The following is a 65659-nucleotide window of genomic DNA, read 5'->3' as shown; positions in this document are numbered from 1 at the left end:
CCTTTGTGTTTTCTTCTCGTGCCGTGCGGTTGACATTGGGCGGCGCCCAGGAGTTTCTGTGGCCCTGATTCTGTTTTTCTTTGTTGTTAGTGTTCTGCTGCCTACTTTGGCTGGAGGGAGGTTACTGGGCTATCATAGGCCAGTACGCGGAGGGGAGGTATTCCATGAGAAAAGCAGGACTTAGAATCATGGGTGTTGATAGTGGGACATACCTGTTAGGAGAACATAATTGACGTTGGCCCGAGGGCTCATAGATAATCACATATTTGCTATTTTTCGGCTATTTGATGTAGATGTTACAGCTTCCAGTCCAACTTGTTGCTTGGTAAGATTGAATGTGTTGCGTCAATGACTAGGTAGTCTCCATATCATCCATTATGCAGCTACTTGAACTCGAACTAGCTCGATGGTGTCCACAACATACTGGACAGTATCACAGGAACTTCCAAGGAAGTCTACCTACCTAAATAAGTAGCAGTCCCGGTTTACTTAGTACCTTACCTATGCAACCATTGGCGCTCTCTCCCCCAGTTAAGTACCAACCCCTCGGGGAGGATCGTGTGCAACCTCAACGACCACGAGATAATTCCGACTCGTCACGGGGACTCAAACTGTTATGGGGGGAGGGGGATCTTAGTTTCGCACGAATAAACTTTGTACTGTACTCGAACTGATGCAAGCTTCCGTTCGTTCCATCCAGGCATGAGAAGGACTCGACTTTGCTGAGCACAAGCACAAGCATACCCCCCGAGGCCTACCGTGACTAGGTACTACTACTATTACTGTAAGGTAGCTAGACTAGCTCCTTCCCTTTTCTTCTTCTAGTGGGGAGGGTTTCACGGTCTATCATGGCGGGGAAGACTACCTTACCTTGCTACTCGCCACGGGTTGAAGCTGAAGGAGGGAGAGCAGCCAGCCGGTGGCGAGAAAGTGGTATTGGTATGGCGTCTCTTGCGCGATTTTTGTTTTACCTTTGCTTTGCTTTGCTTTGTTTGATTTTGAAGATGAAATATGACGGCGTGATGTGAGGTTCGACGATAGGGTACACACATACATACATATATACATACATACATACATACATACATACATACATGTACACAGTACGCCCGGTGGGCAAATCTCCGGGAACTCGTAGAAGGCAGGGATCTGGGATTGTCTACTGTACATCTTGGGTACTGTACCCTGCCCAGTGGGATCATCATGAATGGAACAAGAAGGAATGGGAATGGGGGTGGCTGATGGATGGCTGCAGCTAGCTCAGAAACAAACAAACCACCACCACCACCACCAAACGGTCAAAGGCCAGGCACAGTACCCTCTGTCGACTTTTCCCTTCCGACAGTACACAGTAACTTACAGTCCTTCTTCATTCCCCTCCCCGTAACCAATCTCACCGTGATCTTGGGATTCCAACCGCTGCCACTGCCACTGCCACGGATACGATACTCCATCCCCCGGGTTCCAGATATCAGCTGCAAGATGCATGACGGAAAGAACGGTGAGGGTCTCGGGTCTTGGGGTTTGTGGCTGGTTGCTGTTGATATTACCTAACCCAATCCAGTGGGTTTCCCCTCAGTAAGCTGTACGAGGCAGGAGGGGCACTGGACTGGAAGCGAAGCAGACTAGATAAAGTAGGAAGCTTCAATGTCACCTGCCTGTCTTCTGTTTCTGACTTTCGGGCTCGCTTCCGAAGAAGCACCTTACCCCCCGACGCCAATGGTTCCTTGGGATTGAAGGAGGATGAGATGGGGGGTTCGATCTTTGGGGAAGGAGAGGAAGGGGAGGAGGAATTGATCAGATTGTGTGTGTGGGAGTTCCATCTGAGATGGAGTTCCAGTACTGTATTCGGTTGGTGCTACGCTAACACTGTAGTGGTAAACCACGTTCCAACGATAAGAGGGGCGGGAACGGATCTATAATCCCTAACTCCTGATTGGGATCTAAAAGGGATGATGAGGATACTTACCACTGTAAAAGAGGGCCTTGGCTTGGTGTCGTGGATTTCCGGGGGAGGTGTATACATGACTTCATGAACCGAAACCGATTCAAGGTTGCTACTACTACGGGTTGGGTAGGTACCTGCCGGGGTGGTTCGTCCAATCTCATCTCCCTCGGAGGTCTTTTCCTGTCGGCCACTCAGGCAAAGATAGACCTTCTTCGGAGCGATGGTTGATGGACTTGTACCTAGATTTGTGGTGGCCCTATGCTGGTTGATGGTTCCGTGCCAGGGTTCGTGGGGAGGAGGTGTCACCGTGGATGGGGTTGCTTTTTACGGCTTGAGGTACGGGGGGTATGATAGTGTTGCATTCTGCTGGTGTCAATGGTGATTGTCTTTGCATTGACGGTATTTTGGGAGAAAGTCTTGCTTGGTATACTTGAAGGAGGTGGAATCTTGTGTGTTGTGAGTAGTAGGATGAGTCTCAGGTATACCTAACTTGACCGGCGTCAACTACAACTCGCCGGTATTTCCACGTAGTGTTTTCAGGTCAGACCATGTTTAATCGCGAAGAGAATAATAAGATACTATAGAGAGGAATTTATAAGCAAAGCCTGATACTATGTTGGTTATTGAGCATTCTGATTTCCACAAACCTGACTAGTTGTAATCCAGAGGATGGCTACCATTCAGGTGAAAGTCAAGTACTGTACCTTTCGCAAGCTACCTACCATATCATGCAACAAGCTCATAGATGGATTGGTTATTTCTCTAACTTGGTACAAACAACGAACACCGACATACAATAACTGCACCAGGCTGGTGAGCAGATATGGAAACCCGAGTCAAACGGGAAGCCCTACACCCCACGACCCGACACTCTGGTAAGCTACGTCCGTGTGTAGAGATGAGGGGGATGGGGGGAGGAAGGAAACAATAGTACCGTACAGATATTACTTTACTTCCCGTTTCTGCCCTTCTCTCCCGGAAAAGGTACTGTATGTACCTGTACCTGTATTATGTTTCAGACAATAACTGATTGTCTATTGCATCTATGGTAATCTATTCATGTGTACACAATCTTTCCTGTCCCCGGTCAAATGGCTCAGTTGAAACATAAGCTGGAAGGTGGTAGACACTGGGTGCGAGGCTGGACTGGTTGGACTACTATGTGACTGTCGATATGGAAGATAATAACCGATCTAGTTCATGAAGAAGATTCCATATCCATTCCACGCAAGGGACGTACAGTACAACAACCAAGAGGAACAAAAATACAACGGTCGTGGAAACCCACCACAAAAGCATGAAACAAGATAGGTACTGAGTGATACACAAGAGATTCGATTGACTCGTAGTATTGAAAAAATGCCAAGCAGGAAAAGGAAAACCGAATGAGTCCCTCCCAGGGGTAAAGACACAACAACGCTAGTTCGGTTACTATCAGACGCCACAGTGGGAATTATTTTTGGTTTTTGTGCTCTTGTCTCTCGGGTGGGAAGTAAAGATTATTCGATTTTTTTTCCACTTCTTACATCAGTATTAATTTAGTTTGATATGCGATCTGCAGAATGTGGGCTTCGTCTATGATATCATTGATGAGAGAAAAGTGTGTAACTACTATGAGTAGTTACTACGAGCATCAATGCACTGTACAACTATACTTGGTGGAATTGTTTAGCCTAGAGCAGAAGCGCTGAGTCTCTTAATAAGCAGCTGGGTGGTTAGTAAGCCGTTGTCTTGCCGATAACTAGTTAATCAAATGGCAAAAGGTTTTTTGAAAAAAAAAAAGACTGTTGCCCCAAAGGGACAAGACAGGTAGCTTACTTAGACTTAAGTGCAAGTGGAGTTGATAAAAAGTCAAAGAGAGATGAACATGTGCTAAGTTAGTCAAAGTGTAAGTTTTTACATAGCACCGCTGCTGCTGCTGCTAACTTCTTACTCTCGACGGAAGTACTCTGCGTAATTGTTCAACCATGGCTCGATATACTCTGTCGAACATCGCCCCCCTCCCCCTTCTCCTCATCAATCTCGCATAGCATACCTCTTTCCAGAAGCAATGGCAACACAGACGAGCGGAAACCGCCCAACAACATACAACGCCGTAGAACTTACCTATCTGTTGTCTTGGACCTTTTCTCCGCGGGAGGATGCGTACGCACCTACGCCTTAGAAGAGAATGCAGCGCATTGCCCCTCTCATTCTTTCTACATAGGACAGGTGATTTCAACAATTTCATTCGAATGAGGCGAAGATAATCCCCCCCTCCCATCCCAATCCCGACCACCACCACCACCACCAGCACATCCGTCCCTCGCCCCTCGGAACTATCCCCGTACGGATTATTGAGTTCATCTTGGTGATACTCAACGGTGTTTCGGGGACGGGGGTGGTTAGATGCACCTGGCAAAGAATCCCAGGCCAAGCTAGATAGCATTAGGCATCTCCGTTCTTTGACCTTAGGTACGAGTAACTCAGCCTGAGGAAGGAGGGGCGGGGAGGGAAGCAAAGCGGCAAGCCACCACCACCACCAATCTGTAGATCCCGCGTATCAATCCATAACATTTCTTTTTCATCGTATCTGTCACCACGCACTGCACCTTAACTGACACAACACTCCGCAGTCCACAACCCCCAGAACTCCCACGACTCATGATAAGACACACACATACATACACACGCCTACACGCGGCTGCGCGCGATCGGGATACCGGGAGAAACTATTTAGGCCACCCCAAACCAACCCAACCCAACCCAGCTGGCCCTTGACCCTTCTTTTCTGTCTCCTATCTCCTCTCCGGGGGGTAAGAGGATCGAGATAGATTAGATTTGACTTTCCTAACTCACTCCCCGGCTCAGCTCTTTCCTCGCCGCCTCTCATCATGTTTCTCTTCTTTGTCAGTACGTAAAGTTAGTAACTAACGGGAAGACTTGTGGTGGCAGCTGCTTCGTCTCGAAGCTGCTACCCCGGTAACTATCTTCCCCTCTTCCTCCCCTCCCGCTTTCTCAGAAGCTTTTTATTATGGTTTCGAAGGTGTCAGATGTCAAATGTTTCAAAATGTCAAAGAAGGCAGAAGGGGGGGGGGAAGGCGCAACGCTTGGTGTAACTGGAACACGAAGACGACCCCTCTTCGAATGCGCGCGCGGGGGGGCGATAATGGAAGAGGGCGCATGAGGTGGTTGTTTTGGTTTTCCGGTTTTGGTAATCGTACATACTTTCAATCGTCAAGTGCAGGAGGTTGCTTCATCCTTTTCTTTTTCTCTGACTTTTTTGTTTCTTGGTGAGGAACAGGGCAAGATAGTTAATGTTCATTCCTTTGGGTTTCATAACCTTTGTTTTTGAAGGAGAAGATCGCAGAGCACACGGCTTTGCGTGATGGGGTGGGGATGGCACATCCCATCTATGAAGCTTGTCATCCTTTCCCCGCCGCAATAATGACAAACGCGACTAAAAAGCCCTCGTCGAGTGTACTGTACTGTAATTTATCCCGCTACCGTCCGACACGGCAGAGAAGCGGGCAGTGCTTCTATGATTTGTTATTCGATCGAGGGTAACAGGTCAAAGCCTTGTGCGGTAGACATGCGGTTGCGCTAGGCGGGACGGGGAGATGGGACGGATGGACCTTGGATGGGTAGATGTCGGATGGGATCGATGGAAGGGATGAACGCGGGCGCAGGGTTCAGGTCAGTAAGATGTGTGCTTCTGTCGGATGGTGTCGAGTCAGTGAGAGAGGGAAGAGCTTAACTAGCTCAGCTGAAAGTAAAAATCCTAAGCATCTGTACGTATATCGTGTCCTAAATACGATCCTGTGTGCGTCCGGAGATCATTTTTGAGAAGCAGATGAGAAAAGCGATGGGATTGGTGGGTCGAGGAAGAAGATGGGTTTGGCATTATCATTGTGGATAGAGTGGATAGCACAAGACTCGATCCTTCTACCGGAACTGTTTTGGTTGATGGCTATTCGTGGATGTTGGAGGTAATCATATTGTTCTCTCAAGAGTTCAAATCTCGTGGCCGGAGATGGTCGGTGGTTAGTGGATGTAATGGTTGGCTAACCCTGACTAACTTGACTACCAAACACCTGTTGGTTGCTTTAGCTAGTTAGTTCAAAGGTAGCAGCAAGCAGCAGCAGCGAATTATCTAATCCGAACGAATCATGGGAAGGAAATGCATCAAGGGGAGGAGGGATCATATTCATAATGGCATCAGATATAAGGGGAACAGGTGCGAAAGGATTGAATGTATCTCATGCGCAGCTGCACTCATTGCAATCGCGTCTCCCCCCTCCCCGGGGTTCGCTGCAGCGGGAGATGAACCGGTTGATTAACTACCGGCACTCTGTCAGTGGTAAGCTAGTCGGTTTACTTAATCTTTTTTTCAGTTCTGATTAGGATGCGCGACCGGGGGTGGCGAGGGTACTTCCAGATTGAGTGGACACCTTGTCTATCTGGCCCAGGGCTCCAGCTCAGTGGCTGGCTTGCCTACCTGATCGAGAACGTATGATTATTAAGTTATCAATTGCTCGAGTCAGTTCAGTCAGCTTTCGAGAACGGAGGCAACAAAAAAATGGATTACCGTAAAAAGGTACCCTTTTTTTCCCTTCCAATCCCCCTAGCACTGTGCTAGCAGTTTTCTTTTCTTTTCTTTCTCTCTTTTCTTTTTCGGTGCGGTCAGTAGAAAAAGCAATTCCCCCCGCCCTCCTCATAGGACACCACCTTTTTACCTATGATTGTGGATGGGTTGAACACACATTCTGTCTACGTTTACTGTACGGAAGTAGTAGTAGTTTCTCGGGCCACGGACGTATGTTGTTTGGACCCGGATAATATATGCGGGTTGCAAAGCGATAACTCTTCGAAATGAGTTTGGCTAGCTATTTTGGGAGAAGTCCACCGGGTCGGGGATCTGGATCTGATCATTGCTCGACAGAGAAAAGGTATGATTCACTTGTCATACTCCATATCAAAAAAAATTATCCTCGGAGAATGGAGTTCAATACGGCTCTTTGTTCAGCGAATGGGATGGACCCTTTGCGCGCAACCCGGTGCGCCGGGATCGTTGTTCGCCTTCCAGTAGGTTAGGACTCCGATATTAAGTAATGGCTAGCTTGGGCTGAGAGTGATGTCATCGAATACATGCTTAATATGAGTACGGAGTAGATGGTCCCCAGTCCAGTAGGTGTGTGTGTTGTGGAAATGTGTGCGTGTGGGTGGATATGGTAGTTACTCTCTGTTAGTGGCACGGCTGTGACTGCAGGCAATAACTAGCGGGTGGATGTGGATGTGGATGTCGTGTACTCCGTAGTGGTGTGGGAGAACCGTTTGTCTTCTCTTGCTTTGCTTGTCTTGAGATTTCCGTTCCTGTCTCACTCGAGATCTGTACCTTAGTTTTCCGTACATACTGTACATACATAGTACTACTGTAGTGGTTAAGGTACTCTGTGTACTCCGTACAAGTACTGTACCTACCACGATAAAGTGCGGCACACTACACCCCTCCAGGTCAAAACTATGATCTCCTTCTTCCCATGGGACATCTATCATCAGACACACACACATGCCGATTCCGGCCAAGCCTCCCCGAACTGCACCTCGACGGATGGAGTGTGAGTGTGAGGGAGATTTCCGGTAGGGCTAGCAGCCAGTAGCAACCAAACCTCTAACCTTGTGTGTATGGGTCAGTCATATACCTTACTGCTACCTCTGCTCCTTTTCCAAGGTATCGGACATGCCGTATACGTATACTCATCCCAGTGGTGCCTGGGGAACTGTCGAGAACATTCTCAATTGCCTGTCGCACTCGACGCAGTAAGTGAGGCTCTCTGCGCGCTCTCTTGCTTTGCTGATGCCGGTGTATGTGGTATATATCTGTATGGTGTGCGGGTTTATCAAATCTGATTGTCGCTTCGCTTTGCCGGTCGGGGAAAACATACATATCACAGCGGCCATCGGCTCTTCCAAGGAAGACTTGCATTCCCACCGCGAAGAGCTTTCGTGCAAAGGCGCATAATCCAATGAGTGGTCTAGATACATCGCTACAATAGCAAGAGTGTAGGTCCTAGCAGTCGATCATGGCTGTGATATGATGCGATCCCGCCTCACCCCTTCCCCACGTATATGATCCGAGTGGTATGATAGGGGTGGGAAACTGAGCAGTTTCATCCGACGAACCTGTTATGTAGTACCCCAGATTAAGACGAGCAGTCAGATCAGCACTGAAACAGTTACTTGACATTGACATTGACGAGCGGCTGCTGTGGAAGGATCGGGACCCTGGCCCAATTGCGGCTTGAGAGATGTTTGCCTACATGTATATTGTGTATCTGGGATCTCTGTTTAGGAAAAGAGTCTGCGCATCAACATGCATCTGGGGGAGTGGATGGATGAATGGCTTGCATTGTCGATTAGTTAGACCGAGATTTTGTTGCGACCGAGTTCGATACCTATTGTACAGTAGGGCAGTTTGTTGGGGTCTAGCCCGTTAGGTAAAAGGATGACAATACTTGGGCTGAACGTCATGCTCCAGATAGTGGATCAGCTAATTTCATCCCTTTCATATGCCTAGGCATTACAATTCCGAGGGGGCGATAGTCCGAGAGAGTCTAACTACATACAGATATGTAGGTGATACTCCAGGGCACTCAGGGCTATGAACTCAGTAGAATGTATGTACGGAGTACTGAGCATGTACTCGGCTACGGAGTATCAAGGAACTATTTGCCGTTCTACCAAGTAGCTACCTCAGTAGGCTAGTGGTTCACCTCATAAATATGAAGGCTACCTATGATGTAACTAATCCGGGGCTCTCCCGCCCTTAGCGGAGACCTGGCTTTGATAGGCCATCCATGGCCTGGCCGACCGGGTCAGTCAATCGCTCCCCTTGAATCGGATCAAAAGTCCAACAAATTAGATCACTTGTTCAATATATTTGATCTCACTAAGCAATACACTTCATGGGTCCGTCGAATATCATTTCCTCTTCCCATTCCCCTTAATCCTTCCGTCAAACTTGTCAGCTGGAACGGCAACGAACCACTCTGATGCTTCGGCCTTAGTACCTAGATCTAGAGAGAGAGACACACGAAAGGGCGGGTGCGGCACGCAAGCACAGACAAATGACGTAATGTTGCCTGCCTCGCCTAGAGGAGGGACTCAGTTCGAAGTACCGTGGACCGTGGACTATCATCCATGGGTCCAATCCATCCACGGGCACCCGCCCGTCTAGGTACGGGTGTCGGACCTTTCGTACATGTTCTAAGTTCTAACCCATCGCACTCAAAAAAGTACCACTGCGGGGACTAACCCAGCTCGGTCTGGTCTACTAACTGTCGAAGTACCGGCTAACGTTACCGTCCTAGTCAACTAGTGAGTACCTACCTCACCAAATACCTCACCGTACTGTCATCCTCAATACACCTTCGCTATCACAATACACACTCTCTCATGTAATAAGCTTCTGGGGAGATCCGTCCGATGTGACCCGGAAGCGCTCTTTCTCAGGTTGCTGATTGGCGGGTACCGACTCCAAGCAATCTGGACCGTTAGAAAGCCTAAGCGCACTTACAATCCCCATACAATCCACCCTCGATGCCGTACACAGTTATGTTACAGTATCAGAAAATCGACCCCGTGAGGGAGGAAAGGGTGGTGGGTTATCAATGTTTTGCATTCATGTAGAGTCAGGAGGGCATGCAGACTTAAAACTGAGTTGCAGCATGCTTTGAAAAGAAGGAAACAGTAAATAACCAACCAAAAAAAAAGGTTGGCTGCAGAAAACGCGCAACGTAGGGAAGTATAGTACCACCATATGTCTGTGCTTCTAGGGTCGAAGCATTGTGTCATAGCCTTGTTGGATACGGTTTAGGTACGTACTGTGTAGAATATGGTTCAATCCATGATGTTTGACCCCGTGCACGACAGAATTAAGCTCCCGGTCCAGATCCGACTCCATCACTCTCCATCCTAGGCGAGGTCGGACGTTTCACTTGATCAAGACAAACCTTACACTTGGGGTGTTTATCCACCCTGCCTTACCTACCACTACTCTCTATACGGAACTCAGTCTCCTCCACTCGAGGTCGTCTGTATTGCCAACCGATAACGCGATGCTGCTTCCCTCTCTGTCTTACTACGGCTCTTTTGGACAAATCTGCTCATCCCTCGCAGCATCGGGACTCTCGCCACGGGTCATTCGGCTGATAGTGGATGCAGATTGTAAGACCGATCATAGCTTAGGTGTCTCCGATTTGATATTCTATCATCGACTGATCCGAAACCGATGTGCAGTGGAACGCTTAAAACTTTTTTCCCCCCTCTTCTATTTTGACCTTATAGTCGCGCGCTCGTACCATCTGGCCCATGGCCGTTTCTAGGATTATGATTGAAGATCCATACTCAGCTTTTCAAGAGGTCAGTCATTCTTCAGGCTGGACCGTATACCTGCCTACTTAGGCAATAGCTCGGCTTTTCGCTCTCCTTTCGACTCTCAATTGAGTTGTCGGCTCCGGTCCCCACTGTAACGGACAAGAACGGAGGCTGGAAATGGGGTCCTTCGCGGGTAGAGGAGGAAGGGCATTGGGAGCAAGCAGTAGGAGAATGAAGATGTTTCTAGATATCTCTTTCTCTCGAGTCTCGGGACAGTCATGAGGTTGCTTAGACGGAGGGTGTCCACTGACTGGGGGTTTCCTGGCCCTGATCCCGACCTGGGATAGAATCTGAACGGGCATGCTGCACCGAACGCGATCCCCCAAATCTCTTTGGTATTCTATCGCTTTCCGGCCACATTGGAAGCGCTTCGGGTCAACGTGATCCTACCGGTAATTTCCATGGCTTTGGGACTCCATACAAGCTCCATTGCCTTATGAGTAAGTAGTCTGCATGCAAGTCCACCGGAAGAGACTTAAATTTATGGTTGCTGGAGTAGGTCTGGTACCGCCAATAACCTTGAATGTGTACTACCAAGAGACTCGAATATCCACGACTGCTACCACTAACGGCAGTTACTTACTTTGTACCATGCGCTGCGGCATGTGGCAGCTAGCTACTCTAGATCCCGAGGTCGTCGCAGACCTTATTTTTTCATTATTTTGTTCTTTTTGTTTTCTTTGATTTCGAAGTTAGATTGTGCGCAGCAACCTGCTCACACCGAATAAGTATACCCTCAATGTGTACATCACTTTCCGCCTGTACAGATGCCTGGCTCACCGCGCGCCTTTCGAAGACAAAGCTAAAGATCGTGGCTGAACCGGACTGCGCAGATAGGGTCTCAGGGAAGAGCAAATCTCGGTGCAACTTAGGGTATAAAGGAAGTCAGTTAAAGCCGATTTTCGACCGCCCGCAGTAACGATCACGAATCGCAATGGCTCCAGCCCCTGGGGCTTGCGGGAATGACGTAGATCACCTATCATCCAGTGCTCGAAGGAATCGGGAGATTGGAAGGGGAATGGGCCGAATGGCACTCCACAAATCTGGTATAGTTCTGCCGTATAGACTGAACACGGTATTGAAGCGATAGGCGCAGAGACAAAGGGCGGGCACCAACCTGAACAGTGGACAGTGGACAGTGGAACACACTGCTATGCACGCCAGAGACAAGCCCGACAAGTGCTCGTCATGGAAGGATCTGACTATAGTGGTTTATGCTTGATTTGGCAGTTGTCAGTGCCTTTACTCTAAGTAAACAACTAGTGGATATACGGATGTTCGGAACTCTCCTCTCATCGGGGTAGTAGAAAACTGCCTCGCAGCTGGAATCTGCTTCTTGTGCGGTTACTGTTACTGCTGTTATCCTACTTCCTGTTTCCCTTTCGAGATAGAGATATCGAGACCCGAGGGAGAGGTACAAGATCTGAATAAACTTTCTAATCTACTACCTACCTATTTCTCAAGTCATGGTACGTAGTACTAACCATGGACATATACTTATACCTCTCCCATCTCTCTGGCTGACAGCGAGTGCATCCGGTATGATACAGTACCGGTAAAATAACAGGAGCTCCGGGCGTTACCCAGCTCAGGTACTGTACCTTGGTAATACCATCGGAAATTACCCAATTACCAGACCGGGTCCACTCCCACCCCTCACAACATCCCCACTGATTCCTGGGTCTTCCTCTGTTTGAAAACCAATCCTAGAAAACCCATTTATCTAAAAAAAAAAAAAAATTGTATGGAACGGCAGCAGTAGAGAGTAAAAGAGAGAGAAAAAGAACACCGCAGAGGACGCGCACATCAGCGAGGAAAAGAACTCCAGACAAGATCTGTAGTGAAAGGGACGAGTGGGCAGAATAAGTTTCTGGAAGGTTTTGTCTCCATACCTTTTCACCTTTATGGATTTTTATTAAGGAAATGTATTATTGTTATTATTATTATTATTATTCTACTTCTAATTTTTTCAAACTGCATTTTAGAATAAATATTCTTTTTTATCACTCAACCAACCGTTATTATTGCACGTCACCACGTCTTTTTTCCCATGTGGCCCCTTTCTCTTCTTTTATTAATAACTATCACATTCTTTCCACAAATCCTCCGAGTTCAAAAAGTCTTCTTGATCTCTTTGGACGGTTGTTGGACTTAGTGTCAAAGTCCTTCAGATCCTTACCCTCGCACCATCCATATCCACCCTACCCTACTATATCAATTCTTACTGGGGGAGCTTCGTCTTACCGTTTGGTCCCAAGCGCTCTACCCTCTTCAATCCTCCTCTCTCTCTCTCTTCCTCTTTTCCTCTCAGTCCTCCTACTCACTCCATACTTAGTAGTACTTATTTACTATTACTACAGAGTACATTACCTCCTCCTACTTACACTCACTACTATTGCCTTTTCCTGTCTCCCCCTCCCCTCCTTTGGGTCTTCTCTCTTTCTCTTTCTTTCTCACACACACTTTCTCCCTCTCTCCCTCCTACTCCCACCCACACCCACACTCCAACTATTTCCACCACCATTTGTACAGTTGCTTCCAGCATACGTATCCTTCGCCTGCTCTTCTCGAAAAACCTTCCCTCTGACAACATTCGGTGCCTGTTCTCATATGACCTGACTTATCTGAGTAAGGAGTCTGTTCAGCTATAAATCCGATACCTTCCGGGTTCCGCTTCTCTTCAGCAACACTCGGACTTTCCCCCTCAGAACTGTTCTCCGCTCTTCGCGACCCAAACCAAACCAAACCAAATCAGACCAAATCAAATCAAACCACCCCCTCCTCCCCTCCCCATTCTTGCCCGTCCATCCGATCTCAAAACAATTATCTCTTTTCCCCTCTTGTCCGTGGTAGTCTTTGGGATTGCAGTCAATCATTCTACACTTGCGATTTGTGAATTGTGATGTGATACCTTAGAAGTCGGACTTTCGCCAACCACAAATCCACCCAAACACTTTTTCTAGCCACTATTCTGGCTTAAGTTTATCGGGACAAACTTACCATTGTCTCCCGATAATTCCACCCACGGCGCCGGACTGATAGTCGCTTCTTGATCCGAATGCCACCTCAATCTACGATCGCCTCGATTTTTCCCCTTGAATTCCATATTCTCGATTGATTTACCGGGCAACATACAAACAGAGACACGAGGACGAAGATTCAAACACCCCAGAAAGCAGCTTGACAAGCCAAAAACCCAGGCCATAATCGAAAGGCCTTAATTGCGCCGAACCGCTTGATGATGTTTCGCAACAGGTATGTCGGCGCGGATTATTGAACGTGGATGGTGCGTCCTTTTGGGCTGCGAGTTGTGCTCATGCTTACCAATTAATTCAACCAAACAGAAAGAACTCCCAGAAGCCCGATGACGAACTCATCACGAGATTCCAGAAGACCTTCCAGGACGTTGTTCCTCCAGTCACCAGCCGCAATGCCGCGCGTTTTGGTCAGGTCCCCGTTGGACCGATTACTCCCGCTAGGTGAATACACTGTCCCTCGCCCACGGAGATTCAGCGTCTCCCGCTGGAATTCCATTGCCCATCGATTCATGAGAACTCGCACCAGAAAACACAAGCTGACCCAACAAATCAATCACAGATTGAGTATGGACGGTGATCTGAAGCCCAACGATATCACACCGCGAGCTACACACGACATGCGCTTCGCACAATCATATGTCGACCCTAATGCAGTATCATATATCAACCCGATGAACCCCCATGGGTACTATACGCCGAACTCTGGGGGGTTGGGAGCTGTGTATCACAGCCAGGCGGGGGACTTGCATACCCCTGGCATGGGTTTAAGCATGATTACCCCCCTGTCACTTCCCCAGCAGCTGTCTGCAACTACCATCAACGCCGATCCTGCAACCATGGGTCTCGAACACTTCAACCCGCATTTTATGCCACCCCACTTTCATAATCCACAACCATTTGCTCAACCGGCGACCTTTGCACCTGGTGCATTTGTTCCAACCGATACAGGTTATGATGCCATGGATGAATCTGTTGACGGAATGTCTCTAAATGATGTGGATATGCAGGGTAATGCTACCACCCAATTCGTCCCGTCGGTGATTCAAGACGACCAGCTCAGCATCCACAACTCCGGCGAGAGGTAAGCTAGAACCCTTCCATTGGGCGAGACGTTAGATCTAATCGGCGCAGTTTCCGCTATCATGTCACTTTGCGTGCTCCAACGGCTATGATCAACCACCAAGCCGAGATACCCGTCACATATCTCAATAAGGGCCAAGCATACTCGATCTCTGTTGTCGATTCGACGCCGCCACCGATGACCGGGCAACCGTTGAAATATCGGACCTACATCCGTGTGTCGTTCCAAGAAGAAGAGCAACGAGCTAAGCCAGGAGCTTGCTGGCAACTGTGGAAGGAAGGACGAGGCTCCAATGAGGCGCATCAACGCGGTGGCAAGCTGCAGGCGGTTGAGTACGTTGATCCGACTCAAGGAGGCGTGGAAGACCCGAAGAACCGCCAGATCCAGCTCGAAAGTGCATCGTTCGATGGCTTCTGCGTGACTTGGACTGCGAATCCGACGACCGGAATCTCGGACTGCGCCATTTCCGTCCGCTTCAACTTCCTGTCGACAGATTTCAGTCATTCCAAAGGCGTGAAGGGCATTCCGGTCAGATTGTGCGCGAAAACCGAGATGCTTTCGCCGGATGAAGTAGCGGCCGGCTCAGCCAAGGAGCCAGAAGTATGCTATTGCAAAGTGAAACTCTTCCGCGACCATGGAGCCGAGCGAAAGTTGTCCAATGACGTCGCCCATGTCAAGAAAACGATCGACAAGCTTCGACAGCAGATTACCCAGGCCGAGTTAGGAGCTGGAAACTATGGCAAGCGGAAGCGTAGCAGCGGCTCAGTCGCGCTCAAGGGCGGCGACCCCCGTCCTGCCAAGATCACAAAACACAAACGGACATGGTCCATGAGCTCACAGGATGGACCCGGCAAGATGTCACTGGAAGATGATTTGCATGCGAAACTCGCGCTTATGCAGGACATGTTCACTTCGACCCGGCCAGTGAGCATTTTAGGACTGCGGGGAGAGGAAGAGGATGATCCGGATCTATTCCCGGTTGCTTTGCCGGAGTCGCGCGATTTCATCAAGAGAGAGAACAGCCGCAGCTCTCGGTTCAGTGTCGATGGAGTGTCGTTGCATGCCGTCTCGCCCACCAGCAGCAGCGTCTCACTAAACTCACCCTGCCACCCGCCGAACTCGCAGTCCAACCTCTATTACGACTCGGGATATCATGGCTCCATGAACAATTCCCGCGAAAATTCGCGCCCTTGCTCAGAAGCCATGGGTGACAAGGTCCTGTTGAAGCATCCGGTCAAAGTTCAGAAGGTCGCCGGTAATAGTAACCACGTCCCTGTGGGGTATATTGAAGCAGTCGACATCGATCCAACCTACAGGCCCCCAACCGAGCGGCCCGTGAAACCAAGTAAGTTCCGCAAAATATGTTCCGTGCTGAGCTACGATGCTAACCTGGAAACCAGTCGCATGCTTTTACGTCCGATTCCCGCGGAATGATCAGCCTCAGGATGATTATTACCGGGCCGTCTACCTGACGGAACGCACTGTGCGAGATCTCATGGAGAAGATCTCGATGAAACAGCGGATCGATCCACGACGGATCGTGCGGGTGCTCCATGTCAAGCAGAATGGTCTCAAGATCATGGTCGACGACGATGTCGTCCGTGAACTGCCCGATGGCCAGGACATGGTGGTCGAGATCTCCGAGACGTCCACCTTCGAGAGTGCAGCTGCAGCAGGCGCTGAAAGCGCTAAGAGTGTTGAAGTCAAGTTGAGCTATTAATCTGTCTTACGTTGATGGAAACATTCACGACCCTCTCAAAAATCTTCCGCCACGTAAAGCCTCGTCATTCATCTTCAGTTTTCTTTTTCCCACCTCTGAGTTGCATCAATGCCTTCTTGGGGTGGCCTTTTGACTTCATTTCCTTTTTCTCCCTTTTAAGGGCGCCTGGTGCGTGGTGAAAAGGTACATTGCATTCATCCTTGAGTGATATACTTTTGCCATTTTCTTTGGCTTCATCGGAGTTCGGGGGCTATCTTTTAACTTACTCATCATTTTATACTACCCTCCATGGTGGAGGGCGGGGGGGGCGTTGTATCAGGGAATAATACACGAGTTCCCTAGCAATGATACCCAGGCATCTTCTGCATCTTGAATTGTTTTGTCGCGACTCTGTGCTATATGGTTTTCATGATATCCTAAACATGTCATTTCTCCGACAACGTCTTCTGGGTTTGTTTTTCATTTTGGGAATACACGACCTCGCATTTCATCTGGTTGAGATTGGTTGGCTTGCCATGTTTCGAAGATGTGGTTGAGGTATGAGGAACACGAATAGATACCCTGTCCATTTTTGTCGGAAGTATTTTATCTGTTTTAATGGTTGATCAATTCCTCTGTGTGTTATCTCCACTCTTGCTGTTTTCTGGAAAATGAAAACAGCTGTCTGATTGATTTTGACTTTGACGCCCTGACTTCGAGGGGTGTTCTACTCCTGGGATGATGGTTCTCTTATTATCATTATTATCATCTACCTGACTGTCCTTCCCTGTGTTTTCTTGACTTGCGTGCTCCTGTTTGCTAGACAGGGTATCATCATATATGCCAGAGAAAGAAAATCACGAAAATACTATACATGGGACCGAATGCTCGGAACGGACGGATGTCCACCGTCTTCTTTTCTAGGTGATTGCAGTTTGCAAACACCAAATAATTTAGGGCCATCGGGATCGAAAGCCCAAGAAGCCGATGGGAGGAATACCGGGCCTCCAGGCCAACGAACAGTCGGGAGATCAGAGGGGAACGGAACGCCGGTTTAAATATTTTCTAATTTGGGTATAGATTGAATTACCGGAGGGGCCAGTCTACTGACATGGCGGGCGCCTCCTTTATCTTAGGGTAATATTACCGTGCATAGTGTAGGTAGTGTAGTTGTAGTTTCCAGATTCTAGACTCCAGCAGTCCAGCGGTCTCCATCGGTAAAACCCTCCGCCCCGTGATAGTTTGTTTCGGCAACATGCGACAGCGACAGCGACAGCCCGATGACATCATAGCCCCATCCCTCTTCCCCCTTCCCCCTTCCCCCCCCCCGTGTGATGTGGGGCTCTTTTACCTTCTCCATCGGACCATCACCCGGTCGGTTTTGATAGCGTGGGAAACTGGGGACGTTTAACCTAAATCGTGAACCTCACGACAAAACCCCGATCAACCTTCAACTTCTTTGCTTTCCCAACGAGAGGCTGGGGATTTGCCGGACGGCCACGCCGGGCACTTTTTTGTTTCTGATTTTGTGTGTTGATTGGAATGTTCGGCCCCGGAGGCCTACCAACGAGGAGTTGAGATCGAGAAATTTGTGGTTATATTCCATACTCCATACTCCGTACAAATCCGGCAAAAGTCTTTTTCTTCAAGAAAACTTGGAAACTGCAACATTCACATTCCTTTTTTTTATCCCTCGGAAGAGGGAATGTGGACCTGCACTTCTTTCTCGCCCTTCCCCGCCCACTATCGCAGTGCTCTTGATTCCGTTGTGTTGTTGTTGTTGTTGTTGTTGTTGTTGTTGTTGTTGTTGTTGTGTCTGAATGGTTCGATGCGTTTCTTCTGCCCTGGTGGTTGGGGTTGGTTGTATACTTCGGGATCCGGGGGGGTTCTCTCGGCTATTTACCGATGATTGAGTTATAGACTCTCCTCACCCCTCCCCTACTGTAAGTTAAGTTACTGTACTAGGTACGTACGTGTTGGCGCTTGCTTTTCGGGATTCTTCTGGGGTGGGGGTGGGTGGTTTTTCTATCTACCTGAGTACGTACGGAGTATAGTACAGCAAGAACGGGAGGGGACTTTGCCCAGAAGGGATCTTTTGGAGGTTGTCACGGTTTGGATTATTTACTTTGTGTGTCTGTGTATGAGGGAATCGGATCGGATCGGTGGGAAGGTGTTTTCGATTTGCTTTGCGAAGCTTGGGTATGGGTTATAGAGATTGACCTGTCCCGCGGGGAGGGAGGGGGTGAAGTTGGGGATTGGGGAGCTAGTTACATACTTACTTGCTTGCCTACTTGCTTAATTGAGGGGAGTAGAGGGGATTAGAGGGAGGGAGGGGGGTTGGTTTAGTTTGGGCTATGTTATTGTGCTTTAGTCTCTCGTCTTCATACTCCCCTCTCTCTCTCTCTCTGTCTTGCTAAGGGGGTTGTACGTGTGTGGCTTTGGGTATGTATGTATGTATGTATGTCTGTGTATGTCTGTGTATGTCTGTGTATGTACATCCAGCAAAGGACTCGATCTAGACTCACCCATTCTCCTGAAAGCACTCATAGTACGTAGGTGTAACACTGTACGGTACCTACTCCGGCCTCAGGGTCACTCGACTAGTCGACTAACTTAGTGGCCGTTGGGGGGACAAACTTAACCGAGAAGAAGAAGTATAAGAGATCAGGTACGGAGTACGGAGACCGTAACCAAAAACCCATCAAAACACAGATCCGTCAATCGGAAGGTAGGATTTGAGGCTGTATACCGAGTTAAAACATGGGAAGTGTGGATCTCTCCAGCAGAAGTAATAATCTTAGTTGCTCAGTTCTATGATGGCCCAGAGTCACCTGGACGGTAAGGCTGAAATTGAGGTTGAGGGGTGGGGAGGGAATCGAATGGAATCGAAGGTTTTCTGGTTTTTTTTTCTTTTCGGATGGTCATTGGGAATTTGGGGATACCTATCTTACGGGACTAGCTAGACGACTATCGGGGACATTGACTTTCAGTAAGTAGTCCTGCGGTTCCAATGCATGTTGTCCTGTCCTCCTCCTCAACTTGCCGAAGGGCTTTCCTTTTTCTTGCATGTTGAGTGGTCGAAAATGAGGTTCTAGACCGCCCCCCCCCCCGTCCGTAAATAATCGGTGGTTGATGGATGGGCTTCGGGTGCGGTGTGCACACACAAAAACAAAAACTCGCGGAGCCACTAACTGGTTGATGCACTCTTTAGTCCCGAATCCGTCTTTGCTGGAGTGGAGAACTTTTTTTGCGGTTTTAGTGCATGTCTCAGGGAGGGGACGCGGCGCGCTAGAGTTGTTGCGGTTTGCGTTTGCGGTTGCGTTTGCTGAAGTATCGCTTGGACTTCTTGGCTATCAATCAGTATCTACTCTACGGAGTACGGAGTACTCGTAAGATGATGTCTGGACTACTACGACTAGCAGGACTGTGGGGCTGGGCTGACTGGCTGGCTGGCTGGGTTACTCGTCAGTTGTTTTGGGGGAGACCACAGAAGAAAGGTCGGAGATCGGGGGAAGCTTCCCGACTTGATCGAGTCGATCCCAGAAGTTCATCCAGGATATGCTCGCGGGTACCGTATTTTATGCACCTTCCTGATCGAAGTTCGGTGGAGGAGGAGGATCGGTTCAAGATGACCCCGGTCTATAATGGATGTGTCTTAGTTGCTATATCCTGAGGACGGACGCCAAATGGGTTGGGGATGGGGGTTGGGATTAGCTATGCGACAACTGGACACTCCCACTCCGACTATTGCACTTCAGATGTGCCGAGGATGTCGGTGACGTCATCGCCCGGGCTGTTCTCCTTCTCCACTATCCCTCCCCCTTCCCGTCCTCGGTACCATATTGGTCATTGTTTTGATTTGGCTTTCGAAATCCCACAGTGTACCACACTTGGACGCGAATGTTGCTGGCACCGGTACCGGTACCGGTACCTTATGGATTTCCTTATTCCCGCTGGATCTGTTTCCATCTTCCCTTCCCTCTTCCTGGGTTTCGAGAAGACAAATGGAACAACTTTTGCCGGGCTCAAGCGTGTATATGGATCGACGGATCGCTAAGAAGCGAAACCCAACCCGCTGCTTATCATCTGTTCCAGACTTTGAGTGCCGGCGGTTCAGTCCAGCTAGGTTTTCTTGTTTCTTTCGGGTGCCCCCCCTCCCCCCTTCCTTTGGGGACGGACACGTACTGTATCCTAGGTAGGTACCGAGTCCCCGAGCCTCCATTCGGGCGTGCTGAGAGGATCAGACAAAGGGCCCATTCCACCAATCACTGCGCTCGGAAACGATAGTGCCGATCTCGTGGAGTAGCACACTTTTCCTACTCATGTACTGGTATGTGTGTAACTCGTAAACAAATGCATCGAGGGGTGTTGCTGTCTCGATTTGGGCATAGGTCTAGTTTCGGAATTCTGCGTTGGGGGGCGCGTCTGGTTCGATGCGAGGGGATAGATGATCGTGTCTTTTTTTTTTTTTTTTTTTTTTTTTTTTTTGGTTTGAAAATTTGGTTCGTGTGAGAGGTTTGAGGGGAAAGGGATCTGAGCGGACCGTGTTGGTTATACTGTACGAGTACTCTAGTTTTATCTTCGCGCAGGAAGCGGAAGTTCGTTTGGGGACTATTGGGACTAGGGTTACATGTATATGTACACACTACTGTCGATACAACGAGGAGGTCTCACATCCAGATGATAATGGTAGTAGTGCATTGGAATGGGAATGTGTTCCCTGAGCGAAATCCGGATTTTACTGCTATGTACGGAGTACAGTAGTACTCCTGTACAGGAAGAAAAGAATAGAAAAGGAAGGTACTCCGCAGATTGAATTCGCAAAAAACCGAAAACCCCCCAAAAAAAAAGAAATTCTGTTCGGTCCGACACGTCCCTCCTTCCCCCTCCCCCGATCTCTCTGTTGTCCGCTCCTCCTCCAAATTGTTTCTCACTTTCTAAGTCCCGGGGTGGGAAAAGTGAAAAACAGATGGGAGCCGACGAGGGAAGGGGAAAGTCCAGGCCCCCCCAAGAGGAGCGAGCGAGGCAGCTGGACCTGAAAGTGACGTCATAAACTCGGTAGGGGGGGATGAAATCTGGCCCTTTTGCACCTCGGAAATGTACGATGTCGTCATACTCGCTCTGCTAGTTCCTGTCAGGTTCCTTGGAAATCCGGACACAGTGCGCTGCAACCCACCGATTTTTTTCCCTCTGGGAGTGGGCTCGGTGGTGCTTGGGTCTCGGCGGCTGACTGAGAGAAAATTATTCCCCACTCCACATACGGATCGTGCCGATGTGTGAGGGATGCTTTTTTGTCTCCACTTGTGGTAATTTTGCTCCCAGTTTAGCGCCGTTTGGTCTGCAGGAAGGGGCGTATTGGCGGTATTCGAATTACATACCGTGCTTACGCCTTACGGACGCCGAACCGCTGGGCGGTGGGTATCGTTGGTATCAGCTCGTATTGTCTTGGCCGGGGGCGCCCAGTGGTGCTGGAATGAATGCCTGAGTGTTCGGGACGACTCCTCATGGAATGAGACATTGGGAATAATAAAGGCATGAAGCAGTTTTGGCTGTCATGAGGCGTGTTGTATTGTGAGGCAAGATCGCGCTAAGTAGGGGTAGTGATCTTGGAGTAGGATCTACTCGGCAGTCGGAAGGAGTAATCGACAGGGGAACAGAAAATCAACTAGCCAACTAGTTCGTGGTGAACCGATCAGTCAGCCGGCGCCTATAGATTGTGTTGATTATTCTTTGCTAGGGCTGCACCTCATAGATCCGAAGGGGGGAGGTTATCAATCTATCGGAAGCATCGGACACGAGGTGGTCGCTTGTCCGGGAACCACAGCGTCGGAACTCAGAGTAACTTTCTTGTCAGGTGGTGGTAACGTTCCTGTTTGGACTGCAGGTACCGGAGAGGGTAGGTCCCGTTAGGCTTTAAGGTTGATTTTAAACGTGCGTGAAGAGACGTCTGGGGGGAAGGGGGGCAGAGGAGACCGTTTTGCCACAGGAGATCGTGGACTGTCAGACTCTTCTGCTCGATCTCTGCTCGATCGTCCATTGATTGGCCGATCGGTCTTGGGGATAGTGACACCTGCAGCCGTGGGGACGGTAGCTTATCTGCAATAACCTCCGCAGCTAACGTTGCTGATCTATCGCGGAAGCGATTGGATATGTCGTCAAGAGGGAGGTTTTTTGAGGAACAACGACGAACGATTCGAGGTCACTGGTCATAAGAATAGGGGGTGAAGAGAGGAACGATGGTGCTGTATAAGAGTGGGTCGCCCCCGTTACTGCAAAGTTCTGTCACTTGGAATAGCTTCAAGCGTTGGGGTTGAGCTCCGGAAGGTGAGCATTTTGCTGCGTGGCGGCGGGTTGATGCATACCCTTTCTTCGGAAACCACCCGCCTTCAGAAAGGCTGACAGAACCATGCAATGTGGTTCTCGATCACTGTTCTCTATCGTTCTTCTGGTGTTATTATCGATCGAGACGTATAGCACTCACATTCCTGGGGCCGGAACAAAGAAGGCAGATCGGTTGGACCTCAGGGTGATGGGAGCGGTGCCGCGACAACCGACTCCATGCATCCAGCCGGCAGAGCTGATACCCAGCTAGCTCGAGCAGCTGGACATTCTAGACCGATCCAGGCCTGCCATTTCTTTGTGATACGAGATTAGCTTGAAACCTCGTTGCGAATCGACCAGCTATTCGCTAAGGAAAAGCTTTCCGGGAAGCATGAGACGCAGATGGCTGCATATTGTCATGTCATAGCTGTCATAAATAGTGGGGATTAGCCGCGACGGTAAGGAGGGGAAGGGAGAAAGGGTACGAAAGGGTACGAAAGGGTACGAAAGGGTACGAGACTGGTGGACAAGTTGACGAGTAATCGGGGAGAGGTGGTAGTTTCTTGCCGATTGCCCCGAGTAGCTTGGCCTGAGCCACAGGGGGCACATTGGCAGAATAATCCGAGCAGAGGGAACTTCAAGACAAGATGAGACAGACTCACCAGCCACCACTGACGTACCGTTGGGTACTGTTGGTTCTTCTGTTCGGCAGTGCCTGGTGGTTCCGAGTCCCCTGGTGCTTCCTCGTATAGTGCAAGTGGCAGGGTTCTTTGACCAGTTTGAGCTTAGCTGCCGTGGAAGCTCGGCTGCTGTTAAGCTTATTCTTTCCGATCAAATGGAGAAGTACCCCTAGATTTAGAATAGAGGTATAACTTAGGTTTCATCCAGTGACTTGTATTACCGAGAAGTGAAGTATAAGCAGAGAGTACTTTTGACCTATTGTAGAGACCACCTGCATGTGCACTGACAGTGCCTTTGACATCTGCAAGTGCTCATTCTATAATTATCTTGCATGCACAATCGCTACCTGCTGGTAAATGCTGAAATGCTGCAGGTACTATTCTTAGTGCAAAGCGCTGAATGCACTGTAGAGACCGCAGTCATCCCGTACATCTATACAGTACATTCTGATGCGGTTTCAGTCTTCTTGCGCTCTTCTCCAGCCAGAGCCGACATTGGCTGCGTGTCTTGGAGTGAATGAAGGCATGTCTCTCACTGCTGGCTGGCCATTGGCCGCCTCCCTCTCTTTGTGATACTCCCTGAGCAGGTGCCAGGTGCGCTTGGTGCCCCTTTCCTAATTGGGATCACCACGATAACACGCACATGCACATTCACTGCGACACCTGACTTGCTGCTGTTGTTTATCTTCTCTCTTCCTCTCCTTCTTCGTTTTTTTTTTCTTCCTCTGTTCTCATCATCCTCCATCTCTTCTTTCCTCCCGCCCATCCCCCGTCCCATCACCTCTCACGCTCGCTACCTCCATCCACACTCGTTCCAGTCTATCTCAGCCTCCAGGCTGGAATTTTGATCACCTCGCTCGTTGACTTCATCCTTCTCTCGACCGTAGACTTCCCTTCTTATCAAGATGTTCGCCCCTTTCAAGTTTGCGGTCTTGTTGACCATCTGGTTCCTTGCGACCCTGACTCTGGCTTCCGGTAAGTGCCTTCTGACCACCTTTATCAACGGTTTTAGCTAACACTCTGCTAGAAACCTTCGGTGCCGTTGGAACAGTGCACGACGATGAGTCCTTCATTGCCATTCCTCTTGGTAAGTTATCACTCTCAGAAAGAAGCCTGAAGTCAGCTGTTCTGACCATTCTACCCCCGCAGCCATGCATGAGCACGATCCCCGCGACGGTATGTTTTCCTGACTCGTTCGTCCAAAGCCTTCAGCATAGATTCTAACTCCCGTCATTCTCATAGTGACCATCATCAAGACCATCTGTGAGACTTCGACCTCGGTGATCTCCACTACTGGTCCCGCGAACCCACCCGCGACGGGCACCACCGGGCTCTCTCCTGCCAACCCCACTAGCCAGGCTTCGAGTTACTCGGAGACCCAGAGTGTTCCTCCCGCTCATCCCACTACTGTGCCTGGTACTGTGGTGCAGCCTCCTGTGACTTCGAAGCCCGAGGGAGTTTCTCCTACCTCGGTGCCTGGCACTACTGGACAGACTTCTGCGCAGCCCCCCGTGACTTCCCAGACCGAGGCAGCTCCCAGCCCAACCTCAAACACCAAGGAGACTGGAAGTCTGCCCAGCACCACCTCTCACTCGGCTTCCCCTGTCTCGTCTAGTGTGCAGGACGTCACCCACTCTGCTATCACTCTGACCACCACCCACGGTACCTCCTCGGCCGCCAGTGGAACTCACACCACCGCGCCACCTTCGAGCGAGGCTGCCGGTAATGGTGGCCTGCGTGCTGCTCTTCTGGCCTTCGCAGCAACTTTCGTTATCTTCTTGAGTATCTAAGAGGTCCTTTCGATGCTCTCGTGCTATTTCATCAGTGGCTCGTACGCTGGGGGACTCGGGCACGGACACCCCGTGTGACTGAGCCTGACTCCCCCTTGCTGTCGGACATCTGGTGCTTCTATTTTCTCTTTATTTGTCTCATGTCGGGACGCAAGGCGTAACGTTTGTCGCTCCCAGGATTATTTCTGCTGTCACTTTGCTAGTTGAAGCGGTTGGTCGCCGCCTAATTTAATTTGAGAAAAAAGTCGTCAGACCTGGACGTTGCTCGCACAGTAATTTCTTGCTACCATGGGTATCTCCTAAATAATAAACATACATGGCCTAGGCGTGTCGTCTCTTAGAAACCGTACTGATCGGTTGACGTTCTCGACCAATACCACCTCGATCATGGCTACCCCTCCGTTCAAGTAGCTGTATGGCGTTAGGAGGGTGCAGCTGTGAAGCTGCAGACAGTTGCTTGACGTCAGGATCGTTGTCTCAGTAGCCACTCGCCCCCACCTGAAGCCAATCCGAGCCAAAGGGCAAACTTGAGTCGAGAAACCTCACCGACCCCTCATTCATGAGGGGTTTATCCCCAATGCACGAGACTAAGACAGCCTGCCTGCTTGCCTACCTGCTTGCCTCTACGCCTACGCGTCCGAATCCCCAATGGCATCCAGCTCCTTGGCCAGCGTACATATGCGACAGCCCTCACCGACCCGGTCGCGCAGCAACCGCGCGGTCGTCACCTTGGGACCGACCGTCCTCGAGGTCGCCGTCGAAATGTCCTCGAGGGTGATGGTGCGCGACGGCGAGAACGGCCGCGGCGTGTGCACCGCCGACCGGCTGTAGGGGGTAGTCGGACTGCTGTTGTTCGTGGACGGCGAGGCGGTTTGGTGGATGTGCGAAAGGTGGAAGACGTGGCCGCAGGCGAAACCCACGAGGATTTCCTTTTCTGTTTGACATGATGAGAAGTTAGCATTCTGCGTTGGTTTGTTTTCCCCTTCTTTTGTGTCTATTCCTCGGGAGGGGGAAGGGTTGGTGGGTGAATGGGGAGGGAGGGGATGTTTGATGGAAGCTCTTGGGTTTAAGGTAGGTACAAGGGGTCGGGGGTAAATACCATTAGCGCGGAAGGGGCGACTACACCCTGCGCAACGACCGGCTGGGGAGGCGGTAGAGGAAGATATGGAAGAAGCTGATGACTGTGTGGGTCCTGCTGCGGCTGCTGCTGCTGTTGCTGGGATGGTGGTGTTGGTGGATTTTTCAGTGATGGTGTCGCTGGTGGCGACCGCGGTGGTGGCAGCAGCAGCAGCAGCAGAGACAGTGGTTCCTATGGTGCCGGCGGTGACGGGCCGCTTGAAGCCTTCCTCCTCGATGATGTTGAATTTGATGCCCCGGCGCTGGCCGCGGCGCAGGGTGTCCATGCCGACGGCAACCTCGCTCTGGAGGACCTTGGCGGCGCCCTGGCTGATGCTGGCCTGGAGGTCGTGCTCGCGGATCATGCGGGTGAGGCCGTCGCGGAGCCCCTCGATCTCGAGGCCGCTCGGGATGCGGCGGACGAGCTTGATGGGGTCGATGGCGGTGCCGGCCTCGACAAGGAGGCCGTGGATGAAGCGCGGCTTGTCCATCGAGTAGTCGAGGAGGTCCTCCCAGAGGTCGGGCTCGTTCTGGGCCTTGGCGAACTGGATGGCCTGCGAGACGTCCTCGAGGTCGGCGAGGATGAGGTTCAGCGCGCGTTTCGTCTGGCCCGTCTTCGAGAGCAGGTAGATGAGCTCGGGTGTGAAGTGGCGCGTCTCGCAGATGTTGACCGCCAGGTCGAAGGCGTACGCCGTGCTGGTCTGCAGGAACTCCATGAGCAACGGCCGGTCGTAGTCGGCGAACAGCTCGACGGCCGTGTCCGCGAAGTTGTCCACGAGCGCCTTGCCTTCGTCCGCCGCGAGCTTGCTGGCGGCGTCGCGGATGTGGGCGAAATGGCCCCGCCGCGGTTTGGCGACGCCGTGGGGCAGGGATTCGCCGCGCCAGAGGGCTCGGAGGTAGAAGTAGAGGTAGAGAAGCCGGTTGGCGGCTTGGAGTTGCTCGACGACGAGATCCGGCCGCACGATGCCAGTGTATGCTTCGCTCACTAGTAGCTTGATCGGCTCTGCTGTGAGCTCCTCGAGCTCGGACGTGGGGGCCGACTTCAGCTGCTCTTTGGAGACTCGGATGAGGATGAACGCGGGAATGTCGTCCGTTAAGGTGTCGAGTAGACGGTGGTCCCGGATCAGAGCCATCGCGGTGTCGGCGTCTTGGAGGCGGATGTAGCAATGGAGCGCCTCGCCATAGTGGCCGCCCGCCAGGTACAACTTAGCCAGACACTTGGACAAGATCCGCCAGTCATCCGTCTCCGTGGTCAGTTCGCCGAGTTGCTCCTCCACCGCTGTCGCAACGTTGTTCGCGTCGAAGAGGTCGAACGGCCACTCGTCGACCAGCTCGCTGAACTTGGGCCGGTTGTGCTCAACGTAATGACTGAGTATGGTCTCATAGAGGTTCGCAGATAACGGTGGGCGCATGTTCAGGGGCAGCACAGGGGAGATCTCATCCCACTTATCCTTTTCAACGAACTTCCAGGCCCAATGCTCCCATCGGTGTGTAGTGTCGAGCGCTTTCGTGCAAACCTCGGCGGCTTCAGGCCACTGGTCTTGCTCGACCAGCTGCTCGATCCACAGTTCTCCAATGCGACGCTTCTCTTGCTCTGCGGCGGATGCGGTCGTTCGAGCAGTTGTGGTGATGACAGAAGCTGCATCGTCGATGAACGATTCCCCAAAGCTTCCTTGGGATATTGAAAGCGTTCCGGGTACGGTGTCATTCATTTCGCTCCCGGTCCCGGCTGCTTCGGGATGTTCCTTGAGCAATGCCCATGCTTCCTCGTATTTCTCATGTGCGTCCAGCCAGGCCAATCGGTCCGCAAGATTTCTCTTCAACGCAACCACGCAATCATACGGGCTGTGCACGAGAATCTTGGGTCCAATGCTCCCTGCCATGTCCTGGATCTCTTTGGAAAGAGGCTCCTCCGCAGGTACTCGTCGTGAGGCAAAAATGCTCGGCGCCCTACTGGAGCCCTTGTCGCCACTGCTGGTCGTACTGCGAATACTAGCCCCAGAGTTGAAAAGCCGCACCGGATAGAATGTAGCATCCCAGAGACCGTTTCCTATAGTCTCTAGAGCTCCCCGCTGCGAAGCAGGTACGCTCGTTTTCCATGGGGGCAGGATACACATGTGGTAGTCTGAGGAAGTGAGGGTCTCAAAGCGACTCGTTGAAAGGCTATCGGCACTGAGCTCAGTCTCCGTTTCAAGATCAATGATTCGAAGCTCTGGTTCCAGGCCTCGAGGGCGACGACGCGTTCCAGTTTGACGACCACCATGCTTGCTGCGGTCGTCTTCGGATGACTCCTGTTCTGCTTCCATGTACGCAAGGACGACTAGAAGTTTTGGTGTAAACAAGGAGATCCCAGAGATGACACAGTCAGTCCGTAGAATTCTGGTTACCTCCACCGATCCAATTTTGTGATCTCTGTTATTCTTGCTTGGTCTATCAGGGTATACCTCAATGACCCAGACGGTACCGCCCCATCCCACGACCAGCTTTTCCACTTTCTCTGTGACGATTGTTGGATGGGTCGGTGCCGAGCTTTCAGTGTGAGTGACGCCTCCCTTGGTTTGCAGGCTGTCATCAAGGTCCAGGGAGTTTTCGTCCACCCACTCAGCGTGTGCTTTCCACACGCTGGCCATTTCCTCCCAGCCGGGACGGTTGGGACGATCGATATGGCTGATGCGCTTCCAAGCGAACTCCGCGTCAGACGAATCGAGGTGCAGGTTTGATCGCATGATTTTGATGCCCTCCTCATTGACCCACACAACATATTTACCCGACAAGGACCATTTGATCGTGCTGATGGCACCTTCGCCTCCGTGCAACACGGTGTCCTTCCCAGTGTTAGACCCGAGGCCTATCGACCCAAGCCAGCTCGAGGCGGCGGCCGCAGCGCCGCCCATGGTCGTCGAGTTTGTGCTCACCCCGACTCGGCCTCCGACAGTCAGGATAAGATCACCCGCCCTTCCTCCCGACAGATATGTCCTATCACTCTTGTACTCCGGCGACAATGCGACGGCTTGAACGGGTCTCCCGAAGTTCCGCAAAAGGACGTCTTTCGAATCGAGCAAAGATGCAACGCAGACATTCCCGTCGATGGAGGATGTCGCGATGTAGATTGAGTTGGAAGGCGTCGGAGGGATGGCCGGTTGGTTCGTTCTTTGTCTGCCACGCAGGCTGGCGGCGCCGGAGGATAATTTGGAGGAGGCGTGATCTGGGTCATCTGCGAATCGGCCAAAATACTCGGGTCTCACGTTTGGTAAAGGAGGAGGGTAGGGCGAGATGGAGACTGAGGTGATACTCGCAGAGTGCGCGTGATACACACGAAGAGAACGCAATTGAGGAACCGACAGTACATGCTGCGGAGCTTGTCAGTGTTCGCATGATCCCGACCCCGAACAACGACCAACTCACGATGTTTCCATTATGCGAGCCAATTACCTAGACGTTCACTTAGCATGTTTTCTTCTTGTCAGCTCCGGTGTACGATCTTACCATCTTGTCCCCAGCAGCTAGGAAGGCGCTTGTTGCATCTCCGTTGCGATACACCGCCCCGAGGTGCTTGGTCAGGTACGCATACTTGAGACGTGGTTCTTCGTCCTCGTCTTCCTCCGAGTCGTCATCGTCATCGTCATCGTCGTCTTCCTCATGGTAATCATCTCCAGCTTCGGTTTCGCTTTCTGTTCCTTCGTCGTTGTGACCGTGGTCCGTCTCGTCCAGCTCAGCAGGCTGGGAGCGGTGTTTCCTGTCCTCGGATGTGGTTCGGCTAAGGTGGGAGTCGGGAGGGTGACCGTCCTGGCGGACAGTCCCGGTTGCCTCTGTCGCGCCAGGCGCGTCCATGGCGAGAGCCTAATGCGGGAGCTTTAGCTCTGCTCTGTGAAGACTGGGGCGCCTGTGTAGGGGGGGGGAGAAGCATCCCAGATTCCCAGCCCAGCCGCGGCGGTCAAGTGGTAGACGGAGCTAGAACCCGGTCGGGTCGCCCGAGGAGTAGTATAGGTAGTACCCCGATCGGGTTAGTCGAAAGCTAACCCAACTGCATCATCATCATCATCTTAAATGCTTCGACCGCCCTGATGAGTAAGCTCTTCTCTCCGGTTCGCTTTCATCGTTCAATCAAGAATCGATCGTTGTCAAACAATCAAGCATTGCATTATTAGGTCACACTCACACCAAAACCGTCGCAACGGTCTGGTATGGCACAACCCACTACTTAGCGACACAATCCCGGTCTCTCTGGCTCTGTCATCAGCGGCGTTAGCATGTTCGCTCGACCCTATTATGTCGGTTCCATGAGTTATTGGCCCTCGGTGGCTGCTAGGTTTACGCAACAGCCCCGAAGCCAACATCTGCAAGCCTCACCTCTCTTGGGCGCTCTTCCTCGACGCAAACAGACCTTCTCTACACATGCTTCTCTCGCGCAGAAGCAGTCCAGAAATGGCGAGAATGCCGAAGAGCAACTCCAGTTCGAGGGTCAAAAGCAGCGAAAGAGGAGCAGCCGGACACCAGCGGCACAGACATCGCTGCGGCGGGTTGCCGTTGAGGCGCAACGGTCTAAGGACGGAATCCTATCGAAAGCCCAACTCAGGGAGCAGGGGTTATACAAGGTCAAGGTATTTCTTTTTCCAGCCCTCCGGCCCTCCGCCTTTCCCCCTCCCCCGGGTTCATGGCATCGCTAACTTTTTTTTTAAATCTCTGGTGCATAAAGACAATCACCGCCTACGCCGTGGCCGAACAATTCGACATCCACCAAGTGCGCGAGATTCTCCAGTTGAAAGGCTATGAGCCGGACCCCTACGAGACCGGTCTGTATCCGCAGGTGGTGCACGTGCAGGTGCCGCTGGACTCGATCCGGCGGGTGAGCAACCCCAACGCGTCGGACCTGGCGCCGGACGAGGTCGGGGATCTGTTCGTCTTCCCGTCCGGGACGGTGGTGGCGTGGTCGCTGCCGGAGGCGTTCACCTCGTTCCTGGCGACGCGGACGCTGCTGGCGGCCGCGCGGGGCGCCCACGTGGACGAGCTGGAGACGGAGGACCTGGAGTACGTGGAGGATCCACAGCGGGAGAACAGCAGCATCAAGGGCGACACGATCGTGCTGGGGACGAAACCGGCCCCGAGCTTCGGTGCACGGCCGGACAACAACAACAACAACAGCAACAGCAACGACAACAACCCGGGAACGGCCTCGGCGCGGCGGCAGCAGTCGGTGGACACGGTGCTGACCAAGGTGGCCTTCTCGTCCGGGCTGGCGCGGAGCACCAAGCTGGCCGTGCTGGAGTCCCTGCTCTCCAACTACTTCGAGTCCACGCGGCCCATCCCCACCCTGCTCTCCCAGGGCTCGCGCCTCCCGTTCACCCGCGACTTCATCCTCCGCAAGACGGGCCAGCTCCTCAGCGTGCGCGCGCAGCTGAACCTCTACTCCGAGCTGACCGATTCCCTGCCGGACATCTTCTGGGACAGTCGGCATGAACTGGGGCTGGAGGGTTATTATGAGCAGGTCGGGCGGGCGCTCGACGTGGGCATCCGCATCAAGCTGCTGAACGAGAAGATGGACTACGCCCAGGAGATCGCCAGTGTGCTGCGGGAGCGGCTCAGCGAGACGCACGGCCTGCGCCTGGAATGGATCATCATCCTGCTCATTGCCGTCGAGGTGGGATTCGAGGTCCTCCGGCTATGGAAGGAACGCGTCCACGAGCAGGAGAAGGAGAAGGAGAAGGAGAAGCAGCAATCCAACGAAGCTGGTTCGGACTGAGGGGGCCCAGCATTGAAAACAAAACCCCCTCAACTCATGTACTGTACATACATTATGACAATCCAACTCGACTACTTATGATACCCTCAACGCGGACTTCACTCTCGTTGTACAACTTTGCGAATATGGCGTAAGACATTTTCTCCTAATTGCATACAGAAGTACTCATACGAGTAAAATGGAACACCCGCCAGGGTGGGTGGATCATCGCAAAGAACCATAGCAGTGCCGCCTCCTTGGCCCAGCGCACGGCTCAATGAAGCAATGAGCTATTACCACACTGGACGAGACGGAATGGCATCAATGATTAAAGAGTTGATTAGTAGATTCGTAAAGAAATTCACGGTAAAGTAAAGAAGCTTCAAATACACACAAAATAAGAAAAACGAGTGTCCGAGGTCTTTTCGTTAAATCTCGCATTAATGCCTCGAGAAAGAAAGGAAAATCCCATTCCATCCCATTCCGCATACACAAAACAACATGAACAGAGAGGTATTGTGGAGCACAACGGAATCAGAATAGCACAGGAAGAAGAGAAAAAAAGTGGGTAAGAACAGAGTTCCGTTTCGAGAAATCAGGTCAAATCAAATCAACATTCGAATAAGGGACACAGAATCTTAAGGAGGTTTCTCAAATCCACAAAATAGCATAAATCTCAAAATTCATTTCGGAAAAATCCACACATAAAAAGCATTCAACAAAAACGAAGGGACGACCTGTAGAAGAGAAACTCCGTAAATTGGCAAAAGGGCATATTTCCACAAGTCCTGAAGGGGTGGGTGGGGGTTGGTCGTACATGGGTTTCGTTTGCAAAGCATCAAATCATAGAATCAGGTATTTTGCAAGTTCAAAGAGCGAGAGTCGGTCGTCCGGGATAGACACGGAACATAAAAGGAGCAGCAGCGAAGCAAAACATTTTCTTTTGTCACAGGTAAAAAATCAATCGAAGTGGTTCAGAAACGGAGTCAGAGGTTGGGGGGGTGGAGGGGTTCTTCGTGGGAAACATTGTACACATATGTTCGGGTCGTCTCGGTCTTTAGATAGGTAAGGGCAAAAGGCAAAGGGGTCATATCTTATATGCATGGTTCCAAATCGTTCAGTCCTAAATCGTCAAGAGTCTTGTTGCACATAGGGCGTTAGCCTGAGGTCATCGCGTCGTCAAATTGCTGGTTTGGTCGTTATAAATTCACCTCGAGATCGTGATCGTAGCTGTCGTCTGTATCTTTTTCAATCCATGAAGAATTCCTTGGTCACGGCGTCGGCGGCTTGCTCGTCCACTTGGAACTGGAAGAAGAAATCGTCACCCATGGCAGGCCCCGAAGGATAGCCTTTCGCGGGGAAGAGGTCCATTCCGGTCTCGAAGGTCGCCGTGTTCACGTAATCGGGGAAGGCGGCCATGTCTGTTTCAGTCAGGTCACTGAATTCTTGCTTAGCGAACGTCGCAGTCGATTCTTGACTCATGAAGATATCAAGCTCGGAGCCAGCGGACGAATCGGTCAGAGTTGGGGCGGAATGCGGGGAAGAGAGACCATTGGTGACTGAGCCGGAGCCATCGGTGTAGGTACACGACTCGGGATCCGACAAGTAGGGAAGGCTGGAGTCGGACATCAATCGGTGCAGGGGTTGCTTGATCGGCGAAGGCAGCATTTCGTCCTCGGTGGTAGGGCTTAGCGATCGGTGGCTTTGGGCCGGAGACGGCTTGTTCCCGGTGCTGTGGCCTGGAGACGCGGGCGGTGTGAAGGTGAATACTTCCGGAGGCAGTGAGTAGTTAGGGTTGCTGAAAACCGGCATTTCCTCCGAGGGGCTCGACCCGTGAAGGCTCATACTTTCGAAGACATCAGACGGAGGGGTGCTGCGCGAGGAGTCGGAAGCAGAGGAATCAAAAGACCCCTTTTCGGCGATACGCTGACGGGTTCGGGCTGCTTTGTCCTGTCTCTCATCCATCTCGGGCCGATGTTTCTTGGGACGACCACGCTTCGTAGTCTTGCGCACGATGCCCTTGTAGCCACCAATGCACATACCACGCTGTCGGTGTCGCGTCAACGCATCGTGTCTCGCGAACACATTACCGCACAGGCATTCGTAGGGCTTGTCGCCGGTGTGAATCTTCGCATGCCGTTTCAGATCGTGACCACGGACAAAGCACTTGTTGCAGTGGTCGCATTTGTATTGCCGATCCCCGAGGTGGGTTTGCACATGCGATTTGATGTTCTCTTTGCGGCCGAAGCGACGTCCGCACCCCGGGTGCAAGCATACCCATTTGCCGTCTTCAGGGTCCGGGCCGTGGATATAAGACGCAATCTCGTCGATGGTGACACCGGTTTCTTTGATTGATGCCTGTACGCGAGCGTCTAGGTTGAGACTATCGATAGTTGCGACCCGCGGCGAGAGCTTTGGCTTGGCTGTGGTGCTAGGGGTTGCGCTCGGGGTCTTCCGGTGATTCACACGGTTGGGGGTCGCAGGATAGATCGGGAGCTTCTGTGCCTTTCCGCTGCCATCCTCAGGACATGGCATGGCGGCGAGCTCTGGTGACGAGGCGAAGGACGACGAGGCTGATGACGACGAGGCAAACGGCCCTTGCGACAGACTCTCAGACTTAGGAACTTCGATGTTAGAACCCTGCTCATAGTCAAAAGTATCAAAGGTATCCACTTCAAAAGATGCTGTAGTAGGGGGAGAGGGCATGTTAAACTTCTGCTGGGAGAACGTAGTTCCGACTACTCCTTGGAGAGACTTCGCGCGCTGCATGTACGACGCCTGCGCGGAACCGGACACGGAGAGGCTTTGCTCCTTAGTTGGGGAAGGTTGAATGTCCGGATTGTAGTGCGCAAGGCCCACTGTTTGCTTGAACGGGGTGGCCGCAGGTGTGATCTGGGCATATTCTGCACGACTAGTCAGAGCCTCGAGCCATATTGAGACGGACAAATATCTTCGGGGACTTACGTCCGTTGCTAAGTTTTGGCGCATGCACTGGGTGCGGCTGACTGATGGCAGGTGCCGCCGACAGTCGTCTTGCGTCCATTACCATGGCATTAGCTTGTTGCTGCTGGAATGCTGCAGCGATATTGTTCTGTTGGTAGACATCCCAAGCTCCATTGTCCAAGATTTGGCCCTCCAAGGACGCTTGACAAGACAGTTTCGCATCCTGGAGCTGCTGCTGCTGTTGCATGAGGTTGAGCGACATGTTCATTGGTTGGCTTTCGACCTTGATAAAGTTTGCGTTCATGTAAGGCATGTTTGGTTGGCCTCCTTGGCTTTGACGAGCGGCGAAGGATTGCAAGTCTTCTTGAGGAAAAGCCTGGCATTCAGCCATCATGGGCATGGGCGCTGGATGGTGGGGGAAAGTTGGCTGCGCGACTTGGAGAAAGCGGTGGTCTTGAGCGGGTGCCAACATGGTTGGGTGCGGTTGCGGTACTGTTACGTTAGTAGTGATGGTACCATCTTGCATGGACTGCGATCGCTGAACGCGCATAGCGCGCGCATCGAAGCTTTGGCCTCGGCGATGAGCGTGAAATCGGTGCATTGCCTGTGCGGGAAGAGTTGGAGGTTTAACGGCATCAAGAGCGGATGGCGTTGAGATCTGTCTCCGATGTTGACGATGTCGTTCTTGATAGTTGCTGTGCGGTGCAGACAGCATGATGGAGAAAGAACTGGAATCTTCGCGCGCTGGTCGCAATTGTTGAGCCGATGACTTGACTGACTTCTTCTGCAGGTTATAAAGGTGTAAGCCCGCTGGATCAAAGCTAATGCGCGAGCCATAAAAACATCATTCAGCATAGGAGTACCAACCTCTTCGCAGCGCTAGCCAGAAGGCTGGGCCAAGCAGATGGTAGTAAACCGCCCTGGAATTGTGTCAGTCGGTGATCTCTTGTAGAAAGGAACTCACGCGCGCAGAAGTCTAGGTGTTTAAGCTAGGGCAGGACAGATGGAAGAGACAGAGAGAGTTTCAAAGTATCAAAGTAGACTGTGCGTCAGATCTATGCAAAGTGGGTTCTGGCGGTGGTCCTTCTGGATCGTCAATGCAGTGGAAGATGCAGCCGAAGCAGCCTTCTTTTTTTTTTGTAGGTTCTAGAGCTTTCCTGTCGCGGTTGCGAAACGGTCTTGAAGCTCCGGGGTTAACGGAGGCAGGAAGGCTGGGGGAGAGACAAGACAAAGGATGTCTAAGGGTATTTAGAGGTGGGAACCAAGGTAGGTGGATGGAGATGATGAAGCTATCCCGATCCACCGACCACGGTTCAGATCAACAAATGGCGGCGTTGGCGTAGCAACGCGGCTGGGTTGAGGCGTCAGGACAACCAGCGCCCCTTGGCATGGAAGCCCGCCAGTGCAGTGGATCGCGCCCTGGTCCGAACGCACTTTTAGCACTTTTAGCATCTCTAGGCCGTAAGTTGATCGGGCCCTGCAAGGAGCCGGTTTTATCTGTGATCCTGGGTGTGTTCCCCTGCGCGATCCAGAGTTCCAGACGCCGGCTGCACCGCGGTTCAGCTCCCGATGGCAGTTCCATCCTGTCGCGGATCGAAGCCGCCTGTGGGCAGTGAGGGTTCGAAACGTTATTACTGAGTACTTCATTGACGCTCCCTATCTCTGCAATAGTTCTTCAAATAATTGACGCCAATCCTCCTGCGCTTTGAATGATCATGAGTAATCTTGCAGCTGAGGCAGGGTGAGTGGGGGGGTGGTGAAGGAAAGAGGGAATGTTGACGGTGATGACGATATCATTTGTGCTTCGAAACTGAGTGGAGTGGATAAGCTGGATAAGCTGGATATCGTTTCCGGGGCTTTTGCCGACGGGAAGATGCCCCCAGCGGACTGGGCGCCCGACCTTTCAGGCAGCAATGACGCAGAGCCTGGAGAGAGGCTGGGGATCGAGGACAGTCACATGATAGATGTCCTGGTCACATGACTGTGAGTACCCGGAGGGCGGATTATCCGATTACAGGAGCACTAACCTTGAACAGGCAACTCCAATCCACGTGATCGCACAACCGATTTTAACGAACGGCCTCCACCATAGATATTTCTCCTTCACGATCGTCACTGAAGGTTTAGGAAGACAAGTCTTGTCGAGGTTAGTGAACGCCCCCTACACTTGCCTTGAGAAAGAGGCGATAACAGGATGTTCATCCTCATCCATGCCCCTTTCTGTATCCCCTTCGTTTCATCTCGCACTGTGCAAATCTTGTTTCTGTGTGAGATGATTCGGGAGGCGAAAAAAGAAGCCTGCATGATGATGAGGGGATGAACTTTTTCTGGAAAAATCTCTTTTCGCAGAGGCCATCCCCAAACGAGGCACAAGAACTAACTGTCGCCCTTGCTATCAGACCTTCATCAAGATGCAGATCTTCGTCAAGACCCTTACGGGTAAGACTATCACCCTTGAGGTGGAGTCCTCCGACACCATCGACAATGTCAAGTCCAAGATCCAGGGTGAGTCTATCCGGCAAAAAAAAAATGCGCAATCCCTTTTTGAAGGACAACATCCACTGACAGATCCCCCCCAATCTAGACAAGGAGGGTATCCCCCCGGACCAGCAGCGTCTGATCTTCGCTGGTAAGCAGCTCGAGGACGGCCGTACTCTTTCGGACTACAACATCCAGAAGGAGTCCACTCTCCACCTCGTGCTCCGCCTCCGTGGTGGTGGTAAGAAGCGCAAGAAGAAGGTCTACACCACCCCCAAGAAGATCAAGCACAAGCACAAGAAGACCAAGCTCGCCGTCCTCAAGTACTACAAGGTCGACGGTGATGGCAAGATCGAGCGTCTTCGCCGCGAGTGCCCCTCCCCCGAGGTATGTTTGCCCATCTTTTCCTATCACTCTTCGACTCAGTTGACTAATTTTGTTCCTCCACAGTGCGGTGCCGGTATCTTCATGGCTGCCATGCACAACCGCCAGTACTGCGGCAAGTGCCACCTCACCTACGTCTTCGACGAGTCCAAGTAAATTGGCCTTTGACAAGTCGCCTATCTTTCGCTCCAGCTGGATGTGCTTCGATTTTCCCCGTGGAACTAGGACAGTGAAGGTTGCAGGGTTGGATATGTGAGGTGTATGGGACGTGTGCGTTCTGATCGTTCCATAGTGACCTTAAGACAAATCAAATTGAAAAAAAAATTTCGAAAAAAAAACCCATCTAAGCTATGTAATCCTTAAGACTATGTAGAACTCGTGTATATGTCCAAAAAAGCAAGTCAAACTGGGCACTATATCCTTGTCATATGGTGCATCTGTACGGGGCTTCACTGGAAACCTTTCTTCAGGTTGTCGTACTTGCTCTCCGGGTAGGACAGTGCGTTCTGCGACTGGTCCAAGGACGAGAGCCCACCCGCCCCCTCGACAAACGTTCCGATCAAGCTGCCGTCCGACTTGTTCGCAGTCTTACCTCCCTTATCCCCGCTAAGCTCCCACCACATCCCACCGCCGAGCTGCTTCTGGTTGATATAATTCAACTTCTGCTCTCCCACGGCGACGGTGTCGTACGAGATCATGGTGCGAGCGCTAGAACTGTAGCTCCAAGACGCGCCAATGTTGGCATCCACATTCTCAGTGGCACCAGCCTGGGGCAGCGCTTTGTAGTCCCAGACACCATTCTCCCAGCTTCCTCCTCCGACGCCTGAGAAGGCGGTGCCGGGTCCGTCGGTATTGGTGAAGGCACGCCCATATAGGGGCATTCCCAGCACCAATTTCGCCGATGGGACTCCGCCAACCTGGGTGTAATAGTTCACGGCCTCATTGGTCGAGAAAGGGGTCGACGCGGGCTTGTCAGAGGAAGGATATATATTGGCTTGGTGGCCCGCGACGGTGTTCCAGCTCCCGGCGTAGTCGTACGCCATCAGGTTGTAGAAATCCAGGTACGGCGTCATCTGGGACAGCTTGAGCTTGGTGTAGTTGTCCGGTCCTATAGAGAGTCAGATATCGGAGACTACCTTCATCTCGGGACTATGGTTATGGTTAGTACTTACCAGCAGGGCAAGCGATGGTCAGGTAGAACTTTCTGCTGGCACCCGCGGCGTTGTCCAGCGTCTAGGGCAGTTAGCATACATCATTCGTCCCTTGAAGCGATGCACTAACCTCACGACATTTCTGAAGGAGCAAGACCATGTTCTGGGCCTCGGTATCGTCTGCCTGCGTCTCAGCACTATACCTCGCACGTATCAGGAGCATCGAACCCAACCTTTTGGGTACTCCCAATCAATATCGATACCTGCAAAACATGTCATTAGTAACTCTGCCATGCAACCAGGAAGACGAGAGAGGCTGGATACCATCAAATCCAAGGTCTGTGACCAACTTGGTGGCCGTCGTAGCGAAGTTGGCCCGGTTAGCATCCGAGGCGGCTGCGCCAGGGAAGTTGGACGAATAAGTCCATCCACCAATAGACAATAGCACCTTCAGCTTGCGGTTCTGCTGCTTGAGCAGGAACAGCTGCTTGACGCAACCATAGACGTTGGTGCCGACGTCGTTCCACGAATCAGTGGGATAGTGCTTCTCAATGTCCGACCAGGTGTCGGAAAGGTAGCTGATGATGCATATGTCAGCGGAGTTGTTGTAGCGGAGGAAGTGGGAAAGATAAATAGCAGTTGGCAACTCACACTTCGCCAGTTTCAGGGCGAACATTGGCAAAGGCATAGAGTATATGGGTCAACTTGTCCGCGGGGATATCCTGGGGGTTGTAGTTGCGTCCGTAGATCGCCTGAGAATGGATCAGCATCGAGAGTACATCCCATATTGAGATAGGCAGCAATCTTACCCAGTTGACGAAGTACGCCACCGACTTGAGTCCGGAAGACATAGCTGGTGTTGTAGTATTTACAAGAGTACTTGTGGAGTTATGATGCAGCGGAGGCACTGTCTGATTGTCGCCGAAGTATCGGAACGAGAAGATGAGCACAATGGTTAGGATAACCAGGAAATGAACGGATGCAGAGAAGGCCATAATCTGCAGGACGAGTTCAACTCTTAAATAGTGCGTGAAATGTAGCCTTGCCAACGAGATGGTCGTTTGTTGTAGCCTCCCGGGGGTAAGCAGTTAAGGCGTCCTACCATCAAGTGTGACGTTGGTGGATCGTGAGTTCTGGCAGCCTCCGGGGATGATCCCGCTGCGGACGCCTTGGCCTGGCGGTTTAGTTGGACGGTTAGTAACCAATTTACTTTGCTCTACCTACCCTACCAACCAATAAGTCATGCCACACAAGCCCGAAGACCATCCCAAGGTTCACTAAAGGATTCTAGGTTTGAGATTCCACTACCTTAATGCTACCTGCCCCGTCCCCGGTGATGAGATGCTGCAACCTTGACTCCCATGATTCGCCCCTCAACAACTTCAAACTTCTTTGATCGCCGTCATGCGTCTGGATCATGATGCTCAGCTCATTCGGTCCATACTTGGGCAGGCGGCTCAAGACCCCGAGCCTCGGACGATCAGATTGGGAGTCTTCCCCTCGAGGATCGAGCCTAGGTCCGGGTTCGCATGACAGATAACCCTTTTGATCCCCATCACTTGAGACTCTGTGAAGAAATTTGGCCCTCGGCTAGATACGCTTATTCGTGATAACAACCAGGGGTGCGAAACTCAAAGTCGACCACGCGGGGATTGCAGTATCGCATCTTCTTCAGACAGTGCATCCGTCACAGTTGGCAGCATGGCAGAGTCATACAGGGCATGACTGCAGCCACAGTTATACAGCATGATCGATGCATAAGGACCCTTGAAGAGCCTAGTTTGAGGATATGATTCATTTATTGCGGGCGTTTCCAAGAAGAGCTTATCGATGGGCCCTGCACATTCATGCTTATTATTTTATTTACTTTTAGTTAGCTTCGGATTCATGTCGTCACCCGATCCGCCAGCGCATTTACATAAGCCGGCGCAGGCAAGCCACTTTGCTCCACCCGCCTAGCCACAGTTGCACCGCCGCCGGATAGACACTTCTATTCTTGGAACTGTTGATTCGATCCCAAGTCCATACCTCACTTCTCTTCAGTGACTGAGTCGATACCGTATGATTTGATAGGAAGTACCAGTGAGAGTGTATCCGTGGCATGCTCACGAAGCGAGGGCAGCACTCGATCCGTCCTCCGCCTGCCTCAGGCTTCGACATCCACATTCCGACTTGGATATATCCCATTCAATACACCCACGGCGACGAACCGGCTGAACGAAGGGCCACATGAAAGCCAAACCTGGTATTTGGCTCCCAGACAAACAGACTTCCCCATTCAAATCCCCAAAAACCGAGGGTCATTCAACTTCGAGGACTAATCCGGTGACACACTAGCATTCTGTATCCCAATGACCAGATTAGAAACACAGTGGATAAACCCCAATAAAGGTAACATCCCTCGCGAGTCGCCACTCACAAACCAACTTCAGAAAGAGGAGATATTCGTACCTGCTCAAAGACGTAGTCCGTCCCCCGACGCGCGCGCACTTTTCACCTCCCAGTTGATTATAAAGAGACCAGCCCCCTGTGCATGATGCATATCTGGGAATGAAGAGATCGATCTCAGCAGCAGTGCAAGGTGCATCATGCATTGAGGCAAACAACAGGGGTTCCTTGCATGAGGGCATCAGGAAGAAACCACCGACGGCAGAATGGTTGAGTACAGAAACAGTGACCAGTGACTAGTGACCATGGACAGGAAACAACGTGGCTGCCACTCCCTACCCTCGTGGCCATCCCAACCTGACCTGGTAGTACTGTACTCATATCAGATACTCCCATATCAAGAAAACACTAACGCCCTGACAACGTCTTCGCAAATTCTGCCCATCCATTTCCCACCGACCGACAGCCCCAACCCCATCCCAGTTGTAATTCGCTACATCATGGATACACCCAACATGACAACAAGCAAAGCAACGGGACGGGAATAAGTGGATCTCTCCCTCACAAGTATCCGTACTCCGTACAACCTCAGCTGAACCCTCCACCTGCCCGCAGCCCAGCAGTGTCCATTGACCCCCACCCAACCCCATCCCATTGGCCACATCATTATTAACCTCCATTCCTTCAGCAATCAGCATCCATCCAGATCAATTTTTCTCAATTTGCACGGCCACACATCGGCTGGCATCCCCTCCCAAAATCCAATCAGAGTGAAAAAACAAAAATAAAGAACAACGCACCATGCATCTTTCCCGTGCTAAAAAAAAATCTTTTGTAGAAAACGGCAGCGGCACACGGATGAGTCCCCCCAATTCTCAGCCCTTTTTTTTTCTTGTGGGGGTTGTCGACTCTGACTCAAGGATCAGGTAAGTATTCAGCTGGGCTGTTCGTCTTAAGGTAATCCCCGACTCCACGGTTCTAAATGCACGTTCGGTATCTCCGGCAGAGGAGCTTTACAGATAGTACTGTGCGTACAGTCAATGGTAAAACACCAACCCCACTGTCCAGCTCCGATGTTCGCCCTTGAATCCGCAAATCGGGATTGGCTAATAGCAAGATATTTGGCCGGTTGCTTGTTTCAGGCTCTGTACTCTACCAGGTCCTAAGGTACCCACGGTAGATGAATGGATTTGATGCGCTCATGATGCCGCTTGAGTTGCACTGTACATCCGCTGCGGGTGTAGTGTCCCATTCCTAAACAAGAACACAGTCAGACATGGTGTTTCCCTACTCGTCTCCACTTCTAACCGCCGGACCCACTGAAGCGAAACGGAGTTTGCCGTCGGTTGGAAAATGTAACTTACAGTAAACGATGTCACCATCTAACTATGTAGGGCACTCACTATACAGTGGGCTCAAAATATTGACCTGCTTGTTCGGGGAAGAACCGAGACGAGTCACACTCGATCTTTGAGTAGGGAGATATACTCCAAGCAGAAAAAATAGAAACAGAAAAGAAGTTATGCAATATAGTCCGAGTACATCGAGTTGAAAACACATCCATCCAATCAATTCACGTCTAGCGTAAAGCATCATACCCAGGGATATCATAAACCGTTAACACATACTCAAAACACGACAAGAAAGAAACTGAAAACCACAAAACAAAAGGGTAAGCCCAAACATTCCACACAAGACAGCTTTTCCTTCTCGAAACCCATCGATTGCAAGCGACCAGCGCCGAGCAACAATAGACAAACATGCATCCAGTGGACGCTTTCCAACCGGTACTGTAGTCCCGTGATTAACGGCATCATCGCATCCATACATCACTCAAACTCGCTGCTCTATCGCAGACTTTGACACACAAAGAATCTCACGGGTGAGACCGAATCCATTGAAGGATTGTAGGCAGAGAAGGGTCGTCGTTGAGCCAATGACCCGCCCGCGTGTCGGCTGCCCGGAGATCAGCCACCACGTGCTGTTCGGTCACTTGAGCCAGTTCCTGTGCACAACGATGGTCAGTCAGACTGAATACTACCCTGAATTGCATCAAGATTGAAAAAGGAAACTCACGGCATGGAACGTGTTGCTGGCGTTCTTCAACTGAGCCGCGTGCTGCGGTCCCGGCCGCTGTCCACGCAGAATGTTTTGGCGGTTGATGACCCATCGTCTGGCGGCCGCGACCTTCAAGTAGATGCGATGCGCCTGGAATCTTCTGGCGCTAGCGTCAAGGATGACCCTGAAAGTTATGTTAGAGCTTGGCTAGGCTCCCGAGAGAACTGGAGAAGCGATATATCTGCATACCTGCGCAATTCCGCCTTCTCGACCTCGACGTTGCCGGCATGGGCTGGCGTCGCGCAAGGGTTGTAGTTGGATGACATCAAAGCCTGCGCAGCAGCCAGACCGTCTCGGATCACTTTATACCCCTCTTCGTTGAACTCGTCGGCCGGGACTTGGACATTCTGTTGGGAGATGTGCATGAGAAGAGTCCGGTAGTCGTTAATGAGCTCTGCCACTCGGAGGGCGCGAGCTTGGTTGACTGCGACACCCGGATTGGTTAGCCTCTCTTCTTCTTCTTCTTCTTCTTGAATGGTGTTATTCCTTCCACGCATGGAACGATGGCAACACTTACGTCCGTCAGCCATGGCAGTAGTGGTGTTTGCGATATAGTAGCCAAGGAATGGCAAACGATTGGATCTTCAAAAGACTAAAGGAACCAAGTGGATACGGCCACAGTTGGACGCCTGGCAGGAAGAAGGCCAAAAGAAAGGAGCAAGCCAATTGACTGAGAGCTCGAGGCGAAGAGGTCGTTGGGCCCAAAGGAAGAAGAGCGTTGGTTTCAGATTCTACAGTCCCATGGCTGAGGAGGCGATATCCTTTTAAGCTTATTATCCTCACCATGGTTTCAACGTCGCAATGGGGGGATTGCGCTGGAAAGGGGATCATCATCATCATCGTCATCCACCCACCGTGGCTGGCTGCACGCATTGGGAAGCCGATGGAGCAAGGACAAGACATCGCGGCGAGAGATGGCAGCTGGAGAACAACAGCCATAGTGGAGCACCGGCAGGAGCCAAGCCCATGAGAGCCATGTGTCGGAAGCGCTTGCAATGTCTGGGTCTCCGATTTGGAGCGAGGGCTGATATCTAGTCTAAGCGTGGGGACTATGCAGCTGGCCCTGGAACAGGAACCCAGCCCTAGGCTGATGGGGCTTGCATAAGATCATGCATACTCCGTACCTGGGGGGGGGGGAGAAAAAGAAAGGATACATCCGACCCAGAAGCAAGAAATCGGCAATATCCACATGAAAAACCGATAGTGAATTTTGAATTGAGGCCCAATTGACTAGATGGAACCTGATTTCCACAAATGAAGATGGAATTGTAGAAAAGAATACTACAGAACCCGGATTCTACCCCACTTGTTTGTTGTGGCCGAGCGAAGAATTTGGTATGACAGAAACACAATAATATTAATGGGTTACCGGGTGTAGGTAGACAAGACACTAGATCTCGGTAACAACCCGTGCAGTCAGATTTGTGCAATGTGCACAGATACACTGACTCGGTGGGGAAAGCGTCATCGTGGCATGTTGACTAGTGAAACGGTGGTGAAAGAGACTCCAGCTGGAGAGTCCTCGCTTCCTTACGCCACACTTCCAGTAGTACAGACCCAGTCGGAGTCATCACACTCGGAGATATGGTTAAGATGGGATAAGTGGCTGGAGCAGCAATGGCTCAGGACAAGATATCAGCCACCGACAACCGTTGGCGCCGGTGACGGAGTCAACATGTATGCACTATGCGGAATAGTGACAACAACAATAATAATAGACTTGCCAGACAACAAATGTGCGTGATAGAGAGAGAAACACAGAGAGTGAAAACTCAATGGGCAAGCCACATCTCCAGCTCAGCCACACACACCGGGCAAGAGCTGAAAGAGGAAAAGCAAACCCACGCACCAGCCTCAGGCTCGGTCTCAACTCGACTATCTTCAATTCAATTCAAACATAATACGAGTAGATTCTCCGACTCCCCATGCAGATATCGTTCTCGGTGGCAAAATCTTCCAAGACACAAGAGCTTTCATGTAAGCTCGAGCGTCGGCCACCTCACTTACAACACCTGCATTCCACGCGATTCTTACTCCATGCCCCAATGTGATGCTACTTGTAATCAACTCCCGCAGCGGGGCCGCTGTCGTCTGCTCTCCGATATTTCATCAAGCCTGTCATCTTGCAGCAAGGGCCTCAGGTCTATCACATTGACTCTGACCCCTGCTTTCAAATCGCCACCGTCTGAAGAAACAAGTGGGACCTCTAGCTTCACCATCTCCGACTCCGAGTAAGCGCCTGCACGGACGTCTGTCCAAGTTTTGAGATCGATCGGCAGTTGACAAGTCAAGAGGAAAGACCTAGGGAACACATCTACCAGATCGGGGGTTGGCTAATCAAGTTCCAATAGTAGCGTCACAAAAAGTAGTATTCATGGATCGTTTGTCTCTAACAACAATGGATGCTTGCTTCCTCAACTCACTTAGTCCTTCTCGCTAATGGCCTGCAGCCGCTCGTCAATCTCGTCCTCTGTCAAGGCACGGAAGCTTGGATCTGTGCCCTCTTTGCCATCAGCCCGAGGCCCTCCGACAATGCCGATCTCGAGCTCATGCTTCTTGAAGTCGACGCTCAACACATTGCTCAAGGCGGTGATGCCCAGCTCGACCACCTCCTCCCAGCTGCCCTCGGCATAGTCCTTGTTCTTCAGCTTCTTCTCCAGGTGATTCAGCGCCTCTTGCTGCTTGGGGCCGGATGCGGTCGCCTTGTACCCGACATAGTATCCTGCCGGGTCGCACTTGTAGAGTTGGGGCCCCTTCTCATCGTCCACGGAAATCAGGGTCATGGCGACGCCGAGCGGGCGCATGTAAGCCTAAGCAGATGATTGGTATCAGTAAACGTCGCTCCCACAACCCCAGAGTGAGACGAGCAAAGCACGAACCCGTTGCGTGTAGACCTGGTTGATATTCGCAAGGCGCTTGGCAAGGACATCACAGGGCATCTCGTAGCCGTACTTGTATCGGAACTCGGCCGCCTCTCCACGGGCACGGTCAACACTCGCTCTGGCATCGGCGATGGAGCCGGTCATAACACATCCGACGGAAGGGGAAAGCTTGAAGATATGCGAAACGGAGGAGGGGTCGATCAATTTATCCTAGGACATATGTCAGGCCATGCTGTGCTTGCGTTCTCAGCCCCACCATGGAAACTTACAGCGACCTTCTTCTGGGACAGAACCACGGCGCAGTTCTTCCCCCTGACACCTAATGAGGTGATGTTTGCGGAGGTGATGGCCTTGAAGGCATATTCTAAGCGCCGACGGAGGTCGATGGTAAGTCAAGTATTCTCGGTGACCGTTGGAGCGCCATCGGGGTGGGCCGGAGGGGGAGGGTTCATAACGGGCGATAGACTTACCAACTTGATACAGACGACCCTGGTCTGAGAAGATGGTAATGTGTCGATCGTAGGCGCTTCCTGTTCACAAAAGCTGTCAGTCAATCGATGAAGTCATTCGAGCCAGCACAATCGGAAGGGATCTGTTTTTACCAGACATGGCTGCGGCGGTATATGTAAATCACAGATTAGATATTCAGAGCCGATCGAGAGGAAGGATTGAGAGCAAAGAGAGATTAAGATGTGTAATGGGGAAGGATTTGGGGGAGGGAGGATGAGGATGGAGGCAGAGGACGCGTGCCAGAGGGTGCCTGGCCGAAGCTCTAAGCTTCGGGGCTCCGTTGAGTAAGCTCCAGTCACCGCCTTCCCCGTCTCTGTCAATTCGCTCTGCCACCAATACGAAGGACAGTACATTTCCTCCCAGCAACCACACAGCAGCGATACTATAATGCTTTCGAAATATACAGGCTTGATATCAAGTATTTCAGCTCTTTCATATGAAGGCTTCTAGGTATATACGGAAAGTCTATACTAACAATACATCACAAAAGAAGAAACACAACACCGTAGATCCGACAAAAGACCGCTTTTGTATGGTTGAACCAGGTATCTAGAACTTTTGAGCTCAAAATTATAGAGCTATGATAGCCACCAGATGTGGACGGAATTGAATTGTCATGCACATGAAGCAGCGAAGCACAGAGACCAGTCTGTACAATTCAGGTTGAACAACAACAACATGCAGCATCAAGTGACTAATCACTATCACTATCACTGCTGCTGCTGCTGCTCTCGTCCGAGGATGAATCTTTCTTGGCCGGACTCTTGGTCTTTTTCTTGTCATCGTTGTCGCTGTCACTGTCACTGTCGCTCTCGCTCTCGCTGCTGCTGGAGATCTCGATGATAGCGGTTCTGTTCTTCTTCTTCTTTTTGGCCGGCGTTTGGTTCTTCTTCGCCATCCGTGGGGGAGCCTTGGGCTTCTCGAGATTGAACAGGGCACCGGTGACAGCCCAGAGGATGAGCTCAGCGCGCTGTCTCTTCTGCAGCCTCTGTAGTTGCGTAGCGTCAAGGCCCTCGGTGCCTTCCAGACCTTCAAGGTTCTCTTTGCCCTCCGACAGAAGCGTCCGGAACGAGGCGACGGCCTTTTTGTAACTAGGCTCAGGAGCCACATCAGTGCTCTCCTCAGCTCCTTCCGTCTTATCCTCCTCAGCTTGCGTCGTCGTCGTCGTCGACTTGTTCTTCTTTTCCTCCTCTTCCTGCTCCTCCACCTCCACATCGGCCTTGACAACCTCTTCCGCAATCTCCTTCAAGCGCAGCTTGGCACCCTCACTCTTCAACCCCTGCAGATACGCCAAGAGCGCCGCATTATACTGCGCGGGGACCTGCTCCAGCGACAGCACATGCTTGAACAGGTGCGTCTCGCGGTTCTTTTGAAACTTCCACGCCGACCGGTGGTTGTGATAAAGACTGAGGTAGGAGAGGATAGGCGTCTCGTGGATTTTGGCGTCAGCAGCCGTAGCGGCGGATTTGTGATCCTTGTCCTTGTTCTTCTTCTTTTCCTTCTTCTTTTTCTTCTTCTCCTCCCCATCTCCTTCATAATCCATCTCCTCCGCAGCGCCGTTTGCCTCTAACTGCTGTTGTTGCTGCTGCTGCTGTTCCGATTCATCGACCTCCATATCCTCCGCCTCGGAGTCTCCGCTGCCATCCTCCAGCTTCACGTCCGCCGAGAACGAGACCCTCTTCTTCTTTTTCTTCTGTTTCCGCTCTTCGTCCGCAGCCGATTGGCCCTTGGTGGTAGCATTCGCCTCGTTGTCGTCGTCGTCATCATCATCATCTTCCAGACGTCGTTTCTTCGATTGCTTTTTCGTGTCGGCTTTCTCGCTCACGGAGTCGTCGCGCTCGTCCGTGCTGGTCTTCGTGGCCTTCGTGGACTTCTTGTTCTTCTTCTCCTTCTCCTTCTTCTTCTCCTTCTTTTCGTCCTTGTCCTCCTTTTCCTTCTTGGATTTCTTGTCCTTCTTCTTCTCCTTCTCTTCCTTATCCTTCACCTCCTTGACCTTGTCCTTCCCCTCCTTCTTCTTCGCAACAGCCAATTCAGAAGCAGCCATAGCGATCTTCCGTCCCGATCCTAATCCTAACCCTCAATCCTCAATTCCTTGAAACGAAGACGGAAAGTCGCAACCAGTTATCATCAAGGATAAAGTCCCGTAATTTCGAACTTCCCCAGCACAAGGATCCGTGTCGCGTAGCCCTCAAAATTCCGATCAAAGCAAATCACCACCCAAAATCGGAGGTGGGCAGGTTGGGATCGTTGAGGGTGAACTGAAATTGTTGTTTGCGTTGGAAACTTTTTTGGGGGGGCGGTGGAACGGGGAACGGAGGGAAATTTTCACGTGAGGACTGCGTAGTTACTCCGATGGGGTTCTGCCCACCCCATCCCCCCTGGCGGGCTATTAGGTAACTTAGGTGGTAGGTTTCGTGGCTACAGGGCAGGATTGAATGGCTCCAGTATACGAATAGGCTTGTTGTTGGGTATATTCCATGATAAGGGTTGCTTCCTAATGCTGTTGGTTGTTGGTATTGTGTCGTACTGTGTTGTACAGTACAGCGATTGGTCTCGATGACTGATCTCAGTCTATACTGACGTTAATTGTCTGTCTCTTGGAACACCGCAATCATCGTCGTCATCATCATTAAGCTTACAACGGACCTGTGTATGTACATGTACAAGCTTTTGTTTGCTGCTGCCGTGTCACTGTCATCCAACCCAGTTCATAAAAACAAAAACAAAATCCGAAACCCCCCAATGATATCAACCACTGAACACGATGAACCCATGATCCCAAGATGAAAACGCACAATACCCCGAGAGAACACCCCCAGCCGCCGGTAAATCTAGCTAGCCCTTGAAGGTCGATCGCAACCAATTTCAATGCAGAAGACAAAAATGAATAGAAGAGAGGCACAGGATCAGCTGGCACTCCCGCTCTCATTCCCATTGCCGCTCGTTCTCGGATCTTTCCTCTCCCGTCGGGCTGTCGGTTCCTTGGACGCAGATGCCGGTCTGCTCTCTTCCATCACGATGGTGGAAGTAGTCGCAGAAGTAGCAGCTTCATTGGCGGCGGCCGCCCTTCGCCTCGCCCTGTGTTTGTCACGCGAGCTCCCGGACCCGGTGCTTCGGCGTTTCCGGGCCGGTTGATAGACGTCGTTGAAATTCATAACGACGCCAAGGAAGCGCATGTCCACGTCCGGCTGGTATGCGAGGTCGCCCAGAAAGACGTTGAGCCGGGATCGAAACTCGGCGGAAAGGTCGCGGAGACGGGCCTGTAGGGATGCGAGCATCTGATCGTCTGCGGAGAGGTCTCCGTGGTCGGCGAGCGATGAGGGAGTGCCGATGTCGTCACCGCCTAGGTTGGGAGTGAATGCTGCCAGAGATGGGGACATGGATGAGACTGAATCTTTATGGGCCCGGGTTCGTCTGGAGGAGGATGAAAGGACGTCGCTGTCAGTGAGGCCCCAACGGCCTTGGGCGGTGCGGGTCTCGATTTTCGCGCTCAGTTCTTGTCTACGCGTGAACTCGGCAACGGAGAAGGAGTAGAGGCCGTCCACGGCGTCTTTATAGGCCAACATGACCTTGAGGATGTAGTGCAATTGACTAAGGAAGTCCTCTTCTTGGGGAGTGGTGGTGGTGGTCTTGGGTACGGCAGGGGAGCCCAAGAGGCCCTTGCGTGTGATGGATTCGAGATATTCCTTGTGGGCTCCGATCAGGTCGTCCAGTGTGCAGCCGGGCTTAGAGATAGACGCTTGTAGTTTATCCCAGCTGGCCTCGATGACTTCGAAGAGGATGTAAAACTGAAGCTGACAGACAAAATGGATCATCTCGGCGATTACACACCGTGCTCTCTTCCAGTCTGAGCCGACTTTATCGTTGACGCTACCTAGCACGCCGCGGGCACCTGTCATGCACCGACGCCAGGTGCTTCCCAGGGCAAACTCGACGCGCTTGATGCGCCACAGGAAGTTGAACACTTTCAAGTACTGGCTCGATGCATATTGTGTGATGACCACGTCGACTGGAGCATCAACCTTGTATTCGAGTGTGAAACAGTCCCAGCCGCTCTCGCCATGGCTGTACTCCAACATCCGAGCGTCCAACCGTCTGAGCACGTCTGGGGAGTCGTACTGCGCGTTGGAAGCACGGATTGCATGTTCTAGTTGCGCAGTCAAAGTATGTCTGTATTGCGAGTGTGCTGGACGATCAAGATTGGACGCCAGCGATTCCATCAACAGGGCGATGAAATCACCCTGGCCCAAAAGCATGTACTTCTTCAGCGCTTGAAGGTGCTCAAAGAGCTTGAATTTGTCGTCCATGAGGTAGATCAACCGCGCCATAGTTGTCTTGTGGGCTTCGTCAATTGATGCCTCGAGACCAGCCGTATCGCCATAATGCAGTTCTTTCGAGGTTTCTTTAGAGTATTCCTCCACCCATCCAGAGTTTCCACAGTCGTAGCGAATGAAATTCAAAGACTTGCCAATCCGGAGGATTTTCTGTGCAAAGTCCTGTGTTATGATGGATGGCACCATTTCTTCGGCAAGCGTGTACTTATCGTCCCAGACAGAAGTCGCGGTTCGACGCGGATCTACATTGGGTCTGGATTCCGGCTCGACCACAAAAAATTCTTTGTATGGATCCGAAAGCTCACCGTCATAGATCCATGACCGCAGCATGTCGTAGAAGGGTCGAGTCACATGGGCGAGAAGCTTTTCCGCGAAGTCACGTACGAAAGGGTCTCCATGAGAGGTTGAGAGACCGTGGATCAGCGAAATCAGTTGGCCGCCTTTCTTGTCTACGAGCAAGATATCAGAAAGGTATACTATCATGAAGAAAGCCATAGTACTTACGCTGTGCCTCCTCGACAATCAGGTTCATCAACCGTAGCGCCATCGTCGCGTCCCTTGTCCAGACAACACATCGCTTTAGCGTGACGCCGCTGGCGGCCGTGCTTCTAGGATTATTAGGGTCCGGTGGTGCAGCCAAGGCCCTTCGAATCTCTCCTTCCAAGGTAGCGACTAGACCCAGATAGGATTGAAGCTTGTTGGCAAGGGCTGCTTGGAGGCTTTGACTCAAGAGTCCACTTGTCGGACTCCCCACGAAAGCCGATACGCCGCGATACAACAGGCACGGCTCGGCAAGGGAATTTAGCAGAGATATTATAGGTACCGGCACAGAGGGAGGTAGATTCAAAATCGTCGAGGATTCGAATTGTAAGTTCGAGGAAGATAACCCTTGCAGATTGAAAGGAAGATCACGGAGAAGTCGCGGTTCCTGGGGTGCATCTGATTTTGGTTGCTGTTCCGAGTCCGCCTCCGGCTGCACACCTTTTGGCTCTTCGAGAGGATGATCTCGTACCCCTGTATTGGCACGACTACGCGTGGCCCGCACATCTCGGGATCTTGCCGCTGGTGCAGAGGTCTCCGGCTCCAACTCCGGCTCCCTCTCCGGTCCCATCTCTTGCTGCCGTCTCAGCGCAGCTTGCCGCTCGATTCGCGCGGGGATCTGCGATGCCGAAGAGCTGGCAGCAGGCCCGTCCTCGTCTGAGATTTCCGATACCCTGGGCCCGCGGCCCGGGTTTATCCTCTGGTTCTTGAACAGGGGACTTTGCAGGTGCACCGGCTCGAACTGAGGACTTCGGCTACCACCCTCAAACCCATGCTCTTCATCGTCATCCGTACTCGAGAGTCGATAGAGGAGATAGAGGATCGCCCACTTTTGAGACAGGACCGGCTGGGTCAACAGGCGCGAGTAGAGATTGGAAAATCGAACCGCTTGTTCGGGGCTGTCGTTCTCACGTAGAAGTTTCCGCTTGATAAGGTCCACCGCGTTGTTGACATTCTCTCCTCCGGCTAAGCTTCCGCGGCGATTGACGCCATACGTCGTGGGACCGGACGGTGATGCTAGGTCGCTCGAGGTGCTGGTGTAGGAATTGATGATGATCCACGAGCGCTCGAGGTATGTTTGGTGTCGTCTTTCTTCGGCTGCGGCCAAGGCCTCCTCCGCATCGCCTTCGTACTCGCCCCGAAGATCCGAATGCGACAACGGCGGGGTGAGGGAGTCGACGAGCTGCGAGAGCGCGTCATCGATGCGCCGTGGTCGTGCGGGTTGGCGGGCGGACATGGTTGGTGGTATGTTCAAGGTTTGCCTGCTATGTGTCGTGGCTATCTCTGGTCTGTTAGAGCCCACAGGTATAAATGCAATAGTTCAATAAACTATTCACTCGCGAAATAGTTGGGGATCGGCCTTGAGGACGCTGCGAGAGGTGGGAGGTATATGCTGCACGGTTCCACTTTACTGGATCGTTGTCGAGCAACGCATGGCGACCTACACCAGTGTAGGCAGCCGCTTCATGAAAATTATCGCATGAAATCCAAGAAACTTGGAGGTGTTGAGGAAAGCGCATTGGAAGGCCGCCTCGACCGCGTAGAAGGAACATCCCCGATGGGGGTGAGTGTGTTTGTGTTTGTCCGGTTTGAGTGGTTTGCCACGTCCCGCCAAGCCCTCCCTCACTGCCCGTCTGTATACCTAGTCTATACGGAATCCTCATTCATCGACTCGTCATGAGTTTGGGGTTTTCATAGTCAGTCGGTACGCTTTCTGACATGCTACAAGGGCACATTAATCGTACAGCTAGACCTACACTTGGCAGGTAGCCAGCAGAGCGACTAAGAACTACACTACAAAAAAAGTACAAACTCAGGAGACAGACGGCTGGCTGCGTTGAGAGTAATTGGCAAGGAGAGAACCAAGAATCAATTCAAGTCAATTCAAGTGAATCCAAGTCAATTCAACCCAATGCGTGGTCTGTCGGAAAGTAGATGACTCAAATAGAAATAGCATCCATGTTATTGTTCCCTAGTAAGACACGCTAAAAAAGGCAGCAATCCCAAACAACCCTAACGTTAACCCATGAAAAAGAAAAGCCCCCGGTAACCCCGAAGAAACCCCTTTTTGAAGCAAAGCAAAGGTAGAGGTAAATGAAAGAGAGAAAGAAAAAAATATAAGAATAAAACAGAAGCATGGGACACAGATAGCCAACAATACAGAGCTTAAAAAGAAGCCGGGCTGGACTGGCACCGATATGGCATCTGCTCTCTGCAATGTTTAGTGCGGTCCAAGAGCTCATCATAGAATAAAATCAATCGTGTACACGGCTCATTATCGTCGGAGCCCCTGGGCAGGAATTGGTGGCCCTTGCATTCCCATTTGGCTTGGAATATTATATGGATGAGCATCAAATCCGGTCGCCATGCCGTTCATCATTAGAGGGCCGAGACCCTGGGCTTGCGAGACTGGGCAGTCTTTATGCGCAAGCAATAGAGTCTTGAGGTTGACAATCTCTTCCCGCAACTGAGTAACAGTGGCGGTAAGTGCATCGTTCTCAGAGGTGAAGAGTTCAACCTTGGCCTGAAGGTTAGCGAGCCACTGCTTTTTTCGTTGACGACATTTCAGTGCCGCGACCCTGACGCTGCCTGTTAGCATAACCGTTTGAATTGGACGACAGGTACCAGAAAATTTAGCTCACCTGTTCCTTTCCAGGAAGTTCTTTCTCTTCTCTTCATCAGTCATCTTCTTCGTGTCTGCCGTGCCCTTCTTCTTCATATCATCCTCATCATCGTCCGAGTCACCGATATCCGAAGGAGGTTCGGTACTACCACTGTTACTCGTTTTAACCTTCTTGTTGGCACCCTTGGGCGCATCCTCAGCCTTGCGTCTGTTGTTCGCGGCGGCACCAGTCTTGGCAGCAGTGGCCTTCTTAGCCTTACCCTTGGCAGCAGGCTTCGTTTGTTCGCCTTGCATATCAGAGGCATCACTTGACGACCGGCCGCCGTGGGCCAACCCATTAATGTTCTGCGAGTTACGTCTATCAGCGCCAGCGTCGAGAGATTGTTCATTGGACTGAATGTTCTGTGGCTGAATTGATGTCTGGTTGGCAACAGGGAATTGGTTAGAGTTTGCCTGTCCACCCTTGGCTAGCATGAACAGTCCATTAGCTGCATCAGCAGCATCATGGTGACCGAAGGGGTCGGCTCCTGCTGGCTGGCTTGGTTTAATATCCATGTTGGAGGACTGTGATGCTGGATCAGATTCAACGGCTGGATTAGACGTGGGACCATTAAGACTATTCTTCTTCGCAGCATTCAAAGCAGTCCGGTGGAACTCGATGGTGGATGGCGTCGCACCACCACTTTGCAGCTGTTGAAGGAGTGCCTGGGAGTTTGGACTAGGGGCAGGGAACATAGAGCCTCCTCCACCAGGAGTCAGGCCAGTACGGAGAGAGGATTCGTTGGGAGTAGGGAATCCCCGGCCAATACTATCGAAGTAATCATTGGAGCCGGTCGGGCCTGCGAGCATGGCTGGGCTAAGAGGCCCAGAGCGCAACGAGTTGGACCAGCCGTAGCCACCGCCGGCTGAGGTAGTGCCAGGCAGGGCAGGAGAAGTGAGAGCTGCAACAGGAGGAAGTATGGATTTGCCTGGCGTTTCGCCAGAACCACCGCCACTGAAGGACTGCTCGAAGGGGTTGGGTTCCAGAGAAAAGGGATTATGAACCGAGTTGAAGTAGTCGGGGGTATCAGTAGCACTTGTTATGGCTGGTCGCGGAGGAGGCGCCAACGAGGTTTGAGAGTCTACATCAGGCTTGGAGTCTTTGACATCCGACGACGGCGCCCGGGAGTCTGTCGCTCAAAGTAAGATCGCGTCAGTAATGCAGCCAAGAGGGTAGATGAAGCCCAAAGCGCGACGACAATAGTCAATAGGTCAAGGGTGTGATGATGGAAGTGATGGTTAGGATGCGAACGACGATGTTGTGTTCGCATCGCATGGACGGGTAGGGATCTGAAGGGATCTGATAACGATAGCCATCGATGACGCCAATTGTGAGGTCATCCCGATGGCGAGGGCGTTGAACAAAACATTTGAGGAACAGTGGCGTACAACCAAGCCCAAACAGGCCAAGACTTAACAAGAAGAGCATAGGGAGAAATGCAGAGTACAATAGCGATTTTGCATAAGGCAAAAAGGTAAAGGTACTGCGAATACACGCGCACACGGAGGATCAAAACCCATCATGACACACACACGCGCACAGTCGACTCACCTTCGCTCTCGAGACCAGCTTTTTTCGCGTCCATTGGCGATGAATTACGATGCGAAGGATTATTCGGCAAGCTGGTCGAAATAGTCGTAGCGACGACCGCAGACATAGTCTCTGAGGGGGGGGGTGGTCGGTATATTAAAAGCGAGGGAGTCGGCAGGTGACTTTTGGGGGGGGTGGGTGGTGGACGGGCAGGGAGAAAAATAAAAGAAAAATAAGGGCTAAGAGCGAGCGGATGAAGTGGCAAAGACCAGAACAGATGGCGACGACTAGAACAAGGATAACAGATACAGGTAGAAAGAAGAGAAAGCAAGGCCTGACGCCGACTCTCTGGTCAATCGACTTGTTGTCGTCCGGTTGTTCAGTCGCGAAATAGAGATTGGGGATGAGAGGTACTGTAGTTCAACCCGAGGAGGGTCACTGGACTGGCGTAAGTAAGATGATAATAGTAGTTGATGGTGGTAGTATGAGTAGAAGGTGGAAAGGGAAGAAAGAAAAGTTGTGACGTAGGCAGGCCCGGAGAAGTTTTAGTTTTAGGGGAGGGGAGGGAAGGAGGGAGGGGAGGCGGTCGAATGTCGTGAGCTAAGCCTAGCCTAAAATGAACTCGACTCTTTTTCTCTTTTTCTTCGGTCTTATTATTATGTCACGCCCGGAACCATGCAACCCTGAACTACAAAAAGCCCACGGGTACCAGCCAAAGTGCAACCCTCACCAATAATGAAGATAATCTGTTTCTTTTAGGAGATTCTCTCCTTTTTTTTTTTTTTTGAATGGATACTTGCTTTTTGCGGTCATCCTTCTTACAAGGTTTTGGATCTATATCTACTCAGCCGTTCTTTCTGGAAGCTTTTTTTTTGGCCTTCCCTCTTTTTTTTTAATACTGTATCTGTCTTCGGGCAGATTCTTCCAAAGCCTTCGGAAAAGATTATTGATAGCCAACGGGAAGAAAAGGAGACCCAGAGGGGAAAAGGACCAACCGAAAAAAAAAAAAAAAGAAAGAAAAAAGTTGACTAGACCAGGGAAAAAAAATTGACTGGATGATTATGCAGGCGAATGCTGGCTGGCCCTTACTTGGACAGAAGAACTTGGGTCTTGGAGATGGTGGGCTCTCGGGAACACTTTTCAACCAATGTGACGAGCGGAATCCGGGTGGACGTGATCGTTGAAAATGACGGCGGAACGACTGGCGAGTTTAACAACCGAGGACAAGGTCTTTTTCCTGCGCTTGCTCGCTGTTTCGGCCTCGGGTTACAAGAATGTTGCTTCGCTATCCAGGGGTAGAAAATAGGTTGGGGGCAGGTAGACACAAGAAGTGCAACCACTTTCTACATAATTCTTAATTTTCTAGTTCCGTACTACGAGGTGCAACAAGCAGGCTAGAACTGACTGATGACTGACTTGACTGCAGTGACTGTGGCAGAAGCAGAAGCAAAAGCAGAAGCAGAAGCAGAAGCAGCAGCAGAAGAAGAAGGGGGGTTTGATTTGGCAGCAATGGATGAGATCACGGTGACGACGACAGGAATTTTTCCTTCGATGTCCAACTAAAGTCTTCCCCACTTAGCTCCCTTAGTTCAGCCACTCACGGGCCCGTTTGTGAGCCCCCGCCCAGGCGAACGAATCACGAATCGGACGCTATGTTTGTCCGGCTGCAGGGCGGTCAGGATCTGCGTCGACTCAGTGGTCGAGACTGCAGTCGAGGGTGACATGAATCGCCGGCATGAATGAATGAATGGCTCATTGACGGCCCTCTTCCCAGGGCTCAGGATTGGCTCAAGCAGGTTATGCTTCCACACCCCCCCCCGGGACCCCTCCTCTCCCCTTCCATCTCCGGCTCCAATTTCAACTTAACCTGTTCTGCTGGTTTCAGGGGGAATCTTCTTCGGAACGTTGAGTGACACATCTCCTCTATGATTGGATCGTCCTCGATGACGCAATGCTCCGGAACGTTCGTCCCGTGGATTTCGTCACGTGATCCCATTGTCGCGGTATCTCATTGGCATCGAAACCGGTTCGGTAGGAGTCTCTATTGAATTGCCACCCCAATCTCTGGATGGGTGATCGGACTCGGCCAGATGGTGTGAGCCTTCCATGCCGAGGGGGAAAGACTTGGGAGGAGTAGGTTTTGAGTTCATTGTGTCTCTCCACATGGAGCCCCAATAGGCCGGCCAGAACACATCTATCGATAGTCGATAGTCGATAATTGATAGTCGATAAGCCGATCGCTTTCCAAGTTCTTGCTGTGAATATTTTGTGGCCGTTCATGCTCAGCATCGTTCTTGTGGTGTCCACTTTAGACTTTTCCAGGTGGCAGGCACCCTCCCAGAGCCGGGTCTCCAGGTGCGGGAGGCTTATTCCCCTTAGCTTCCCCCAAAACGGAGCACAGGCACGCAACTGCATTTTATGCAAAGGAGAAATGAGCTAGCAAGGCTGGATAGCCCAGGATGCATGATAGATCCATGGCGCGTGTTTTACCGAGTACTCATACATCTTACACACATTGTATGGTAGACTCGGCTATAAGTCATAAGGCATTCCGTGTCAAAGTGGGAACAACACCAATTGACACGGATTGTTTTCCATAGACTATTTTGGGGGGCAAACACGTGGATCCAAGTCAGACGATGTTCAAAGATGCAGCCAGTGGTTGTAGGATTCTCTGGTGGAGGTACGGAGTATTAGAAATGACTCTAGCACCGGATCTTGCAATCCGCCTATAGGAAGGTATCACGGCTAGTCCATCATTCAACAATTGTAACTTACCTCTAAGTCGCGATTCCCATTGAAGCTATCGGCTGAGGCGAAAGCAGTCTTTTGCCATTTGATCTTGGAGTTAGGTAGATTATGATGCAGTCGGATATCATCCACCGACGTCCAAGCTACACTACTACTTCCAGACCGGCTGAGTTGGAAGTACTGTACATGTACAGATACAGGTATTGCGAGGTAGAGCTAGACTGGCAGTCTTTCTTAAGGTTCATGGCCTCTCTGCTTTATGCTGAAACATGAGTAGGATGAGCAATATAATATGTGATTCACAGCATGCAGAGCCTCATTTTGCGCGGACGATGTTGTGGTGATGAGGTGCTCCGTGCTTGCCAGCGCTACTCTATTTAATGCACAATGCACTAACTACACTTGGACTCACATTCTTCTCCAACTGTAGGCCCACCAGACATCTATGCAGGTTGAACCTCAGCTTTATTGCCATGTATAATATTCCCACGGCTTGATAGCATGAGTGTGAATGATCAAGTGCCACTAAAGAGGGTCCCAAAGAAGACAAGGAGTAAACATCCTCTTGTATAAGCGATGCAAACTCCTGCTTGGCTAACCCCGATGCTGACAGAACGTATCATCATGACAACCGCATCACCAATGAGTGTTGAAGGGATCCCAGGCAATATGGGGCCACTGCATGGACTTGATCGCAAGACCGTTCAGGTCGGAGTGTACTCAAAAGAGAGTTTCCCAAGACCATTGGGCAACCGGCTTCTATCCGTTGCAGAGGGACTTGATCTCCGACAAATTCAGGGGGTGTGTCATTCTGCGGAAGGCGTCTGAAATGGGGATGGGCTGCATGTCGCGCGGGGGGTGATTCGAAGCGATAGGGAGCGATAACTCTATACAGACTACATAACTTGCTGAGTGCGCGGGGTTGTTGCGGCGCCTGAGGCAGAAGACAAGGTAAAATGACCCGTGATGGCTCTAGCACGTAGCACGTGGCACGTGCCGCTTGAACAACTGCTGAAAAGAGCTGAGGCAAGAACCGCCTGCTGTCTCTGGCGCTGTACGACTCTCGCGAACCATTGTTGCTGTATAGAAGTACCTTCCAAGTGGCCTGTCAATTTACCTCCCTCAACTACTAGCGTGGGGTGACGCAGCTCTTCTTACGAAACTTCTCGAAATCCCACCGACCGCCTTATACGAAGGTTTCAAGACTCTGCGGGGAACCCGTAAGTTACGTGGTAAAGTCCAAGCTCCAAATCAACACTGCAAGTCTGTCAAGCGCTAACTAAAGCTTACTCCTTTTTTGCCTCTGTTCTCCAGACCAGATACACAACCAAACCATAGTCTTGATCTTTTCCCTTTTCGAACACCTACCATGTCCTCCACTGTCGTGCATAGCGACGACCTCATGGAGCCTACGCTCCAGTCGGTCGTCAACCAGAAAACCTTGCGCTGGATCTTCGTCGGTGGTAAGGGAGGTGTCGGCAAGACTACGACCTCCTGCTCGCTTGCGATTCAGCTGGCCAAAGTCCGCAAGTCCGTTCTGCTTATTTCCACCGACCCCGCACACAACCTGAGCGATGCCTTTGGACAGAAGTTTGGAAAGGAGGCTCGACTGGTCGATGGCTATACCAATTTGAGCGCCATGGAGATCGACCCCAATGGCAGTATCCAGGACCTTTTGGCTAGTGGTGAAGGCCAGGGAGATGATCCTTTGTCCGGGATGGGTGTGGGCGGCATGATGCAGGATCTGGCTTTCAGCGTACGCTCCACGCTCCATGGCCTTTGCGCGCATGCATCACGGAGCTTACATTGGCTAACGATTGGTTCACTAGATCCCCGGTGTTGACGAAGCCATGTCCTTCGCTGAGGTCTTGAAGCAAGTCAAGTCCCTGTCCTACGAGGTTATCGTTTTCGACACTGCGCCCACCGGCCACACTCTCCGCTTCCTCCAATTCCCCACCGTCCTCGAGAAGGCTCTCGCGAAACTGTCGCAGCTGTCCTCCCAGTTTGGCCCTATGCTCAACTCCATTCTGGGCTCCCGTGGAGCTTTGCCCGGCGGTCAGAATATCGACGAGCTGTTGCAGAAGATGGAGTCTCTCCGGGAGACGATTAGCGAGGTGAACTCCCAGTTCAAGGATGCCGACCTTACCACCTTCGTCTGTGTCTGCATCGCTGAGTTCCTGTCTCTGTACGAAACCGAGCGCATGATCCAGGAGTTGACCAGCTACAACATCGACACCCATGCTATCGTCGTCAACCAACTGTTATTTCCCAAGCAGAGCAGCGCGTGCGAACAGTGTAACGCACGCAGAAAGATGCAGAAGAAGTATCTTGAGCAGATCGAGGAACTCTACGAGGACTTCAACGTTGTCCGGATGCCTTTATTGGTTGAGGAAGTAAGAGGAAAGGAGAAGCTTGAGAAGTATGTGATGACCTAGCAGTGTCCGAGTAGCTCAGAAACATTGAACGTCGATGCTAATTCAGGAAACAGGTTTAGCGACATGCTTGTGAACCCATATGTTCCCCCGGAGGGCAACTAATGGATGCGGAACGATTCTTTGCATGATATTTTGCTGCAAGTATGCCTTTTGTCTGGATGAGTCACGAAAAGATCATAGACAGTAATGCAAGAAGCGTTTTGGTGATTTTGAATATTGATTTTCCCTTCTTGAGCCGGGGAATTGTACTAGCTCAAGAGGTTTATCTTCCGCATCAGCATGTTGATTTGGATCTCTGTACTATGACTTTACCTTCTGCCTGCAGCTCCATCTATACTCTTCGATAATGTTCACTTCCTTCGCTTCGACCACGAAATCTTAGCAGTCTTGATGAGCAGCCTGACGTCTGAAGAGTCTTAAGTGTCAATCTGCCTATGGCCCTTGGTCATGTTGCTCACATGTGGGCTTCTTTTGCTGACAGTCTGCCTACAACTGAGCTTGATTCGTCTTGCAAGATTCCTGCATTTAGGAGCAATGGAACCCCTCATGGCTGGCTCGATCACTGGATGGCTGGGATCTGAAACAGCCATGAAGCGGTCAGCCGTTCGATTGCCAGAAACCGCGTGCTTGACTCACCGCATGAACGAGATGGAGTAATCCAGATCCTAGACGTTGCCGTGCTGCTTCGACCAGCATCATGACGAGGAGGGCATCTTGACAAGTGTAAGAGGCTAAGATACCTAGTTCATACAGCGACTTCATACAAGAAACCCCGAGGTAGATAGTTTGAAAACAATATCAGGTAACGCCAGTGTAAAAGGGAAAGCAATTGCCCCTTATCTGTGTCCACTGAACGCCATCGTCAGAAGGTGCAATCACTATATAGACCTCTATCGTACACCCACGGGGATCCAAAGCGCCTGGCCCAATCCCTCAGAAATCCCCTTACCAACCAAATCCTATACCATGCCACAACCCACCTGAAGCGAACTTCAAATTCCTGGAGCCACGGCACCGAATCCCAAAGCACATATTCCCAGTACTGTACATGCATAACTGTTCTGTAGCCACCACATCAGAACTGCATGCATAATTTTTGGCGCTGCAGCAACATCAAAGTCAAACAAGCAATATCCCACTTGGATAAAGATAAATTGAAACAATATCTACCACGCATAAGCTTATGATTTGTGGGGGGTCGAATTCGCCTGGTTCATTTGTTTTCTTTGACGGACACAGCCTCACTTTTTGGGGCTGTTCAGAAGAAACGGTGTAGAAGAGGATGGTGGTGGTTGGATGGGAAGGAGTGAGGCGGGCTTGCTTTTGCTGTTCGCTACGGGACTGCATTCTAGCAGTGATAGTAGGGCTGTCTTTTCCCTCTCTCTTTCTCTCTCTCTTTCTCTTTGTTGGTATACTCCATATATATCCATCGGGTTTGTGGTCTTAAGAATAGATACATGCATGCATAGCAGTTCTCACACTCAGGAATAATTGCTACATCAGCTGAATCATGAACCCTATCTTTAGTAAGAACCACAGCTCCACAGCTAAAGTATACACACAGGGGTGCAGCAAAGCGAAGCATTCACGCAGACAGGTCCAGAAATGCATGACAGGGCTAGCGACAAACCAGCTAAGCAACGAGCGATATTTCCCTTGCATGATCGAGGATTTGGGACCTGCCTATAAATAAACAATGGAAGCGTGTGCTCTCCTCATTGTTGAGTTGAGAAAATACAATATTTTCTGAACTTGATTCGTCCTTCACGACTACTATACATACAAAACCCCCACATATACCTCCCACCAACATCACATCCAGTATACAACAGCCCACAGAGACACAAAAGACCAACAAATGCCACCCCCAGAGACCCAGAATTACTGGCTCCCCGGCTACGGGCTCTCGCGCTCCATCGTCCTCAGCCAGATCCAGTACTTCCTGGGCCCAGCGGCAACCGCGCGGCCGTACTCCTATCAGGTGTGCCACTCAGCAATACTTCGCCTTCTCCCAATGATATATGCTACATACATACATATAGCATGTATATCCCTCCCCATCCCCACCGAATATCCCCCCCCCCCAGTGATCAATGACAGTTACTAACCACAGATTCCCTCGCCGCAGGGCCGAGACGGCTACCTCATCACCGGCGTACCATTGACGCGGGTACGTCTTTTCCTGACTGGAAACAGTAGCCATCCTGCACTAAGTCTTTCGAGGAATACCGTCCTAACACTACTCCCGTCGAAAAAAATATAGGACCAGATTGACGATCTCGCGGCTATGTCCAGGGAATACGAACGGCAGGAGTCGCTTCGTATGGCTGGTGAAAGCGCCGGTGGGAGCTATGGCTGTAGCTATAGCAGCTGCAGCAGTAGCGGGGCAAGTCCGACAGCTCGATATTCGGGGGGTAGAGAAGGGGACGAGCCGTACATTAATGAGATTGTGTGGATGAGGGGTGCCGGTTATACCAATGGTCATGGTGAGACGGGTGGGCGACGGCGCATAAGGGGGCTGGGGTCAAGTCGGAGGCGGGTGAGGTAGTAGATATCCTGAAGTTTAAGTGTGTATGTTGGTTTGTGCGTAGAGCTCTGACTGTATTAGAATAAGAAGTGAACAACCAAAAAAGATAGATCTAGATTCAACATTCAATTCCATCATCTCTATAGATCATTCGTAACTGCATAGACCAACCAATCACACGGCATGAGGCAATAGTGGGTTCAATGTTCCCTCGGCATCAGGAGATTCAATCATAAGCGAGACAGAAGCTGAGGAGCGATTGGTACAGTGTACCACTCAGCTGCTCCGTCCCATTTGTCGCTTCTTTGATCCCCGAATTGCTAATCCTTTACAGAAGATTAAAGTTGTCCCGGTGGAAACTTTGACAGTACTTCTTTTAGTTTTTTTTGCTTTTCTTTCAGGTCGGGCGTGGATCGTCACACCAAAAAAGGCTCACCTGAAAGCATGTCGACAAAGAGATACATAGGGGGGAAATAGACAGGTTCATGGGGAAGAGAGACATAAGCAAAAAGAGGTAAAAAAGAAGAAAGACATGAAAAGTGGACCACCTGAACGCCAGCCTGATGCCACTCTGCTTGGTCCCATCATTTCAGGAAGCCCGCCGCACTTCGGCGGGAAATACTACTAACATGGAAGAACCATTAAGAGAAGGGTAAAAGGACGAAATTCTTGTTTCAGAGAAAACTTCAAAGAAGGGTTGTCATTTATTTCGCAACGGCCGCGCTGTAGGATCCATTAGACTATATACTTTAAAGGGTTCCCTCGGATCGAACTTACCTCAAGACTTGTGTCCGGAAGAAGGCACCCTTGGTCTTCTCAATAACCTGCTGGTAAACCGACTGAGGGGGGTGGTTCATGATAACAGTGCCCTCCTTGTAGTCGATCTTGGCATCGACTCTGGTGTCGCGGATCAGGTTGACGATCCACTTCTCACCATCGTCCTGGTTCAGACCCAAACGGGTGGACAAGTCCCTACAGTCCGGGTTAGTCACATCATTTCTTATATCCGCTCTCTCGTAGCACGTACTTGATATCAATGCGCTGGTGGATCTTGCAGTAGCTCTCGGAGATGAGGTGACGAGCGGCCTCGACGAAAGCATCGGCAGCAGAGACGAGGAAGAAGTCGCTCCGCAACACATCCTCGGCCTCACCCAGCTTCTTCTGGGCCTCCTCGAAGTCGAAATCAACATACAGCGCCTTGACGAAGTCGGTGATGGGGTCGGAGTATTCGTAGCCCTCCTGGCGAACGACCCGGATCAGATCCTTCAATTGCTTCTGGTAGACGCTGGTGCTCTTGTGGGCGCGGTTGCGGTTGGTGATGACGGCGGCAGCGAGGTACCGCAGGATCCAGGGGCAGCTGGTCTGGATGGTGTTGATGTAGGCGGGGGAGAAGAAGAGGTCGGTCAAGACATCGCGAGCGGGGTCGTAGTTGAAGAAGGGGAACAGGGACCAGGTGATCAACCAAGAGCGGTTCTGCAGTTGTCCCAGGGGGTTGTTGAAGAGACGGGTCTCAATGGAATCCTTAACCTTCAGAACCTCCTCCATCGCACCCTCCCAGCTGGTGGTCAGAATCTCCGAGGCGAGCTTACCCCAGGTGGCGGAGGCAACCTTGTCGTTGTCGGTGGACAGGACACGGAACTGGTAGAGGAGCTCAGCAGCATTGCCGTAGCTACCGCAGCTGTACTGGAAACGACCATAGTCGTAGAGGCTGTTGACCATCTCGATCGTGACACCGTGCTGCTCCTCGAGGAACTTCAAGTTGGCGACCTTGTCGCTGCGCAGGTTGCCCACGACGCTCTCATCCTGCAGGAGCTCGGTGATCTTGGCGCTCTGGTCCTGGTAGTGTTGCAACTTGGCGAGAACCTCCTCACGCTTCTTGATGAACTCTTCGGGGATGGAGTCGGAGTTGTTGATTTCCTTCCAGAGGTTGGCGACGTAGTCGGTCATGTTGGTGTGCTTGAGCAATTCATACTTGGCACGGATGGTTTCCCGGTCGTCATCCTGGCCGCCGGAGCTGAATTCGAGAAGAGGGAAGACCAAGTGGCGATCGAGGTAGGGGATCAACTTGGGCAGGAGGTCATATTGGTTGGCGATTTCTTCAGCGGTCTTGGGAGGGTGGGCGGCGGCACCACTGAGAAGGGTCTCAGCGGAGGGAGGGACGTTGGCTGCCATATTGTTATAGAGAAACAGCAGCTGCTGGAGAGTGTAGTGGGGGGGG

At 51.4% G+C, this 65659-nt stretch overlaps 15 protein-coding genes across 15 annotated transcripts; 6 read left to right on the top strand and 9 right to left on the bottom strand.

The window, feature by feature from the left end:
- The first annotated feature begins 13430 nt into the window (after positions 1-13430).
- BO72DRAFT_141735 (grainyhead-like protein) lies at positions 13431-16374 on the top strand. Its single transcript, XM_040939178.1, has 5 exons — positions 13431-13618; positions 13708-13842; positions 13961-14482; positions 14533-15827; positions 15883-16374. The coding sequence occupies exons 1-5, from the start codon at positions 13602-13604 to the stop codon at positions 16200-16202; spliced, it is 2289 nt and encodes a 762-aa protein (XP_040800228.1). The 5' UTR covers positions 13431-13601; the 3' UTR covers positions 16203-16374.
- A 7555-nt stretch (positions 16375-23929) lies between these two features.
- On the top strand, positions 23930-25022 carry BO72DRAFT_486842 (uncharacterized protein). The gene is made up of 4 exons (XM_040947957.1): positions 23930-24157; positions 24210-24269; positions 24332-24358; positions 24425-25022. The coding sequence occupies exons 1-4, from the start codon at positions 24088-24090 to the stop codon at positions 24970-24972; spliced, it is 705 nt and encodes a 234-aa protein (XP_040800227.1). The 5' UTR covers positions 23930-24087; the 3' UTR covers positions 24973-25022.
- A 205-nt stretch (positions 25023-25227) lies between these two features.
- On the bottom strand, positions 25228-30020 carry BO72DRAFT_448994 (CLH domain-containing protein). The gene is made up of 4 exons (XM_040944920.1): positions 29575-30020; positions 29494-29520; positions 26072-29438; positions 25228-25906 (listed from the first exon to the last, which is right to left on the bottom strand). Exons 1-4 carry the CDS (start codon positions 29917-29919, stop codon positions 25602-25604), a joined length of 4044 nt encoding a protein of 1347 aa, XP_040800226.1. The 5' UTR covers positions 29920-30020; the 3' UTR covers positions 25228-25601.
- Positions 30021-30176: 156 nt separating this feature from the next.
- On the top strand, positions 30177-31895 carry BO72DRAFT_448993 (RMD1 family protein). The gene is made up of 2 exons (XM_040944919.1): positions 30177-30689; positions 30785-31895. Exons 1-2 carry the CDS (start codon positions 30339-30341, stop codon positions 31826-31828), a joined length of 1395 nt encoding a protein of 464 aa, XP_040800225.1. The 5' UTR covers positions 30177-30338; the 3' UTR covers positions 31829-31895.
- Positions 31896-32965: 1070 nt separating this feature from the next.
- ace2 (putative C2H2 transcription factor (Swi5)) lies at positions 32966-35773 on the bottom strand. The gene is made up of 3 exons (XM_040939177.1): positions 35618-35773; positions 34772-35534; positions 32966-34710 (listed from the first exon to the last, which is right to left on the bottom strand). The coding sequence occupies exons 2-3, from the start codon at positions 35463-35465 to the stop codon at positions 33056-33058; spliced, it is 2349 nt and encodes a 782-aa protein (XP_040800224.1). The 5' UTR covers positions 35466-35534; positions 35618-35773; the 3' UTR covers positions 32966-33055.
- Positions 35774-36866: 1093 nt separating this feature from the next.
- On the top strand, positions 36867-38008 carry BO72DRAFT_448990 (ubiquitin-ribosomal 40S subunit protein eS31 fusion protein). The gene is made up of 3 exons (XM_040944918.1): positions 36867-37255; positions 37335-37615; positions 37679-38008. The coding sequence occupies exons 1-3, from the start codon at positions 37162-37164 to the stop codon at positions 37766-37768; spliced, it is 465 nt and encodes a 154-aa protein (XP_040800223.1). The 5' UTR covers positions 36867-37161; the 3' UTR covers positions 37769-38008.
- On the bottom strand, positions 37675-39758 carry BO72DRAFT_511932 (glycoside hydrolase family 18 protein; the record flags this gene model as incomplete). Its single annotated transcript, XM_040949427.1, has 7 exons — positions 37675-38720; positions 38785-38845; positions 38894-38943; positions 38997-39026; positions 39088-39341; positions 39415-39515; positions 39573-39758. The coding sequence occupies 7 exons, from the start codon at positions 39756-39758 to the stop codon at positions 38062-38064; spliced, it is 1341 nt and encodes a 446-aa protein (XP_040800222.1). The 3' UTR covers positions 37675-38061.
- A 3269-nt stretch (positions 39759-43027) lies between these two features.
- BO72DRAFT_380528 (uncharacterized protein) lies at positions 43028-43766 on the bottom strand (the record flags this gene model as incomplete). The annotated part of the gene is made up of 3 exons (XM_040941393.1): positions 43028-43156; positions 43228-43393; positions 43459-43766. 3 exons carry the CDS (start codon positions 43764-43766, stop codon positions 43028-43030), a joined length of 603 nt encoding a protein of 200 aa, XP_040800221.1.
- Positions 43767-45260: 1494 nt separating this feature from the next.
- On the bottom strand, positions 45261-46801 carry prs2 (proteasome core particle subunit alpha 1). The gene is made up of 5 exons (XM_040947483.1): positions 46754-46801; positions 46622-46681; positions 46421-46515; positions 46149-46361; positions 45261-46079 (listed from the first exon to the last, which is right to left on the bottom strand). Exons 1-5 carry the CDS (start codon positions 46758-46760, stop codon positions 45693-45695), a joined length of 762 nt encoding a protein of 253 aa, XP_040800220.1. The 5' UTR covers positions 46761-46801; the 3' UTR covers positions 45261-45692.
- A 274-nt stretch (positions 46802-47075) lies between these two features.
- On the bottom strand, positions 47076-48937 carry BO72DRAFT_448985 (WKF domain-containing protein). The gene has a single exon (XM_040944917.1). It carries the CDS (start codon positions 48703-48705, stop codon positions 47356-47358), a length of 1350 nt encoding a protein of 449 aa, XP_040800219.1. The 5' UTR covers positions 48706-48937; the 3' UTR covers positions 47076-47355.
- A 329-nt stretch (positions 48938-49266) lies between these two features.
- On the bottom strand, positions 49267-53093 carry BO72DRAFT_406248 (tubulin gamma complex associated family protein). Its single transcript, XM_040942314.1, has 2 exons — positions 51500-53093; positions 49267-51444 (listed from the first exon to the last, which is right to left on the bottom strand). The coding sequence occupies exons 1-2, from the start codon at positions 52770-52772 to the stop codon at positions 49568-49570; spliced, it is 3150 nt and encodes a 1049-aa protein (XP_040800218.1). The 5' UTR covers positions 52773-53093; the 3' UTR covers positions 49267-49567.
- Positions 53094-53407: 314 nt separating this feature from the next.
- On the bottom strand, positions 53408-55855 carry atfA (bZIP transcription factor atfA; the record flags this gene model as incomplete). The annotated part of the gene is made up of 4 exons (XM_040943126.1): positions 53408-54114; positions 54178-55333; positions 55611-55681; positions 55746-55855. 4 exons carry the CDS (start codon positions 55853-55855, stop codon positions 53811-53813), a joined length of 1641 nt encoding a protein of 546 aa, XP_040800217.1. The 3' UTR covers positions 53408-53810.
- A 3610-nt stretch (positions 55856-59465) lies between these two features.
- Positions 59466-61189, top strand: BO72DRAFT_141362 (ArsA family ATPase). The gene is made up of 3 exons (XM_040939175.1): positions 59466-60235; positions 60309-60898; positions 60968-61189. The coding sequence occupies exons 1-3, from the start codon at positions 59849-59851 to the stop codon at positions 61014-61016; spliced, it is 1026 nt and encodes a 341-aa protein (XP_040800216.1). The 5' UTR covers positions 59466-59848; the 3' UTR covers positions 61017-61189.
- A 1155-nt stretch (positions 61190-62344) lies between these two features.
- Positions 62345-63462, top strand: BO72DRAFT_431150 (uncharacterized protein; the record flags this gene model as incomplete). The annotated part of the gene is made up of 4 exons (XM_040943125.1): positions 62345-62895; positions 63043-63084; positions 63178-63271; positions 63338-63462. Exons 1-4 carry the CDS (start codon positions 62773-62775, stop codon positions 63460-63462), a joined length of 384 nt encoding a protein of 127 aa, XP_040800215.1. The 5' UTR covers positions 62345-62772.
- A 683-nt stretch (positions 63463-64145) lies between these two features.
- On the bottom strand, positions 64146-65613 carry BO72DRAFT_497237 (eukaryotic translation initiation factor 3 subunit E; the record flags this gene model as incomplete). The annotated part of the gene is made up of 3 exons (XM_040948684.1): positions 64146-64164; positions 64219-64413; positions 64469-65613. 3 exons carry the CDS (start codon positions 65611-65613, stop codon positions 64146-64148), a joined length of 1359 nt encoding a protein of 452 aa, XP_040800214.1.
- Between the last annotated feature and the right edge of the window lie 46 nt (positions 65614-65659).

Source organism: Aspergillus fijiensis (assembly GCF_003184825.1).
Source record: "Aspergillus fijiensis CBS 313.89 unplaced genomic scaffold BO72scaffold_30, whole genome shotgun sequence".
Lineage (NCBI taxonomy): Eukaryota > Fungi > Ascomycota > Eurotiomycetes > Eurotiales > Aspergillaceae > Aspergillus > Aspergillus fijiensis.
Note: the sequence above shows the minus strand (reverse complement) of the source record. Positions and strands in the feature narration are given on the sequence as shown.

Bases quoted from the DNA above. Each gene is read 5' to 3' on its own strand.
- BO72DRAFT_141735 (XM_040939178.1), top strand. The intron at 13,843-13,960 runs GTGAATACACTG...AATCAATCACAG, and splicing joins GGACCGATTACTCCCGCTAG to ATTGAGTATGGACGGTGATC. The intron at 15,828-15,882 runs GTAAGTTCCGCA...CCTGGAAACCAG, and splicing joins CGAGCGGCCCGTGAAACCAA to TCGCATGCTTTTACGTCCGA.
- BO72DRAFT_486842 (XM_040947957.1), top strand. From the start codon at position 24,088: ATGTTCGCCCCTTTCAAGTTTGCGGTCTTGTTGACCATCTGGTTCCTT. The intron at 24,158-24,209 runs GTAAGTGCCTTC...ACACTCTGCTAG, and splicing joins GACCCTGACTCTGGCTTCCG to AAACCTTCGGTGCCGTTGGA. The intron at 24,359-24,424 runs GTATGTTTTCCT...TCATTCTCATAG, and splicing joins TGAGCACGATCCCCGCGACG to TGACCATCATCAAGACCATC.
- BO72DRAFT_448994 (XM_040944920.1), bottom strand. From the start codon at position 29,919: ATGGACGCGCCTGGCGCGACAGAGGCAACCGGGACTGTCCGCCAGGAC. The intron at 29,521-29,574 runs GTAAGATCGTAC...GTGAACGTCTAG, and splicing joins TAGCTGCTGGGGACAAGATG to GTAATTGGCTCGCATAATGG. The intron at 29,439-29,493 runs GTGAGTTGGTCG...CAAGCTCCGCAG, and splicing joins GCTCGCATAATGGAAACATC to CATGTACTGTCGGTTCCTCA.
- BO72DRAFT_448993 (XM_040944919.1), top strand. From the start codon at position 30,339: ATGTTCGCTCGACCCTATTATGTCGGTTCCATGAGTTATTGGCCCTCG. The intron at 30,690-30,784 runs GTATTTCTTTTT...TGGTGCATAAAG, and splicing joins AGGGGTTATACAAGGTCAAG to ACAATCACCGCCTACGCCGT.
- ace2 (XM_040939177.1), bottom strand. From the start codon at position 35,465: ATGCTGTCTGCACCGCACAGCAACTATCAAGAACGACATCGTCAACAT. The intron at 34,711-34,771 runs GTAAGTCCCCGA...CTAGTCGTGCAG, and splicing joins GCCAAAACTTAGCAACGGAC to AATATGCCCAGATCACACCT.
- BO72DRAFT_448990 (XM_040944918.1), top strand. From the start codon at position 37,162: ATGCAGATCTTCGTCAAGACCCTTACGGGTAAGACTATCACCCTTGAG. The intron at 37,256-37,334 runs GTGAGTCTATCC...CCCCCAATCTAG, and splicing joins TGTCAAGTCCAAGATCCAGG to ACAAGGAGGGTATCCCCCCG. The intron at 37,616-37,678 runs GTATGTTTGCCC...GTTCCTCCACAG, and splicing joins GCGAGTGCCCCTCCCCCGAG to TGCGGTGCCGGTATCTTCAT.
- prs2 (XM_040947483.1), bottom strand. The intron at 46,362-46,420 runs GTAAGTTTCCAT...CATATGTCCTAG, and splicing joins TGTCCCAGAAGAAGGTCGCT to GATAAATTGATCGACCCCTC. The intron at 46,080-46,148 runs GTTCGTGCTTTG...TCATCTGCTTAG, and splicing joins ACCAGGTCTACACGCAACGG to GCTTACATGCGCCCGCTCGG.
- BO72DRAFT_448985 (XM_040944917.1), bottom strand. From the start codon at position 48,705: ATGGCTGCTTCTGAATTGGCTGTTGCGAAGAAGAAGGAGGGGAAGGAC.
- BO72DRAFT_406248 (XM_040942314.1), bottom strand. From the start codon at position 52,772: ATGTCCGCCCGCCAACCCGCACGACCACGGCGCATCGATGACGCGCTC. The intron at 51,445-51,499 runs GTAAGTACTATG...TCTTGCTCGTAG, and splicing joins GATTGTCGAGGAGGCACAGC to ACAAGAAAGGCGGCCAACTG.
- BO72DRAFT_141362 (XM_040939175.1), top strand. From the start codon at position 59,849: ATGTCCTCCACTGTCGTGCATAGCGACGACCTCATGGAGCCTACGCTC. The intron at 60,236-60,308 runs GTACGCTCCACG...TTGGTTCACTAG, and splicing joins TGCAGGATCTGGCTTTCAGC to ATCCCCGGTGTTGACGAAGC. The intron at 60,899-60,967 runs GTATGTGATGAC...TTCAGGAAACAG, and splicing joins GGAAAGGAGAAGCTTGAGAA to GTTTAGCGACATGCTTGTGA.